Here is a 72,089-nt window from a genome sequence, read left to right as displayed (position 1 = left end):
TGTGGTTCACTCTATCTTCTTTGGAAAGGAGAAAAACTAAAACCAAAATGAGGCAAGGACAACTCTCCCTGAACTGAAATTCTCTTTCAAATGGGGGTCCAATTCCTTCCGCCAGGATGCTTTGTACATCAAAGTCTTTGTTCTATGTGTCAAAGCTATGTCCTTTCAGTTTTTTTCTGGCTCACCGCTCTCCCTTTCTATCTCTTTGGAAGTGGTCTGCTCTAGTGAAAACAATCCATGGTTTGTATAGCATGATTAGTATTATGTGACCTTTCCTGAGGGTCAGCATGAAAGGTTGCTTTTTTCTGATATATTCAGTCCTCCAAAGGAAGAGGAAAGTTGCAACCATAAAACCTGACCTCCATTTCACTTTCTTCTCTTTTTGCCAGGCAGGTAGAAAATGAAACCTCAAGGTATGTAAGTTGGTGGTCAGGAAACTATGACATAATGGATAGTGCACTGGACTTGAAGTCAAGAGGACCTAGGTTTGGATCCTTACTGCAGGGACTTGGGATCATAGGTCTAGAATTGAAGAGGAACTCAGAAGCCACTACCATCTAGTCTAATACCATCATTTTGAAAGAGGAGGAAATTGAGTCTTTGGAAGATTAAGTGACTTGCCCAAGGTCACACCATTAGTGACAGAGCTGGGATTTGAACCTTGATCTAGACTCTAAAACAGCGTTTTCCCTCCACATGCTTTCTCCCTTACTAGCTGTGTAACACTGGGCAAGTCATTTGCCTTGGATAATAATAGTGCCTACCTCATGAGTTGTTATGAGGATCAAGTGGGATAACACAGTCATGCAAAGAATATTAAAGCTTCAAAGTAATAAACATGAGCTTTTATTACATTCATATTTTCATTTGTACAACCTCCCAGAGATTTGGGTATGAAGATGTTCATTCCTGGTGTATGCCTAATTTATGTTGTAGAGTTATTCTGAGCATTTAAAAAATAATATTTTATTTTTTTAATTACATGCAAAAATAATTTTTAACATTCTTTTAATTTTTTTTTTTGATTTTCAAATTCCTTCCCTTCCTCCTCTTCCCCCTCTTAGATGGGAAGCAATTTGATATAGGTTATACATGTGCAATCAGAGCATTTAATTTCTATAAGAGAATATTTCTAAGAGAATGAAAAAAATAGGCTTAAAAGCCTGTAAACTTCCAGGGGAAACTCTATAAAACCATCCAACTCCAGACTTGGCCCACTATTCCTTCTGCATATGAATCCTTGCTAAATGAGGGGCAGGATTTGAAAACGAAAGTCAAGAACAATTGGAGAATCACTTATGGGCATGTTTAGTTGGCATCTCTTCTGGCCTCAGCCAAACTTCACAGAGGCACCACTCCCGTAGGGAAGGAAAACATCTGATCTTTTCTGTTTCCCAGGGACTTGGGGCTGTTGCTGGAACAGGGCCATGTCTGGCTGAAACTAGGAGGAGACAAAATTTTTTCTCACTCTACCTTCATGATAGGCTGTGTGGAACTTTGTGGGTGTGGAAGAGAAATGTTGGCCTTTTTCCCTAGTGTTGGCTGAAATAAGCTGTAAAGCCTCCTATGTCATTGGATACTACAAGTTGAACTTCTTTCTTTATCTGGGCTGATGAGAGAGTGGTGAGGGGGAGGCTGAGGTTACACATACACAATTCACATAAACATATACATGCACATACGTATGCGTACATACACACACATGCAGCACATACATACCTCCACATATGTATCCATACACTTTATTTCATCTCTGTGTGTACTCCAATCAATGGTGATCACAACCCAACAACTGGCTGGGTGAGATGGCCACTGAGGTCTCTTTTGACTCTCGAATTCTGTGATTCTTTAATTCAATATTTATTAAATGCTACTGAGTGACTATGGGCAAGTCCCAATCTCTGAGTGCTCCAGGTTATTCTCGAAGACTATAAATTCCTAAAGAGTTGCCAGGCCCTATGGATGGACAGTATACCACAAGTTTGGACCTCTCCTCTCCTTCACCCTCCCTGTGAATGACTGGGCTTGGGTTACAAAGATAAAAATAATACTGTCCTTGCCCTCAGGGAGAGATACTTTTGACTGAGGGGATATACTTTATACATAGGCGACTAAAGATAAAATATATGTGAAGTAATTTAAAGAGGCCATAACAACTGTTTGTTTTTGCTGTTGTTCGGACATGTCGAACTCTTCCTGGCCCCATTTTTTTTTCCGGCAAAGACACTGCAGTGGTTGGCTATTTCCTTCTCCAGCTCATTTTACAGATGAGGAAACTGAGGCAGACAGGGTTAAGTGACTTGCCCAGGGTCATACAGCTAGTATGTGTCAAGGCAGGATTTGCACTCAGGTCTTCCTGACTCTAGGAATGGGGCTGTATCTGTTGCGCCACCTAACTGCCTGTAACAACTGTGGAGATTAGGAAAGGATTTGGGGAGAGGGATCAGGAATTATCAAATTGCAGAATATCAATGCTGGAAGTGATCTTAGGAGACATTTAGTACAATCCTCTGGGTTTATAGATGATGAAATGGTTTGCTCAAGGTCCCGTAGTTAGTAATGGCAGAGGCTAAACTTGAGAGGAAGCAGCCATGCTATGGCCTTCCACTATAGCACATACATACCATGCACCCTCCAAGCCCTCTCATTCTGGAGAATTTCTTTTTAATGAACAGGAAGCTTTTCTCTGATTCTCTCTCCCATCCCCCAAGGTCTCTGTCCTCCCCCTCACCCCACTCTACCCCACTATCTCTGGCTCTGTATCTCTCTCTCTGTTTCTGTCTTTCCTCTCCCTCTCCCTCTCTGTCTCTCTTTCTCTCTCTCTGTCTCTTTGTCTCTCTGTCTCTTTGTCTCTGTCTCTCTCCCCTCCTCCCTCCCTCTCTCCCTCCCTCCCTCCTTTCTCTCCATCTCTCCTCTCCATATCCATCTGTTTCCTCTCTCTCCTCTCCTCTTCTTTCTCTCGTCTCCTCCCTCTTCCCTCTCTATCTCTATCTCCTCTCCTTTCTTTTCTTCCCTCTCTTCCTTCCCTTCCTTCCTTCCTTCCTTCCCTCCTTCTCCTCTCTTTCCTCCTCTTCTCTTCTCTCTGTCTCTCTCCCTTTCCTCCTTCCTTCTTTCTCCATCTACCTCTGTCTGTCTCTTGAACAATATCTTGGGGGCAATCAGCACTTGGGTTTTCTGTCATCTCTCATTCTTAGTGGTTGTCTCAGTATTCTCAGGTAATATAATATGACTATAAATTACAAAGCACCTCAATCTTAGAAGAATCAAAATTACAAATAACTCAGAAGGGTAACAGAAAGATGCAAGTGGTTGCAAGTTGGTTGCATCATGTTACTAGCAATGGCTTCTAGGACGTTAAGGAGGACATATTTGTAAATATGTTTATATGTGTATATACATTCTATCTATCTATTTATCTGTCTGTCCATGAAGGAAGAGTCCAAAATAAAAATGAATTTAGGAACTTTTTCAAATTACTATGTTTCAGAACACCATCAAAAATGTTACCAACTTTATGTTGCATCAACTGTGAATCCTATCTGAGAGACAGTGTGGTGTAATGAGTAGAGTACTAGACTTGCAGTTAGGGTGACCTGAATTCAGATCCCTCTTCTGATACTTCACTGTTTGCTCTGAGCTTCAGGCCAGTCTCTAAGACTCACCCACTAAGTCATGGGCAGGTTGGAGATTGTACTGACATAACTGTGACTGGGATGATGTAACGTGGGTGTAATTGATACCCAAAGCTTTCAATATCAGGTCTGTTCCTATGTGATAGACCTTATGGGAGGGGGTGGTAAAGGGGAGAGGGGAAAGGCACCCTACATCTTGAGAAGCCTAGATTGAGGAAGTGAGTGTGGGAAGTTGTGTAGTTCAGTGGAAAGAGGGCTAAATTTGGAATCATAGGAACGTGTGTGGCCTTGGGCCAAATATTTAATATCATTTTTCTCATCTGTAAAATGAGGGGGTTGAACCAGATGACTTCTGAGGTTCCTTCCAGCTTAGACCTATAATACCGTTATTCCATATATTTAAAAATAGCAATGAAAGACTGTCATAACATAAATGATAATGTCTATGGGATAATAATTCATCTGACTGGTCCCCGCTTTGTACATACTAGGCTAATGGAATTAGGTGAGCCTAATACTTTTTCTTTCTTTTCAACGAATAATAAAGAAACATTAAAAATCAAATGCCTTTCAAGAGTCTACCAAATGAAGGACAGCATGGAATAATAACCTGCATTTCTATAGCACTTTAATGGTTCAAAAGCACTTTTTATAATGTTCACAATCACCACAGGAGGGAGGTAGGAGTGTTGGAAAACTGAAATAGAGAAACAAACCTTCAGTCTGTGGTAGCACTGAATCTCAAGGTTTCTTTTTGGTTGATCAAGTGAAATACCATATCTAAGGTGTTTTGCCAAGCTTAAATCACTCTGTCAATGTGGGCTATCATCATCATCGTCATCACCATCGCCATCATCACCATCATTAGTGATGTTCAAAAACAACTTGAAACCCAGGATGAAAGAAAATTAGCCGGCTATAATAATAGCAGTAGATAAGAAACTCACTTGAAAAAAGTTAAATTTAAGACTGCAAATAAGAGAGTGTGATCATGTCCAAATGTCCCAAATCTTCCGACTTAAGTTAGAGATACACAGCAACAGGAAGTTTACAAATTGGTCTGAGTCAAGATCCTCTTAAAGTTGACCCTTAAACGCAGGTGTCCCAGCAGCAATTTTTTCTGTAGCCATTTTATGGGATTTCACAAAATATCACGTCCTTAAGCTCCCAAATTGAATATTTACCCAAGTCTTTACTGTCTGGTAAGGAATGAATGTTCATCCCATTTGGCTGAATTCTGTCTCTGGTTGTCATGTCCATTTTATCTTTCCCTTTCACTTTGTTAGCTTCTGCTCAGACTCTAGAGAAATCACATGGTATATAACTAATCTCTGGAAGCCCTAACTCCCTTAAAATACCACCCATTGACTTGGAATTATGGATACTTGTCTATTCTGTTCAATTCAACTCTTACCGTTGCCCTGTTAGTCTTTTTTTTGAAGAGCACCCTTCTCCCTCCTTCTACCAAGGCTGTGACCCTCAATCATGTAGAACTCTGTCCCGCTTTATGCCTGTCAGTCATGCCTAGTCACTCATTGGCTCAGCTACCACCCTCCTTTGGCCATTCCCATTCCTACCAGGTCAGTGTACCTTTTCATTCACCTACCTTAAAGTCATGGTTAAATAAACAGTTTAATTAGATTAGTAGAAGCATGTTAAAATCAATAAAGTATTAGATACTTCCATCTTAAATTGCTACGTTCAAACACTTCCCTGCTTGAGCTTCTAAGGCAAACTACATCTCAGGCTGGAGTCTGTTTCTATTCTCCTCTATCTTCTAACTCATGAGAAAGATAACTGGGATGTTTACTGGTTTAATAAAAACTCCCATGTTCACATAGTGCAGGACCTGGGGATTGCAAAAATCAGTTATGTCAGTTAAATAATGAGCAGATGTGGGGTCCCTTTTTGCTCTCACAGGGCAGAGGAGCATATGTTAGTCACCTGAAGCTTCATGCTTCAAGCTATTATCTTCTCTTCTTGATCACACCTCCAATTCATGGTCTACTTGAGCCACCTGCCTACACTGTCTGTGCCAGGATTTGGTTCATGTCTTTGCACCATTGGAGGATGGTGGAGCAGAGAACTCCCTACCCTGGTGCTACAGGCCCTAGGAATAGGAAGAGTTTGCCAGGTCTCTGTCTTTTACCTTCAAGCTTTGCATGCATAGACTCCTTGGGGAGTCACTTTCAGAACACATGCACTTTCCCTCCCAAAGTCTTACGAGAGATGTAGTTCATAGAGTAAGTAGATACTCAGACAGTCTTCTATAGGACACTGGTCCCTTACTCAGCAAATATTTATTAAAAGCCTATCATATATATTAGGCAGCAAGCTCGGTTCTGGAGATAGAAAGACAAAAACAAAACAGTCCCCACCATCAACATGAAGGGTTTGTATTCTAATGGTGAGTGTGTGTGTGTGTGTGTGTGTGTGTGTGAGATAAAACACTTGGATTTTTAATAATGCAAAGTATAGACAAAATAGCATGAAGTAATTTCAAGAGGAAGAGAACAATATACCTAGGAGTCTCAGGAAAGGCCTCATGTAGCATTTGGCCCCTGGGTAGTATGGAATTCTAAGAGACAACAGTGAGGAAAGAATGCACTCCAAAATGAGGGACCACCTACGTAAAAGAATAGGGACCAGCTAGTTGAATTGAGTCAATTCAGTTCTACTTATCTTACCTTACTCAACAGCTGTCAGTTATCCTGGGTTTAAGGTTTACAAAATGCTTTATGCCTGTTACCCCACAGGATCTTTGAAAGAATCCTGGATGGTAATTAGGACAAGCATGATGACCACACACTGCTGTTTATTAAATTATGTGACTCCTGCATTGGGATGATCTTTGGGATTACAGGATGATAGCTTTAGAGCTGGAAGTAACTTTGGAGCACATTTAGTCCAAAGTTTATGGACAAATGTCATCCAGAATGAGAAGGTGTGGGAGTTACACTCTCTCCCTCTGCCAGTGGAATAAATACCCACATTGATGAGATCACAGATCATTAAAAGTATCAAGTGTCAACAGTTGGGATGTCTGCCTACAGCAGCCGCAGTGTCGGGGTTCATGAATATACTGATGCAGAGGAACAAGGAAGGGACATGGTAATTATCACACAGTGCTAGCAGACGGCTGCTTTGGGAAGGAAGTTGATTCAGGCAAATTGTCATGTCATCATTTGTTGCTCGAGATAGAGTTAACAATTCAACAAGCAGTCAGTAAGCCTTTCCTCTGTGTAAGGCATTATATTTAGGGCTTGAGATACAAAAACAATAACAAAATAGCTCTGGCCCTCAGGAAGCTTACATTCATTCCAATACTCCCTTGTTCTCTTTGACTTCAAGCTAATTTTCTGAGTTCCAATCCCCCACTCTTTCCCTCTTATCTCCTGTCTTGTAGATTGGCTCTAGTCTTCTCAAGGAATTTTGACTTGATTCAGCTTGGCTTAGCCTCTGGTTTATTCTCAGATCACAGTGTGGAGCACACCCCATATCCCCTCAAGATTGGTGATTTAGCTTGTAATCCGTAAGCTCTTGGTTGTGTACCCCAACCCCCACCCCAAGACAGAGATTCAATGATCAGGCCTTTATAATTTGATCTTCCTTCAGGTGGATCAATATTTGAACTTAATATAATAAATCTTAAAACATTTTCACTTCATTGGCTACTTGTTCCTCAAGGTGAGCTGGTGTTAAATCCTTAGCTTTTGTGGATTCTTAGCCTTCTTTGACATGGAATACTGGGTTTGGAGTTAGGAAGACCTGGCTTTAAATTTTTCTTCAAGCACTTAGTAGCTGTGTGACTCTGGGCAAGGCCTTTTAACTCTTTGAGCTTTAATTTTCTCATCTGTAAAATGTAGATAAGGGCACCTGCCTTACAAGGTTTATTGTGAGGGTCCAATGAGATAACATGCAAAGTATAAATTTATAAAGCATTTTACAGACCTATAAATATGAGCCAGCTATTTTTACTCGGTGGCCAGAAACATAATGTTTGGTTGGTTTGGTGCTCATTTAAAATCCCCAGCTCTCAACCATTTCCAGGTCCTTCCTACTATGGTACTCTCATTGTGGTCCTGCTCAAATCACTCTGTCTGCCCTTTGGACTTCATGGTAGAAGAGGGGGTGGTTCAGACAGTGTGTCCCCAGACAGTTCTGACTTAATCTGTGGCCTGTGGATTCCAGTTCGACTTGATTCATCACATCTTCACGCGCCTCCAAACAACCCGGTGGGGTCACCCCAACCACAGGAGGTTATGTCCCACATCCTGTGCTAAGATCCCCTCGCCTCGTCCTGTACTCCAAGCAGATGGTATTAATAAACCAGGTGATTCCCCAACCACTGTCTAATACTTTTGTCCTTTCCAATTGGGCCTCCTACCACTGGTCATGCATGGAGATGCTGCTTATCAAAACAGTGCCCTGTCGTGTGAGCAGTTTGCTGATCAAGGGGGCATGTTCTCCTAGACCATGTTCTCCTTTATTATAAAGATAATAATAGCTCATATTTCTATGGCAAATTATATCTTACCAGTTTCCCTCACAGTAACACCATGAAGTAGGTAATGAAATTATTATTTTATTATGTCCATTTTTAAAAGTATAACCCTTATGTCAGAGACTACCAGGCCACGAAGGTCCAGAGACCCTTTGGGATATTTTCCTACCTTCTTAGTCAGCAGCCCTCTCTGAGTAAACCTAGATTGATACTCTACATTGAGACCAGCAACCCATTTGCAAGTGTGTAGTTCACAATATTATAGAATAAAATTTCTTTAAAAGGAGAAAGACAAAACACAAGTCTTAAAGTAATGTGTTAGTCATAAAGAAATATATAATTCTCTGGAAAGGACAAGCAAGGGCTGTTTTGTTGGAGACCCCCTCCTTGACAAATCCTATGTAAGTCAGCTGCTCCCTCCAACTGGAGGAGGGTTGGGAAGTGGATGACATCAATCATTCAACAAGCGTTTATGATGCATCTGTTGTGTGCCAGGAGCCACAAAGACAAAAACTAAACCAGGAGTGTCCTCAAGGACCTTGTATTCTAATGGAGAAGATGTGTGCCTGTATAGGTATTTTAAAATACCTACAAAGTAGGCATAAAGTAGGAAGGCATGAGGAACTGGGGGAGACAGGGGATGGCCCCAGGAAAGGCCTTCTGAAGAAGGGGGTGCGGGAGCTGCATCTTGAAGGAAACCAGGGAATCCAAGAAGTGGATGTCAGAAAGGAAAGCATTCCAGGAAAAGGGGCTGGCCCATGGGTACTGGAGATGGAGGAACAGTAAGTTACCCTGCAGGGTGGTCCATAGAGTGTAGGGTGTAATGTTCAAGAAGATTAAAAAGCCTGGAAAAGGCCAGGCCATGAAGGACTTTAAATGCAAAATTGAAGAGTTTGTATATGATTCTAGGGGTAATAATATGGCATCCAGGTGGTGCACTGGATAGAGTGCTGGGCCTGGAGTCAGGAAGACCTGCCCTCAGACACTTACTAGCTGTGTGACCCTGGGCATGTCACTTAACCCAGTTTGCCTCAGTTTTCTCATCTGTAAAATGAACTGGAGAAGGAAATGGCAAACCACTACGGTATCTTTGCCAAGCAAACCCCAAGTGGGGTCACAAAGAATCAGACACGACTAAAATGACTGAACAACAAAAAGAGGTAATAATAGGAAACCATTGGAATTTATTGAATAGGCAGGTTACGTGGTCAGACCTGCACTATAGAAAAACCACTTTATTGCTGTGTGGAGGATGGATTAAGGTAGGTAAAGGCTTAAAACCACTTTATTGCTGTGTGGAGGATGGATTAAGGTAGGTAAAGGCTTGAGGAAGGAAGAAGACTTAGGAGGCCCTTGCAATAACCCAGGCTAGAAGTGATGAGGGTTCAAACTAATTTGGTTACTGAGTGGGGAGAAGGGAACTTCAATGGTTGATGTGGTATAGATAGAAATGACAAGATTTGGAAACTGAGGTATTACTGGCTCTAAGGAGATTGGTGACAATACCCTCCGGGTGCCATGTTTCTCCTTCTAAGAAGTTCTAGGCTCAGAGGAGATATGTGAGCATGTGCCCTGGGTGCCATGCATCTCCTCCTAAGAGGTTCTAGGTTCAGAGGAGATACGTGAGCATATCCTCGGGTACCATACATCTCTCTCAAAGTGATGGACTCCCCTCTATTTACCCTGCAAGAGAACCACCATGTATATCTTTCAGCAGGTACATTTTCCATGCTCTGAATATTGTCCTACTTCTTCTTGGATTCATGTGTGTGTTTCTGTAATGTGTCTTATATGTGTGGGGAGGAGATGATTAAAAAGTACTCTTTACTTTTCTAATGAATTAGCTCTCAGTAGCTGGGATGGGTGGAGGAGCGGGAGGGAGAGGGGGAGGGGAAGGAAGGAAATAGGAAACAGGAAATCTTGATCCCTGAAGAGAACCAAGCTTAGTAATAACAAGAGTGACCGAGTACTTCAGTAAGATATTACTAAGTACTGAGCATCTTGCACTTTTGGGTGCCGTGGGGGAAATGGAGGCAGTATAATATGTGGTCCTTGCCCCAGAGGACCTCCAGAGCTATTTATGGAGCCAGTATTAGCATGCGAAAAAATAGAGTGTGATTAAGCATTAAATTGGGTTCTGTAAACAGATTGGGAGGCAGCGTGGGTGAGCGGAAAGAGCTCCAGGGTCTGGAATCACAGGAGCTGTGTTGTAGTCTGACATTCTGATACTGACTACCCATGTGACCTCAGGCAAGGCATTTAACCTTCCTGAGCCTTAGTTTCCCCATCTGTAAAATGGGGGGGGGGATGGTTTGGACTAGACGGCCTTGAAAGTCTCTTCTAGCTCAAGCTGATTCACTGGTCTCAAGCTCAAGTGGTATGTTTGAGTTTATGTCAATAATCTGTTGCACTTCCTTAATATAAATCTCCATTTCTCTTTATAACTACATGACATGACATAGCTAAAACTGGGCCTTTGGGGCTACTTGACATTCTTTCCACTCAACCCTTACTGACTCGTAGCATTGTGGTATAGTCATTAGATTGCTAAACTAAGAGTCAGAAAGACCTCGGTTTGAATCCTACCTCATACTATATTCACAGTGGAACTTAAGGGGAAATCATTTAACCTTTCAGTATCTCAGTTTCCTTATCTGTAAAACAGGGTTGGTAATAGCAGCAGCCTCACAAGACTGTCCTGAGAATTGAATGTGCTCTGTAAACCTTGAAGCGCCATGTCAGCTGTTGTAATTGCCTCGTTCCCCGCAGCAGCTGTCCTCATCCTTTCTTTCTCTCTTCTCATTACCAACACTGCCCTACCCTCCATATTTAGAGCAGATGGCCTGGCCTTCCTTCACTAAGAAGGTTGAGACCATTTGAGAATTCCCTTAACGTTCTTTTTTTTCATTGCTCAAAACTTTTCCACCTCTCTGCCCTTTCTAACAGACAGTGGGGTATTGCCAGGGGTGTGCTGGAGCCAGCTCAAACCCGGCAGATTGTTAAGTTTTTGTTAAATTCTCAGTGTGAGCCACTGTATCATGGAAATCAGCAAAGAACATAGATCAGGGCTTGATTTAAGGCTAAACTTAAGAGAGTGATGGAGAAAATGCCTGTGATGCAGATTAAACTTCAAAGTGAAGCAGTTAGATCGTGTCAGGATGACTCATCTTCTCGAGTTCAAATCTGGCCTCAGATCCTTGGTAGCCCTATGACCCTGGGCAAGTCACTTAACCCTGTTTGCTTCAGTTCCTTATCTGTAAAATGGGCTGGAGAAGGAAGTGGCAGTCACTCTGGTATGTTTCTTAAGAAAACCCCAAATGGGGTCACAAAGAGTCAGACAAAACTGAAACAACTAAACAATGAAAAAAAATTCAAAGCGTGTTGTGTAGATTCCCCACCCCACTCCCAACTCCAGGCTGGTTGTTAAACATTTACTGGAGCAACTCTGGGTATAGTGACACAGTGGATCAGTGGAACTGGAGTCAGAAGACCCGAGTCCCAGTCCTGCTTCTGTTGCTTACAACTGAGTCTTCTTAGGTCATTTAACCCCTCTGGGAGTGTTTGCTTATATGTAAAATGAGCATGTTGGATTCTATCTCTGAGGCCTCTGCCAGCTCTAAATCCTATCCTGTTAAGTAAGTACCGGTTTCTGGTCACAGAAATTATTTTTCAGTTGTTTTAGTCATGTCCGACACTTTGTGACTCCATTTGGATTTTTTTTTGGGGGGGGAAGCTACTGGAGTGGTTGGCCATTTTTTTTCTCCAGCTCATTTTACTGATGAGGAAACTGAGGCAAATAGGGTTAAGTGACTTGCCCAGGGTCACACAGCTAATAAATGTTTGAGGCCAGATTTGAACTTAGGGAGATGAGCCTTCCTGACTCCAGGCCTGGCACTATATGCACTGTACCTCTTAGCTTCTTAATTTTTTTTCCCTAAGGCTCTATCTGTACTTTTGATCCTCTTTCCCTTCTGGTTTCTCACAGGGGTAGGGAACCTGCAGCCTTGTGGCCACATGTGGCCCTCTAAGTCCTCAAGTGTGGCTCTTTCACTGAATCCAAACTTCACAGAACATTCAACCCAAACAACAACGCCCAAAACAACAAAGCCTTGATCCTTCTACGCCATCCAGCTACCATCCCATCTCTTTTCTCCATTTCACTGGTATATTTTTGCAATTTAATTTTAATGTTTTTACATTTAATTTTTACTTTTCTCAATTACATGTAAACAAAAAATTTTAACATTTGTTTTTTCAAAATTTTGAGTTCCATATTCTTTCCCTTCCTTCTTCTCTTCCCCACTCCTTGAGAAGTCAAGAAATTTGCTATAGATTATACATGTGAAGTCACACAAAATATTTCCATGTTAGCCATGTTACAAAAGAAAACACAAACCAAAACCCCCCAGAATAATAAAGCAAAAAAACGATTACTTCAGTCTGCATTCAGACTCTATCAGTTCTTTCTCTGGAAGTAGTTTTTCATCATAAGTCCTTCAGAATTGACTTGGATCATTGTATGCTGAGAATAACTGTCATTCACAATTGATTATGTATAATTGCTGTCACTGTTCTCCTGGTTTTGCTTATTTCACTGTGCACCAGTTCATGTACGTCTATCCAGGTTTTTCTGAAAGCATCCTGTTCATCCTTTCTCAAACTGCTAGACTTCTCGAAAATGTTGTCTAAATCCACTGTCTCATCACTCCCTTTCAATTGAGTTTCCTGCTAAAAGCTCTTTGAGGACAGGAATTGTGTCTTATATAAAATTTGTGTCTCCCCAGATTCTAGCAAAATCCTTTGCACACAGTCTTCTGTCGTTCAGAAAGGCTTGTTTAATTCCAGCGGCATTTGGAATAAAGGGACAAAAGGACATATGATATAATTTGGGATTCTGTGTGTGTGTGTGTATATATATATATATATACACACACACACACGTGTGTGTGTGTGTGTGTGTGTGTAACTAGCAAGTGTCAGATATGGAACTTTAGATATGGAACAGATATGGGTATTTGAGCTGCAGTCTCATGACTTCAGGCCAGCATTCATTTTATTTTACCACACTGATATAATACATATATATATATTATATATATACATATATCTCCAGTAATATATATATATATACACACATATACATATATACAGATATATACACTATATATATGTAAATGAGGTGGGGGCATTGACTATGTGCAGTGTTCACCTGGACAGACATACTCCCTTCCACCTCTAACTACTCTTGGTTCTTTTATAAGTTTCCTTATTAAGATTCTCTTTGGGTTCAAAGCAGTCTAGGAAATGTGTATTTCAGAGATTAATGAACAATGCAGAAATTCTTTCTCTAATCAGCTGGTCTCTCATATCAGTCTGAACTGAGAAAATCTCTCCCTTTTAGATTATCTTTCCTTTCTCTCAGTTTCAAATGAAACCCTTAGACTTGGACACAAATGGCCTTACACTTTAATAATGATTTCAAATAGCATAGGAATGGAAATAGACATTTAAAGGAGCAAGAAGCTTCTGCAGGTACTTGCAGATTCTGATCCATTTAGTGGGGTTCTCTTTACTGCTACGCTTTTCCCTCTAGTCATGGAGGAAGCAGGAAATGAAGTGGTCAGATATGATTAGATAGTTTAAGGGGAGTTGGGTTTTTCCCTCAGCAGACCTCTAGAGAAGCAGAGGGAAGGTAGGTATTGTGATTGGTAGGCCTACCCATTCAGTTGTGTGTCTTTCCTTACCTTTCTACATGCTCCATCACATCTTCAGGTCTCAGCTGTCTGCTTTTCCTACTTTCTGTCCCAGGAGCAATACCCAGTCACCCAGCTCCCTGCCCCTTTATCAGGAGAAGCAGAAGGGAACAGAGTGGCTCACAGTTTTCTCTCTCTATCTTTCTACATGGCTTGCCTGTGTCTCCGCTGAGTCACTTATTGGCATATGTTTTCTCCAAGATCAAAAGCCCTGGAAACTTGGGGAACTGTGAATAATAACTGTGTACTTGAATTCCCCATCCAACAAATCTCCATGTCAGTGTTCCAGGAGTGGTCATGGAGGGTGGGGGGGGGGAGGGATGAAGGGAGGAGTTATAGTCCTCTATTCAACTCAAAATTTTGCCATCCTGGGGGGGGGCAGATACATGGAGAAAAAGGAAAAGAAAATTAAATAAGGGAAGAACCAGAATTTTATAGGGAGAATAAGCAAAGGCAGAGAGCCATGAAAATACTTGGTGTGTGACTCCCTATTGCTGCTAGGATAAAATAGAAACACCTTGGGTTGACTTTTAAGACCCTAACCTATCTTCCCAGCCTTATTCACCTTCCGGGACCCTATGTTCCAGCCAGAGTGGCCTTTATTCTGTTCCTCACAAGAGGGACTCTCTCAGTTCCTTTGTACTGGCTGTCCCTCATGTACCCCTTCTTCACTTCTACTCCACAGAATCCCTTTCCACCTTCAAAGACACTGCTCAGGCACTACATTCTTTTTTTTCCAAAAATACATTTTTATTAATGTCTTTTATCTTTTACATCACCAGAATTCCTCTAAATATCATTCCCCCTCTCCCTCCCAGAGAACCATCCCACATTACAAATAATAGCTGTAAAGAAAAATAAAAGAGAAAAGATGAAAAAGAAAAAAGAATCAGCAAACCCTCTCCTTCCCAGAGAGCCATCTCATATAACAGTATTTTTAAGAAAAAGAGGAAAAAGAGAAAGAGAAAAAAGATCAATGAAATCAATTGATACATTGAAAAAGTTCGAAAATATATGCTATGTCCTAAACCTTTGGACATCCCACCTCCAAAAAGGGAATGGGGTGGGTGTATCTTCTCCTGTCTCTTCTTTGGGATCATGTTTGTCCTTTGAAATTTCACAACATTCATCTTTGATTTTTTTTGTGGTGATTTTTCTTTTTATTTACATCATTGAACTCCTTGTGTATATTGTTTTCTTGGCTCTGCTTACTTCACTCTGCATCAGTTCATGTAACTCTTTTCATACTTCTCTGTAGTCACCATAATCGTAATTTCTTACAGCATAGTAATATTCCATTGCATTTGTGTACCATGACTTCTTTAGATGACTGTGGAACAGAAGAGACAAGTCTAAAGCAGAAAGTTTGTGTTAGAGAGCAATGGGAGGTGCCTTTAGATGGAGAGAGGTGTTTAGGGGAGTTTTAGAGATTTCTGAAGGCTCTGAATGCTGGAAGACAATAAAGAGGCTGCCACCAAGTATTTTCATATACAGGATATCCCCAAAAGTCTTAGTGCAGTTTTAAGTCTTAATAGCTTAAAGCAGGGGTACCTAAATGCAATCATTTGAATGTTTGCATGTTGTCTCCCCATTAGATTGGAAGCCCCTCAAGGGTAGGGTCTGTCTTTTGGCTCTTTTTTGTATTCCCAATACTTAACACAGTGCCTGGCACATAGTAGGCACTTAATAAACGTTTATTGAATTATATTAAATTAACAGGGACCACTGAACTATTCATAAGGATCTCTCCTGGCCTCATATTGACAGTTTTAAAGTGTAACATTATCTATATTTTATTCTATTTTTATTTACTTTGTTAAGTATTTCCCAATGACATTTTAATCTTGTTGGGCTCCACCTGGAGTGTTGTAGGCTGCCTGACAAATTTGACATCTCTAGCTTAAAGGTGTTGCCTCACAATACACCAATGAGGCAGGAAAGGCGAATATTGTTACTTTCTTTTTAGGTCATATCTATATATTCAGTCTAGAGCTGGAAGGCACCTGAGAGATCATCTAATCCAATCCACTTATTTTACAAATTAGGGTAAATCTTTCCTCAGACCCTTAGTAGTTATAACACTTTGGGCAAATTACTCGATTTTTTTGTACTTCAGTTTCCTCATCTGTAAAATGAAGACTTTCTAAAGTCTCTTCTAGCCTGAAATCTATAATCCTGTGAGCAAGTGTCAATTTGATACAATTCAATAAACATTTATTAAGTGCCTATTATGTGCCAGGCACTGTGTTATGTATGGGGAATCCAAAAAGAGGTAAAAGACAGGTCCTGCCCTTGAGGGGCTTCCAATCCAACGGGGAAGACAATATGCAAACAAATATACAGCTATATGCAGGAGAAATGGGAAAGCACTGGAATTAAGAGGTGTCAGAGAAGGTTTCCTATAGAATCTGGAATGCTACTTGGGACTTAAAAAAAGGCAGGGAGTTCAGTAGTTGAGGTGGAGAAAGGAGAACATTCCAGGCATAGGAGACAGCCAGAGAAAATGCCTGAAGCTGAGAGGTGGAGCGTCTTGTTCTGTGGAGCATCCAGGAGGCCAGCTTCACTGGATCAAAGAGTATGTGTAGGGGAATAAGGTACAAGAAGACTGGAAAGGTAAGAGGGGGCTAGGTATGAAGGGCTTTGAATGTCAAACAGAATTTTGTATTTGCTCCTGGAGGCAGTAGGAAGCCACTGGAGTTTATGGAGTGGGGACGATGGTGGTGACTTGCATTTTAGGAAAATCGCTTTAGTGGCCAAATGGAGGGTGGATTGGAGTGGGGAGAGACTTGAGGCAGGGAGATGCACCATTAGGCTCCTGCAGTAATCAAGGCACGAGGTGATGGCGTTCTGTACCACTGGTGGTGTTGGTAGTGGCATGGGTGTTCTTTCATTGAAAAGGACTCCAGAGTTTTTGCCTTTCTTTGTGTATACCTAGTGCTTAGTCTGGCAGATAGTAAATGCTTATTAAATGCTTGTTGATTGCTCCCTCTGAAGGAATTCAACATTGAATGGTTAACAAACATTCACATGTGTCCTCTCCAAGCCAGGCTGGCAATTAAACATCATGTATTCATTCAGAATATCAACCCTTATTTTATATTAAAATATATGTGTGTGTATCCTTGTACTTATATGGACACGTATATGTCCATGGTAAGTTTATGGGGGCAAGAGTAGCTGGAGAGGTAAGAAGTAGCTAATCTTAGTGATTATTAGTCCTTTAATACCAGAAGTGGAAAATTTCAAATAAGATGATGTAGGTAAGGTACTTTGTACACATTAGAGAAGACCATAAATACCAGTGATGATCTGCATCTGCATAAAGAGGGTGAACTCAGAAATTGGTAGCTTTGGGGTCCCCCTTTAGAGGGCAGATTTATAGTTTTGCAGGATTCTACCTGTGAACCACCAAGCAGCTTCTATCCATTATTCAGGGAGTTCCCTTGGGAGGGTCAAAGGGGATTTCTTTGAGAGACAGTTATGTGTCTCTGTTTTCAGCATAGATCTTGTCAAATTCAACATGTCAAGTGCACAAGCTTTGATAGCCTGACAGAGCCCCTGGGAGTGAGAGAGAGACAGATGACCTTGAGGAGACACAGCTTAATGTGGGACTATCAAGATAAGGGACATAAGGCCAGAGAATTTCCTTGATTAGAATACAGTGGCAGCTGCACTGTCTGTCAGCTCATGATCGCTGCCTGGCTGGACAGTTTGGAAGGAGTAGGGATGTTCAATAATACATTTACTGTTTCATTTGGATTTAGTTGCTCATGCCTCTTAACCATTACTTTGCATGCCCTTGGGAGACAATGTGTGTGTAATTCAGCGGCATGAGTTTAACTGGGTCTCAGTTTCTTCACCTGCAAAATGAGGGGGTTGGACTCAAACCGAGGTTCCTAACTTGGGATCCATGAATCCTCAAGGAGGTCTGTTGGCAGGTTTCGTGGGTGTGAACTGGGATGGGAAAGTTTATATCTTTATTTTCATTAACCTTTAATTGAAATCTAACATTTCTTTCAATTATAAATGTAGGTAACAGACATTATTCTGAGAAGGCATCCCTAGGCTTCAACAAACTGCCAAAGGGGCCCATGACTTTAAGTGATGGAAGGGAGATTTTAGTCCAGTTTTAACAACAGTTTACAAACCCCTTACCTAGATAATCTCTAAGGCGCCTTCTGGGTAGAATTTTCTATGAATATGTTTTCCATTCAATTCCTTTCTATTCTAATTCTAATCCTCTGGGGTCATTATACTCCTTGTAAAGACTTCAAAGTACTATGCAAAATCCCAGTGCTGCTGATTCTCCTGGCATCAAACAGGAGAAGACCAGAGGAAAGATGGTCAAAGTAAGACAGATGACCCAAAGATGGGTGGAAAAAGAGCTGGGAGAGTTGAAATATCAGAGCAGGTGGGTTTCTGGCCAAGTCAGGAAGCTTGGGTTGGAGCTTTGGCAGAATATCTAGGTCTTGTGCCCTTTACTGGGTCAGGCTGCTGTGAGGAGTGATATGGTAGGTCTCCACAGGAATCCAAAAATGCAAACTTTTGGCCCTGCCCCTTTATTAATAATGTTCATTAATTGATGTTATTGGTAAGGTATTTGTCAGTTGATCTATTAGGTCCACCCAAGTATTTCTTTTTGGTGGTTGCCTCTGCTATTCAGATCTCTTTGTCCCCTGAGGTTTCAGCCGGTGGCCTTCTTGTGGACCATTCTTCATGATCTTCAGACCCTGCAAGACCTTTGAGATATTGTGAATGAGAAATGCTCTAGAAGCTACCTCTGAAGTTGTTCAGCATAACCCCATAGCATGAGTGCCCACCATAGATGAGAACTTACAGACTGGAAAATGTAGTGCTTGTAATGTTGGATTGGATGACATTCTGACCCTTGTATACAGATAGAGTCTTCTGGTCAGCTGAGGATTACACATCCTATCATACATTCCTTCCCGCTTCTCTGTGAAATCCCCACCACCAATTAATGCCCAATAAAATAGTTGGGTAACCATGGGCGAACTGCTTGACCTTTCTGGGACTTGGTTTCACAGAATCATAGAATTTCAAAGTTTTAAGGGACCTCACAGGTTATCTAGTCCAACTGGTCCTGGAAAAGGAGTCCCCACTACAACTTATTCTGCTTAAAGACCTCCAATGAAGGGGAAACCCCCTATATTCCCATTTATTACATGAGGGGGGTAGGAATAGGTGACTTTTTAAATAAAAAAGTTAATAGCTTTTGTTTTTACATTACCCACCTTTCCCAGCCCCTACTATAGATATGCAATGTATATGATCTATTTCCCTTCTATCTGCTCTGATGCTACGTTCTTTAACTTTCTGGTCATGTATCCATTTTGAATTTACTGTGTTATATGGTATAGGATGTTGCTCTAAACCTAATTTCTGCCACATTGCCTTCGCATTTTCTCAGAAACTCTTTTCAAATAGGGAGTTTGTTCCTACTTTCTGGTTCATTTGAACTCTGGATTATTGAATTAAATAATTTCTGATTATTCCATGCCAATCTGTTACATTGATCTTCTTTTCTATCATTCAACCAGTACCAAAACCTAAAGGGCAGCTAGGGGCTGCAGTGGCCAGTGGTGAGCCCGGAGTCAGAACAAATCATCTTCCTGGGTTCGAATCTGGCCTGAGACACTTACTAGCTGGGCAACTCTGGGCAAGTCACTTAACTCTGTTTGCGTCAGTTCCTCATCTGTAAAATAAGCTGGAGAAGGAAATGGCAAACCACTCCAGTGTCTTTGCCAAGAAAACCCCAAATGGGGTCACAAAGAGTCAGATACGACTGAACAATAACCTGGACCAGTACTTTTGATGATTACTGCTTGATTATATAGTTTAAGGTCCAGAAATAATATTTCTCCTTCATTCTTACCTTTCATCATTATTCCCTTTTGTTGTTGTGTTTGTCCTTTGTTCTTGGAGAGGACCATGACATCAGAGAGATGATGACATGACTTGCTTTGAGGGAGGGCTGTGCAAGGTCACCAGCCTCACTTTCTCCTCCAGAGCCATCTGGGTCCAGTGGCCTGATATTCACCAGGACAACTGGAGATGGCCCAGGATGCAATGCGAAAGCCTGGCCCTTTTAGGCTAAGGTCTTTTCAGGTTCTCACTGTGAGTGAGGTAAAGCCCATTCAGTGAAATTTCCTTTGATAGTCTAGATCTGGAATAGATGATTTCTCACTTTCATCCTAGCTTTAACATTTTAACATTTACGATTCTCATTCTCCTTCTCAACAATTCTTCCATCCATCTATCCACTCACTCTCACTTAGCCAGGATCTGCTTTATGATAGTACACTGGAAAAAGCCCTGGCACTTGAGTCAGAGGACCTTGATTCAAATGCTACTTCTATTGTTTACTACTGATATCACTTTGGGCAATGTAATTACATACATCATCTTCTTCATTTGTGAGATGAGTGGTTTGGCCTCTGAAGACTTTTCTAGTTGTATATTCCTGTGAACAATCTCTCTCTCTCTCTCTCTTTCTCTCTCTCTCTCTCTTTCTCTTTCTCTCTCTCTCTCTCTCTCTTTCTCTGCCCCTCTTTCTCTCTGTCTCTCTCCCCCTTTTCTCCCTCCCTCTTTCCACCCCAACTCACCTCTTCCCAATACGGGGAAGCAAATTTAGGGTACTATCAATATGTGAAACCTACTCTCCAAGGGCAGCATTCCTCGGGCCAGGGTTAGCTCCAAACACTAGGCTATGAAGGGTCCCCCCTTACTCACTGTGTCAAGTGGATCAAACTGGGAGTTTAAACAGGTAAAAATACTTGACTCTTGGCTGACCTTATAGACCATTTACTGTTTACCCAGTGGGTCCTGGTGCCCTTGCAATGCCAGATGCATCTGGCTTCCAGATACTAGCTACTTTGTGACAACTAACACTTTGACTTCTCAGTCTTCCATTTGCTTCTGGTTTGCTCCATCAACACCATTATCGCTGCAGATTTTTCAGACTGCTTGACCCACCAGGCTTGCTCCATTTTAATGCTCTTGGTAGTGGGTTCCTGGGTAAATTCCAGTCAGGAGCTACAAAACAGCACCTACCCGTATGCTGGTCTATTCTCTCCCACACACCAAGCACTTTCTTCTCATTTATCCATTAGCTTTTTTGAGATGGTGACATTAATTATGTTTCCAACCTGCTTCAAGAAATCATGTAGAATATTCCAAAGAGAAATGTGAGTATATATATATATATATGTATATATATGTGTATATATATATATGTATATATATGTGTATATATATATATGTATGTATGCACACACACACAGACACACATATTTAGTATCCTGGATACTTTCTACTCTAACATTTGTGTAACTGAAAATGGCCCATAAAATCTATTACACATAATTTCCTAGAGACTATGTTGAGTGGCAGACTGAGAAAACTTGAGTGTGGCTCAGTGGAATGACCACAGGAACTAGAATCAGAGAACATGGGTTCAAATCTAGTTCTAGGTCTAGTACAGAGAGTCACACTACCTGTATGATCTTGGGAAAGATACTTCATCTTGATGGGCCTCCGTTTCCTCATCTATAAATTGAAGAGGTTGAATGAGGTGACCCCCTCACTTTAACTCTGCGGGTACCTCTGGTCCCAGCTTTATTCTGCCAACTCTATTCTGTATACTGACCCAGGTGATGAAACATCTTTGCTTTCACCTTGACAAACTTACAAACAGTTTTAAAGTTTAAAAGGATGATTTTATCTCCAGTTCCTAAAACTAAGGGGAGTAAAACCCACAATAAAGTTACAGAAAAGGTCACAGGTAAGTGTATGGAATTACAAACCAAGGAAGTGCTTTGCTGAATCTAGGTTTCTGATTTGGCCAAGACTTTACGAAGAGACCCAAACTCCTTGCAAAAGGTGGATTTAATTGGCACCTAATTTGGGCATATCCTGCTCTAGTTCCTGGGATAAGGAAGGTGTTTACTGTCCAGGGAACCTGGGTTCCAGGCTATTCTGTCCTTCATCCTCTTCAACCATCCTGTAGATTTCTATGAGCCCAGAAGCCCTATTGCTCTGATTCTGAACTCTCTCTGTCCTGTTTAGTTTGTTTGAATCAAAGTAATTAGCCAGTTATTACGGCTGATTCTGTACTTAAGGGAAGTTAAATTTCACCTCTTGGTTTATGATAGTCTCTGAGTGGCCAGGTGATTCTGCTGCTAGTGCCTCCTCTTCCTCTCCTATTACTCAAACTTATGTATTTATTTGGTATATATTTTGTGCATGTATATACTTGCACATATAAAACATATGTATACGTGAATGAGGGGAATAGGGCTTCTACATTACTACACTGTATATACATATATACCTTACATGCATATTCATAACCTGGCCTCCTTCTGTGTTTCCAGTCTCCTATATCTAACACCCCAATACATAATCTTTCATCCAGTGACATTGACTTCTTGACTGTTCCACGAACAAGACACTTTATCTTTTGCTCCAGACATTTTCTCAGTCTGTTCCCTATCCCTGGAATGCTCTCTCTCTTCTGCTCTAACTACTGACCTCTCTGGCTTCCTGTAGTTCCAACTAAAATCCTACCTTCGACAGGAATTCTTCCCCAACTGTGCCTTCCTTATGTTAATGATTTCCTATTTACCCTGTATATAGTTTGCTTTGTATGTATGTGTTATGTCATAACTCCCCTATTAGATGGAAAGTTCCTCAAGGGCAGGGTCTGTCTTTTTCCTCTTTGTATCCCCAGGACTTACCATGGTGTCTGGCACATAATAGATGCTTAAAAATATTTATTAATTGATTGATATCCCTTCAAGGACTGTTTGGCATCTGCCTTTATATACTCTGTACCTAGCACGATGCCTGGAATATAGTGGGTGCTTAAGAAATGCTTGCTTGCTGATTGATGACAGACACTGTCTTTACTTGGAGCTTTTCAGCACTTCACCAGGCTCTCTGTCTTTTTTTCCTTCTTGGTCCACATAATGAGTTTCTGCCTCCTCTTAGGGATACTTTTAAGTCTCAGTTCATTTACAGAGCACAGATGACTTACATACCCTGAATCAAATTCATCTGCTGTGCCCACTTACCCAAGTTTTCTTTAATGACTCAGGTGCCCTCAGGGAAGTCTTCCCAATTTTTCTTAATTACACTCTCGTAGCACCTTATATTTTAAACATGCAGTAACACTGCATACACATAATATCCAGCATGTGGGTCGTGTTCTCTCTTACCAACAATATTGGATTAGACGAGCAATGATTTGCATGGAAAAATTCTAAATCTGAATTTTTCAGACCTCGTCCTTCAGCTGCAATGAAATCATTCTACCTCACATTCTTCACCTTCATTGAACAAATTGGAATTGCTGCTGAATATATCACAAAGGACTAAAATTACTTTCTTAGAAACACCTGCTAATTCCCAGCAAAGCCAGCACAATTCCAGTGCCCTCTGAGGGCTCTTATTTATTATAAAGAGGCTTCTCCCCTCCCCACCTTCATTTGTTATCGCTGCCATTTTATCCTTTTAGCGCTCTTCAGGGAGCAATTAATTACACCTGAATAGAAGCATGAGTCATAAGAAGGAACCAGATTGACATGGATCAGGTTTCTCAGTGTGTATGCATGTAGGGATTTGTAGCATGACATCATCAGGGAAGAAAGTATGGCTCCAGAGTGCTAGGATTCCTAATACAATCTGTCTCCATACCAGACATAAGGACTATTGGCTCCTCTAGGTTTCATATGAGAAGATACTAAGAGGAAAGAAAGACATTGGTTTCTGGGGGAGAGAATAACTAAGAGCTGAGGTTTCAGTCTTCCTCCCCTAAAAAGCAGATCTGCATTTAAAGAGACAGACCTGGGACTCAAGAAGGGACAGTCCAATCCTTAAAGCCGTTGTTTTCTGTAGTTCTAGGCTGATGAAGTAACTCTGGACTTGCTCATGCTAGAATGGCAAGGGCCAAGTGGATTTGGAGTCAGAAAGACTCAGGTTCAAAATCCCTCCTCAGACATTTACTATTCGTATGACCCTAGGAACAGTTATTTAACCAATCTGTACCCCAATTTCATTATTTGCAAAATAAGGTGGTGGTGATGGATTTGATGGCCTCCACGGTCTTTCAGCCTTAAATCTCTGGTCCTAAATGTTCAAAGAGTCATATCCAAATTATATCTTCAGATTAAGGCGGTGCTACTGACAGCAACCTCTCTCTTCTAGTTGGGAGAAAAATCTCGGTAAAAAACTAGTTCACTAGTTCACTAGCAATAGGTGAGGTACTTTCCAGATGTTCCTGTTAAAGCCTCCTCAAAGAGATCGTCCTCATAAATGAAATGGAAAGAACCACATGGATGAACAAGGCCTATTGTGTGGACCTGCAGTTGGATGTCTTTTTCATTGCCTTAGATAGGCTGACCTAGATACACCATCACCTGTATCTGGGTTAGGTACTGCAGATAGGCAATGAGTTAGACCAAGTATTGAAGAGGAGAAAGAGAACAGACTGGATTGCATTTGGGAAGTTGTACGGTGCTTTAAGTGATTGAAAACTGCTCCCTCACAGAAGCCATCTTTTTAATAGCCATGTGAGCCTGATGATGCTTAATGATGACAAATCTTGGGATGCCGCATTTTCCAAAGAACCATAGCTGAAGGTTATCCAGAGGACAATGGAGTCAGGCGCATGTTACAACATGTCTCTAACCATGCAAGAGGTGGCTCACATAAGCCTAAACTATATGATCATAAAAGAAGATGAGTTGGTTCTATAAAGAGAGTAAGAGATAATAGACAGCCTGGGGACTTCAGTGGTAGCCATGAAATGTGAAAAAATGACATAAAGTGCTCCAGCTCCTCTTCAAAGATTTGATTGAGAACATGGACAAGAACTGTGCTGGATAAGAAGATAGGGAATGGTTGGGATTTGTACAATGGGAGAGAAAACTTATACCACTGAGATCACAGATCTATCAAGGCAGAAGTATAAGAAGCACAGATAATCATTTCCATAGGGTGCACATGTGTGGGAGGGTGTATGTGTACATGGGCCTCTCTAAATGTGGTTCAATGGGAGGCATGAATATCTGGAATTTAGTCTTAAGGGAGACTTTGATTTCTGCCTGGAGGGGAGCCAGAGTAGGGGGCTTGCAAGCCTGGCTACTCTGCTCTTCTCAGAGAGAAGGGTTGCTGGAATTCTCTTTGTTCTCCTAAAAATTCCTATGTTTTTGTTGTTCAGCCATTTCAGTCTTATCTCACTGTTCATGGCCCATGGTCCATTTAGGGTTTTCTTGGCAAAAGAAAAGTTTGCCATTTCCTTCTCCAGCTCATTTTACAGATGAGAAAACTGAGGTAAACAGGGTTAAGTGACTTGCCCAGAGTCGCACAGCTAGTGTCTGAGCCAGATTGAACTCAGATAGATGAGTCTTCCTGACTTAAGGCCCAGCTCTCTATCCATTGTGTCACCTACCTGCTCTATTACCTTTTGAAGATTATTCCTAAATCAATGTGTATAGCTCCAGTCTATCCCTGAACTGCCATCCTGCATTTCCAGCTGCCCACATGGCATCTTTACATGGATGTTTCAGTTACACCTCAAACTCATCGTGTCTAAAACTGAGCTCATCATCTCCTTCCTCCCCTCCCTCACCACACCTATCCCTCATCTCAGCTTCCCTATTTTTATTGATGGCATCACCGTCTTCCCAGACATGGAGCTTCACAATGATGAATCATCTTGGTCTGTTCCCTCTTCTTCACCCCCTGCCCCCAGGCAGTTGCCAAGTTATGTAAACTCTGCTTCTGGGATATTCCTCATGTGTCTCCTCTTCCCTATTTACACAGTCACCACCTAGTTCAGATTCTTGTTTGATCTCTTGTGAACTCTTAATCGTCTCCTAATCAGTCTCCTTGTCTTTCCTTCCCTCTCAAATCCAACCTCTTCATGGCTTCCAGAATAACCTTCCACGTACACCAGGTCTGATGCAGCACTGCCTTGTTCAAAAATCTCTAGTAACTTCATTATCCAGTTGTAACCTATCTTCCCAGTTGTATTTCACCCCACCTCTCTTCACGAACTCTGTGCTTTGTGATCATTCTTTTCTGGTCTCCTCTCACTACTGTGTATTAATGTGGGCTAACGATCACCCCCTAGAATGTATTCCTTCCTGTTAACAATTCTTTTCTTCTTCCAAGGCCTTGACTATCCTCAATTTTAAAAAATGATCTCTTCCAGTGCATATTTCTTATGGTTTTTTTTTTTTGCCTAGATCTCTCTTCTGCATTCATGTTCTACCTTTTATTAAACTTACTCTACGGGGTGTCCCTAAAGTCTGGACACATAGGCAAAAATGCATATTTTGAAATATTCGGAATATTAACAGACCTTAGTCCCTTTGACTTCTTTTTTCTGGGGCATGCTAAAGGAGAAGGTGTACTCAATGAAAATCACAGATGCAACACTTGATTGAATGCACAAAGAGTGAATGTACTAAAATCGACAGTAATGTGGAGTTATTGCACTGAGTTCACTTGAATCTTGCAAAGTGCCTCAACCTTTGCATCACAAATGATGGAAATCATATTGAAGATGTTATTTGTTAATATTCCAATTAAATAAAATGTTATTGAAAATTTCATTCCTTTCATTTCTTGAAAATATGCATTTTTGCCTAGGTGTCCAGACTTTAGGAATACCCCGTATAATACGTCATTCTCCTTCCCCTAACTGGACTATAAGCAACATGAAGGTAAGAACTATGCTGTTCATATCCTCAGGCTCTAGCATGGAGTCATCACTTAATAAAATATTAATTTAATTTTATTGAAATGAATTCTTTAGCTTGGTCTCCTTTGGGATCAATGGCAAGTGTTTGTGATTTGGTAAGCCAGGGTCAAGGGTACAATCTTTGGCCCCAGAAGAAAGGTTTAATCTGTGTGAAACTAACTGGCCCATTGAATCTCTGACCCTGTCACATTAGGGCTGTTCCAACCAGCTGAGCTCACCAGCCCAGATCTAAGATATCACATCAATGGTAGAGGTGTCTGTGAGGGTTGGCCATAATCCTATTTCCTATGGATTGGCATTGCAAATATTTTTGTTTTTGAACAAACAAAAAATAGTTCCTCTCATTTAAGTCCAGTCCCAAATTTGTGCTAACATCAGCTGAGACAATGAAATGAGGGAACTGATAATGTTTTAAAGGAAGTAGCAGGAAATATTGGCAGCACCCAGGGGTGGATAGAAAAAAAAAAGGTAGATTAAGGATATTGGCAAGTAGCAGAGAGAATTGAAGGAAGGGAGAGCCTGACTTGAAAGACATTTATTTTCTAAAGAGTTATGATATTGACTGTAACTGACTCCCACCCCCTAGCTCCCATATTGAAATGTGCTTTATTGTCAATCACTGCTTTTCTTCTCATTTACATCTGGCTCTAGAGACGATTGTTAAAGGTGTGCTAGAGCTAGCTCTAGAGCAAATTGTTAAATTTTCCATTTACTATTTAAATTTATAGTTTAACATTTAAGCATTTATACTTTGGCAATTAGAAAATGCTTCAAATCAGGACTTGATTTATTGTTTTGTTGATTGCCTAGACTTAAAGAGACGGAGAAAATGCTAATGCATATTAGACTTAAAAGTGCCTTGTTCATACTCTCCCTTACTCCCCAGCCAGTTGTTAAACACAAAGCAGCACATACCTGCCCATAGCACTCACGTTCTATTAGCATTTAATTATATTCTTCCTGGTATCATCCTTTAATTTAATTTCATTATTTATTATTTTTTGTGGCAGAACTTAATCTGACAACTAAACTATAAGTTTTTTGAATGCATGAATTGTGCTTTATATTTCTCTTTTGGCTCCCAATAGTACACCAGGCACAAGAAAACAATTGATTGGTGGATATACGGAAGGATGGATTGATTATGGGAAGTGATGGGAGAGAGAGAAATAGAAATGGGCACTGCTAAGTAGCCCATTGGGGTTCATTCTTTTCACTCATGAATAGCCGCAGTCAACCTACTACGTGCCAGGCACCATGCTAGGCACTGGGGACACAAATACAAAAGTGACACTAGTCCCTGCCCTCAAGGAGCTCACAGTCTCTGAGGTGGTTACAATATATGTAGAACAGCGGTGACTAGAAAAGGTGGACCTTTTAGTCTAGGCAGTCACCCGGACTACGTGTGGAGGAGTCATAAGGTCTGTCATTCCCTTTCCAGTGGCAATGGTAGTATTGGTTTGACAACTATTTTCAGAACAAGAGCGTGTCGTGGAGGTAGAGGATGGGGTATGTACCTGGTGGCAGATGATAATGGCGAGATTCCTGAGCTGGGTTGACCCTGTGATGTTATGTTCTCTAACTCCTTAGATAAAAGGGGTCGAGATGAGTTTTCCTTTGCTCAGCCACCAGTCAGCACAGGAGAGAGGGCCAAAGTTGAATGGGTTATTTCATTTTCTCCCCCCTTCCCCTGAAGGCTGGCATCTGAGAGCCACGGAAGGGCAGAGAAGATGTGAACATGGCTCTGCTGGATAGGCCTTGGTGTCCTGACAGGTGCCTGGGTGGCCGGGAGGCATCATCATTATTAAATAGCAGCCCATGCTCAACTAAGAACTTTGTGTGAGTTGATTGCATGGTCCTTGGATCTCCCACTGGTCAAGGCCTGTTCACTGTTCTGTTGGTTAGTGTACTGAATGGACTGAGTGCTGGATTTGGAGTCAGGATGGTGGAGGAGTTCAAATCCCACCTCGGACACTTACTAGCTGTGTAACCCTGAGCAAGTCATTTCATCTTTGTCGCAATTTCCTCATCTGTAAAAGGGGGATACTACTAACACCTGCCTCCTAGGATTGATGTGAAAATTAAAGGAAACAATAATTGTGAAGCACTTAGCACGGTGCCTGGCACGCAGTGAGTGCCACGTAAACGTTCGCTATCGTTTTTGTTATCATTCTGACGTGGACCTTGATGCTTTGGTCTCTGTATGCCTTGCACAAAGTGCCTGAATGAATTCTTTCTCATAGTCTTCCTCCATCAGAACTTAACTTACTTTGGAGTAGGTATTACTTACTACATGCTTTGTATTTATATCCCTAGTGCCTAGCACAGTGCTTGGCAGAAAGTCCTTAGTAGATAGTTGTAGATTGATTCATCGATAGCTTGGTCCCCAACTCCCTGAGGGAGTCCCTGGGGGAGCAGCTGGAGGATTTCATCTAGCTCATGCCTACGACTGGCAAAGATTGATTGTTTCCTTTTGATTTATTTTTATGCTAATTTAGATGAAGTTTGGTCAAGGGAGATTTATGATTATTGTTATTATACGAATGACTATGTTAATAATAACCACATTAAGAACAACTCAGATTTCCATAACACTTTAAGGCTTCAAGAGAACTTTCCTCATAGTAACCTGGGGAAGTACACAGTGTGTATAAGATTTTCCCCATTTTACAGATTAGGACACTGAGACTGATTTGACTGGTTCAAGTTCACACAGTGAGTAAGTGATGGATTCAGGGCTATCATGGTTGAATCGTATTGTCTTTTAGGACTGTCTTCTGACTTCATGTTTTCTTTTTTTTCCTACTGTATAGGGCTACCTCTTACTAAATACCTTAAACAGACCCTGGGAAAATTAAAGTTGATGGCTCCTGATTTATAAGACCAATGTTCTAATTCTGGAATGGTAGAGCCCATTACTTTCCAAGTGCAATGCAGAAGAAAAGTCAAAATGATCACCGGGGCTGCCCCCTGGCACTGGTGATAACTTCACTGAAATCCGTTAGAAAGGCCATGTTTTCTTTTCCTTTTTTTCCTTTCATTTTCATTTCTGATAGGGAATGAGGCCTGAAACTTGAAATCATAGCTTGATTTTGGAGAATGTTCCTGAAATATTTTTCCTTTTGAGGTTTTGATAAACCCATACTCATTATAGTAATAGCTGACAATGTCTGCAAAGTGGTTTACAGATATATTTCATTTGAGCCCCTTGATAACCCCATAGGGTAGATCCTTTGGGGGAGGGAAGTGATTCAGACTTGTCATTTCTTTGGTATAGGGAGTTCCTGGAAAAGGGATTCCCTCTACCAATTCAGATCTCCAACTTGTAGGTGCAGAGAGATGCCTGGGGACTCTAGAAAGTTCTGGGCCTTGTCTAGAGTCACAAAGGCAAACCAGTGTATGTCAGAGACAAGACTCAAATCTTCCTTGCTAGGGGACTGGCTCCCTGCTGTTCCAGAGGTGTCAAACTTGGCCTGCTGGCAGCTTGAGCTGGCAAAACTTCCAAGTGCAACCAGATTAAAACATCATTGCAAAATGTTTAAGAAAATAACCAAAAATATAATATAACATAGATAATGTTAATTTGTAGTTTTCTATGTCATTATGTGGACCAGAGAGATTTGTTCCTATTTGAGTTTGACACTGCTGCCCTACACCATGCTTATTCTCCTGTGGCCAGCTGTCTATCTAATGTTGCCCACATTTTACAGATAAGGAAACTGAGGATCAGGGAGGCTTAACAATTTGTTCATGGCCACTCAACTCATAAGTGACAGATGTAGTATTTGAGATCAGGTCTTCCTGGTGCCAAGTCTTATACATAGCTATTATGCCACCTCACTTCTAACAGTGAACTACATTCTTCATGTTGTATCACACTTCTATGAGGGAAATGAACTCTTAAAATTCTGGTTTCTTGGCTTCCTAGGAGGATGCTCTTGGATTGCCAGAAATGGCTATATCCCTGGGGTATCCCTTGGGAGGCTTTGACTTATTCTGAGGATCTAACCATAAGTGAAGCAAAGAGAGAGAAAGGGGGGGAAAGTTGACTTTGAAACTGTGGACCCATTGAGGTTAGAGTGGTTTCCTGTCCCCATTACCATGCACTGTATCTGTCACACATAGTGATAGATACTCTTTTTTTCTGAGAGTTAAACACAGTAAAAGGGCATGGAAATGCAAGGGATTCACATGACCCCCCTTCCCCTGACCCACTCCCCTTTCCTCTCTTCTCCTAACAACAAATACAAGAACAGGAAAAGAGTTAATGCCTCAAAACCTCCAGAGTCTTTGACATGAGAGAAACATTAGCATGCTTGTCTCATGGAAGCTAGTTCTGTATGGTTCTAACTGCCTAGAAATATATTATACAGTGGAACATTAAGTGTTTCCAAAACATGTTTTGATTAGAAGCTACTGCAAAAAAAGGAACTATTCTCAAGTGAGTCATCCTATGAGATGTTATTGTTGTGTTTTCTCTAAAAACAAAAACAAAAATTCAGACACAAGTGGCCAACATTTTGTGAACTGCTGACATGTAAGGTTTCCTTCCTTTGGAAGTGAATATTTAACGAGGAATATCAAGGACTCAATATGGGGTGGGATGATCTCTATAATGATCACTGACATGGGGTCATTAGGCAGAGATTTTCCAATGGTTAAGCCATTGCTGCTCTTCCTACCCTGGAAAAATTCAGATTATCCCTTAGGACTTTGGGCACAGTTGTCTTCTTGGATAGTTTAACCCTGACTTAAGATTCCCACAACTAAGAGATTCTACCCACTGTGGATGTTGGGAATTTGGGAAGAGAACCCTGGGAAGATAACCGTACCACTGGCCATGTGGAAGGTACCTACCAAGGAAGCTGGGGGCGGCGGGTGAGAAAGAGGAAGATGCCACGCACAATCAATTAGATGTTCCTTTTTTTCTTTGTAAAGGGACTTGCCAGGATTGTTTCTCAGAGAGGCAGAAAGCCAACTGGAGGGCAGAAATTCATGGAACATACTAAAATGCTTGTTGCTTTCCCAGCCTCTGACTTCCTTAAACTTGAGCACGTGAACAGCAGAAGCTGTGCCTAGGAGATGTGGGTGGAGGGAGTAAAGAGGAATCTGAAAAACTGCGGAGATCACTTGACCCACTCCTTGTGCTTCAGTGAAGTCAGCTGGAAAAGAAAGTCATGGGCTTGACTCATCATTGCCTCGAGCCAGCTGGGAAAAATAAGTCTGGCAGTAAGAAAGTTTCTTAATAAAGTTAAAGGTAAATTTCAAGAATTAACTGGATATTTTCCCAACTTTTTGAAGTCTAGACCTGTGATCTCATCTGTATAGGGAACTCTCTGTATGGAAACTTCCTCCACTGATGCTGATTAACAACTCATCTGTAGCTTACCTTCTTAAAGTGTTGTCTGGGACCACTGATAAGTTAAGTGACTTGCCCAGGACCAATCAATGAGTCAATGAATAGGCATTTATTAAGCACCTCTTATGTGATTCCTCTTATATAGGAAGGGCAAGCAGTATATGTCAGAGATAGGATTTGAACCTAGGTCTTCTTGACTACAAAGCAGGCCTTTTCCAAACTTCTTTTCCAATATAGGTTAAAATATGTTTCTAATATAGGTTACAAAAATGTGTGCAAAGAAGCTAAACAGCCCAGTTCATAAATGGATAAATGAGTGAATAGCAAATGCCATTCAATAAACATCTGTTAAGTACTTACTCTATTCAAGGTACAATGCTGAACTTTGGGGTTACAGGGACAAAATGAGAAACAGTCCTTTCCCTCAAGGTGTTTATAATTGACTGAGGATACAGCATGGAGAATGTCTGGTATAGTAGAAGAAGCCCTAGGTTTGAAGTCAAGGGACCTGTATTAGAACCCTAATTCAGTCACTTAATACCTGTGTGACCTTGGGCAAATAATTTCTTGGGGCCTCAGTTTCTTCATCTGTAAAATGGACCTGGACCAGATGACCTCCGAGAGCCCTCCTAGTTCTAAGCCTATGATCCTATGGAGTGGAAACAGATAAGTAAAAACAGATAACATGAGAGAGCACAAAAATTGGAAGAATAGGCAGAAATCTTTTAAAAAAACACATAATAATATTAGCTAGAACTTACATGGCACTCTAAGGTTTGCGAAGCCCTTTATGTACATTTTTTCACTTGATCCTTACGACAACCCATTTTGTACATGAGGGGACTGAGGGTTAGAAGGTGACAACCCAGGGCACGTAGCAGAGTCAGTGTCTGACTATAAATCCATCACTCTATTGACTGTGCCATTCAGCTGCCTCCTCATAATTCAATGTAGTAAAACCTCAAGTTAAGAACTCTCAATTATCTGGAATCTTTTTTTTAAGTGAACAATACAACAACTTGTGATTTCACTAATAACCAATCAGATAAGAACAGAATGGCTTCGAGGGTATATTCTGGGGTCAGTTCATATTCATTCTCAACCTTTATACGAGGGTTTCCAACCTTTTTGTAAGAAGGACCTATTTTCAGTTGTTTGAAACTTTGAGGGGCTGGAAAGGTGGGGGGATATTGATAGTACAAGACCCAGGAAGAGATGAGGAGAGAATTACTATCACCTCCTTCCCCTTGGTGATAGTGTTCCTGACAAAAACATGATAGTCAGTGGCTTGGAGCAATATAAATCTTCTAAAACATGTTGGTAAAGCTCAGTTTTAGGTAGGCACAGTGGTTAGACCGCTGGGCCTGGAGTCAGGATGACTCATCTTCATGAATTAAAATCTGGCCTCAGACACTTGCTAGCTGTGATGCTGGGCAAGTCACTTCACCCTGTTTGCCTCAGTTTCCTCATCTGTAAAAGAAGTTGGAGAAGGAAATGGAAAACCACTCCAATATCTTTGCCAGGAAAACCCCAAATGGCATCACAAAGACTTGGGCATGACTGAAAAAGACTGAACAACAATAGAGCTCAATCTATAGGTTAGGGTTCTAGTTTTAGCAAAAGGCTTATGACACACTCTATTTATATTAACTCATTTGATTCTTGCAACAAACTGTCTATATGTAGTCATGAGTCTGTATAGTTATTGTTGGTATTCAAAATGAGGGCCCCTGAGGAGCCCCAAAAGATTATAAGGATCATAAATTTAGTGTTGGAAGAGACCATAGAGATCATCGAGTCCAAAAACCTCATCTTACAGATGAGGAAACTGAGGCACAGAGAGGTTAAGTGACTTGCCCAGGGTTACATACATAAATGTTTAGTTCCCTGGTTTTAGGGCTTCACTGCTGCCCTATTACCAATATGGCCTGGATTTTTAGCCTATTTTTTTCAGCCATTTGAAAGAGATTTAGTAATGTTTTCTAGGCTATGCTTTCTTAAGCAATGTCACTTAGTGGGAAAAACACTGAATCTGGGGTCAGAGAAACTGGGTTTGAATCCCAGCTTTATCTAGGGTAAGTTTCTTTATCTCTCTGGGCTTTAGTCTCCTGTTCTGTGTAATGAGGAGGTTGGACTAGATCTCTGGGGTCATTTCCAGCCCTAAATTTGTAATCTGAACAAAAGAGGGAGTATTTTCTGATGGACTCTAGATTACAAAAAGAAAGAAAGAAAGAAAGAAAGAAAAGAAATTATCCAGAATATTCTCTTCCCCGAACATTCTGGTCAATCTAAATTTTACTGAGCATGTCTCTGAATCTAGATAGGAGTCATAGTGAGTGATACAAAGTTTCAGAAAGTCCTTCTACCACTGTTCCCCCTTTGCGAAGTGTTGATGGCCAAAGGCAAAGAATGATGGCAATCAGGATACATTCCTCAGTTCTCACTGGCCAATAAAGTTGTTGGGGCATTATGAAGAAAGAGGTTTCTCAGCATTCTTGTCAGTGTTACAAACGGGAAAACGGTCAGAGTTTGAGTCTTGGACCTGCCACTTTTAGAGCAAACCATGCTTCTCTCTTTGTTTTGATTTTGTCTTTGATTTCCCCATTTGTAAACTAAAGTGGTTGGACCAGGTCATCTTTAAGGTCCTTTCTAATGTATTATGATTTGATGATGGTTATTGCTGTAGCAGCTTTAACAGCTACCACTGGTGCCTTCCTATGTGGCTGAAGATCTTAGTTCCTAAGCTAATTTCTATGTACTTATTATATTTACCTATGAAGCAGTGGTTGAATCTTCACTATCAGGCCAAATCTTTTAAGCATGTTTGTAAAATGCATGACTTTAACCACCAAGTGAAAGATTCCATACTGACTTTTACCATGTTATAGCAGGAGTATACTTGCAAGTAAAGTCCATTTGGTTTCTATGTCAATACTATTCAGAATTTCTAGACTCACACTGGATTTCTGGGATTGGTTAAAATATATAGTTTTCCATAGACTGTCTATAAAATAATTTTGTTCAAAAGAATTTTAAATAAAAAAGCATGGGGAGGGAGAAAGTTGTTTATGCATGTCCAGCAATGTAGAAACCATAGATAGGTGGGAGGGTGGGTGAGAGATGACAATGGAAAGTTTAGCATAACACCTAAGTTTTGAGCCTGAGGGACTTGCAGGATGGGTTGCCCTCTAAAGTAATAGGAAAGGGAAGAGGGGGAGGGAGTTAAGGGGAAAGATGAGTTCTGTTTTGGACATGTTGAATTTAAGATGTGTACTGGACATCCAGTTTGAGATATCTGTAAGGCAGTTGAAGATGTGAGATTGGAGGTTAGCAGAGAGGTTGGGAAAGGATAGGTAGATTTGAGACTCATCAATATAGACATGGTAATTAAATCCATGATAGTTAATTAGATCACCAAATGAAGTAGTATAGAGGGAGAAGAGGGCCCAGATCGAGCCCCATAGGATTCTTACGGTTAGGGGGCAGAACATGAATGAAGATTGAGCAAAAAAGACTGAAAAGTTGCAGTCCAATAGATAGGAGGAGAACCAGGGGAGAGTAGTGTCCCAAAAACCTAGAGAGAGGAGTACCAAGGAGGAGAAGGTGATCAACAGTGTCAAAGACTGAAGAGGGCTTGAGGAGAATGAATGAGAAAAGGCAACAAAGAATATTGGCAACTTTGAAGAGAGCAGTTTTGGTGAAATGATAAGGTTGGAAGCCAGACTGTAAGGAGTTAAGAAGAGAGTGAGAGGAGCAAAAATGGAGGCACCTATTTTAGATGTCATTTTCAAGGAGTTTAGCTCCAAAGGGAAGAAGAGATAAAGGATGATAGCAGGGATGGAAGGATCAAGTGGGAGTTTTTTCAGGATGGGGGAGACATGGGAATGTTTGTAGGCAGTCAGGAAGGAGCCAGTAGACAGAGAGAGATTGAAAATAAGTGGTAGAGTGGGGATGCCAGAGGGGGCAATCTGTTGGAGGACATGGGAAAGGAATAGGATTGTTTGAACAAGTAAGGAGAGAAGGAACTCACTGCAAATGGTCTTGATTTTTTTTTCTGTAAAATATGAAACATGGCTCTCAGCTGAGATGGTGGGGGAGGGTGAGCCATGAGAGGTTTGAGGAAGGATCAAAAGGTTTAGAAGATCCACTGGGGAGAGTGAGATAGTGAGTTGATATGAGAGGATAGTAGGATTGCCTAGCAGGAGGGAGGGCCCGACAATTTGTAGTGGCCATAGTAAGAATGAATGATCCTGTGCTTTTCTCCACCTTCATTTAGCAGCATATGTGTAGGGGCAAAGGGGATGAATGATCCAGTGCTGAGGCTGGGCAGGGTGCAATTGCTGAAATGATAAGGGGGTTAGGGATTCAAGGGAAGAAGTTAGTGTAGAGTTCAATTGGTTCATCAAAGGATCAAGATGGAGAAAAGAGAAGATAGTGCAGGAGAGATGACTTGGGAGAGAATTGAGAGATCAAGAAATTGGAGGTCATGGTATGGGTGGAGAGTAGGGTTTGGTAAAGGAAGGCAGAGGGAGAGGTGAAAAGCAAAAAGACTATGGTGAGATGATGAGATTTTGGAATTCTTGAATGTGCAGGTGGTGGATCTGTGGGTGATGACGAGATCAAGGGTGTGATCATCTTTGTGGATTAGGTGGGTTGGTGGAGTAGGTCATGGTGGAGTAGGTTGAGGTACCAAGGGTTTAGGGTGTTTAGGGGACATTCAGTATGTATGTCGAAGTCCCCTAGTATGAGAGTGGGAATTGGAGAAAAGAGAAAAATTGTGAGCCATGTGCCAAACTCATTGAGGAAGAAAGGAAGGAAGGAAGGAAAGAAGGAAGGAAGGAAGAAAGAAAGGAAGGAAGGAAGGGAAGGAGGAAGGAAGGAAGGAAGGAAGGAAGGAAGGAAGGAAGGAAGGAAGGAAGGAAGGAAGGAAGCAGGGAAGGAGGGAAGGAGAGTGACTTGGGGTGGGGGTAAGAGTCTATAGGGAATAGTTACTAGGCCCCTTAAAAGTGAATGCATTCTTTTGTCTTATTGACAAGAAAAGCTTCCAGGAATTTGGAAATGGTTGTCCTGACATTCTCCCCTTTGATCAGACTGCATCAGGAATGTTGTGTTCAGTCTTGGGGCCACGTTTTTGGTTGGACATTGATAAGCTGGAGAATGGCCCAAAGAGGGCAACTAAGATGGCAAAGGTCTTTGTATTCATGTCAAATGGGGATGGACTGAAGGAACTTGAGATGGTGAGACTGGGGAAGAGAAGACTCAAAGGGGATCTGAGAGCTTTTAAGTATTTGAAGGACTGTCATGTGGGAGAGGGTTTGGAGTTTTTTCTTCTTGACCCCAAAGGAAAGAAGTAGGAGCAATAGATGGAAGTTTTGAAAGGTGAAAGTTTAGTTGTGAGGTAAAGATATTTTTTTTCTAACAATTAGAGCTTGTCTCAGCTGCTTCAGGAACTTATGGGTTCCTCCTTGCTGAGGCAAGCTGTTGCCTCTCACCAGGGCAAAGGATGGCTGCTATGGTATGTTGGATGGATTTCAGGTATGTTGTATCAGACTACCTTTTTCAGGTACTCTTTTTCATGTAAAGTTTGTATTAGATAATTGGTGAGGTCCCTTCCAACTGTGAAATTCTGTGATTCTGTGAATTAAAATGCCAAGCCCAAGAAATTTACAATCTTGTTGAGAAACGTTTCCCTACACATAAGACTACTTAAGAATAACTCAGGAATATGTAAATGTAAGTGTCAGATCACATGGTAGTCCAGTCTATGTCCTATTGGAATGTAAAAGTCAAAGGTCATTGCAGGTTGGCATACTTTGGTGAGGTTTCCTGGAGAAAGAAAACTTTAATTGAACCTTGAAGGATGTGTGGGATGTGGATTGGCAGGCAGAAAAAGGGCAGAAGTTCCAGGGTAGAGATAAACAGGCATAGTGTATATGGGGAGAATAGAGAACAGAGATCAAACCCTAAAATAGAGAAGAGGGGCTGTGTTAGGGAGTAATGTGAAATAGGTTTAATCAGACTCAGAATAATAGTTTACTGTGGCTCTGAGTTTTACAGATGAAGAAACCAGAGCTCAGTGAGGTTAGTGACTCATCCAGGTAAGGGGTGAGGTGTAATCAGTTGATGGAGGTTATTGAATGATAGTTGAGGGTCTTGGATCACAGCTATGGAAGTGGGAAGGGCCTTAGAAGTCATATAGTACAACTTCCTTGTTTTAATAATGGGATAACTGAGGCCTGGGCAGGTAGGTGGTATAGCAGATATAATGCCCAGCCCGGAGTCAGAAAGACTCATTTTCCTGAGTTCAAATCTGGCCTCAGACACTACCTGTGTGACCCTGGGCAAGTCACTTAACGCTGTTGGCCTCAGTTTGCTCATCTGTAAAATGAGTTGGAGAAGGAAATGTCAGACCACTCCAGTATCTTTGCCAAGAAATCCTCAAATAGGGTCATGAAGAGTCAGACATGACTGAAAGCGACTTAACATCATCAACGGAGGCCTAGAGAAATTAAGTGACTTGATCAAAGTCACACAGAAGGGAAGCGAAGGTCTAGGGGCCAGGTCCGATGATTCCAAATCCACCTCTTTTCTCCTGTACCACATACTACAGGGCTCAAGTTCAAAGACTTGTATTCCCAAACAATAGCAAATCTTTGTAAGTTCTTAAGTGAGGTTTAGGGTAGATCATTTATAGAATTGAGTGAAAAGGACAAGGATTAGATGCAGGGACACCAATCAGAAGCATTAAAATAATGTAGGTATGAGGTGACAATGGCCTTGAATTAAGGCTGTATTGAAGTAGCAGGGAATAGAAAGGAGAGGAAAGGATATGAAACATTGAGAAAGAGGAATCAAGGAGATTTGATGACTTAATGGGAAATGAAGAAGGGATGGAAGGGAATTTTTTGAACTGAGAGTAATCACGGTAATATTTTCTGTTCGTTCCTATGTCTGGGTAGATCTAGGGGAAGCTGAGATTGATAATCAATTTCTACGTTACTATCCCCTCGCCTTCCACTCCTATCATTTACACGATTCCTGGACTTTTGGAGAAAATACCCACTGAGAAAATACTTTACTTTCTAGGCAGTTTCAATCCATACTGAGAAAACAGATACTTTAACAAGATTAGGTTTGAGAGTTTTTTCTACCCTCTTCTAGGTTCCTTCTCAAGAGACTTAGGAAGACACATGTGTTCTTTACTACATGTCCCATGAAGGATTGATTATTCAGCTTGATTTTGGTAATACCAGCCTAGCAAGACTTACAGAAATGCTTGTATTGGTGCTGCTAGAATCTGTACCTTTACTATTCCAGCCTTTGCACGTTAATGACTTTAACTTGTCAAGGGTAATCAAATATCTCTCAGCCTCTGAGTCTGGTGGTGTGATTTCACTATAAAGGCTAGTCGGCTAACTTCTTGTCAATTTTGATTTATGCGCAGTTTCAGATCTAGGAACTATTGTGTAACTTAACCCGTGATTTTACTATTCTGAGTAGTGGCTACAAGTGTTTTGGGGGTTTGTAAAGTGATACGATTCTGAGTTCTAAGGTGTCTGGTCTATAGTCAGACATCTCTAAGACATGATTTCAGGCAAGGAACTTTTTAAAGTTTTAGCATTAACCCTGATAAATCCCTTTCCTTTGAGATTCTCTCATCTTCCCTTCCCCTCCCTCCCCCTCCCCCCCCACATAAATACCCACTGGCCATTATTTAAATTCATCAATCTTAGTTTCTCTTTTCCAACTGTTGTCACTGATTTGGAATATTATAGTCAAAGGTTTTAGTGTTTTGGCTGCAGAGTCACAAAGAAACAACCTGATTCCTTTGTTTGAAATAGTTTGTTGGATTCAAATAAAGTATTGTTTTAGCTCAGGAACCATGGGCCGAAGCAGACAACCTTTTAATTTCATTGATCTTGCTCCATGTGTTGCAAAACCAGAGACAAATTTCCAAAATCCCCTCCAAGATGCTTAGTCACATACATAATGTGACTCCAGTTACCCCTGAGCATGCTCATGGCCCAGTTTATTCATTTGCATGATACATGTGGCTTTTTGATGCAACAAATGCCTAAGTCACTTCCAGATGGGTGACCCACCAGCTACTTAGGTGAGTGGGTGGGTGATGCAAGGTAAATTTAAAAAAAATAATGTAGGCCCAAGGTCTCCTGGAAACAATGCTGTGATCTTGGAAAGGCAAAGACTTGAAAGAAAGCCTTACATTGGAATATCGTCATAGGGTCCAACCATGTTTGGGTAACTGCTAAAGTTTCTTTTGGCTCTAAGCCCTTTGATCTTGTGATCTCACATGGAAGACTCTTAATAGTTATTTCTTGCTTCCAGAATTGGATTTGATGATGAAGTAGTGTGAGTGAACTTTTCCCACAGTATCAGTTTGGATGCTCATCTTGTTATCTGAATATCAGTTTGTGGTTTCAGATGAATCATGATTTTAAAGCCTTGAATTCATAATCAGTGGGGAAGGTACTGGATTTGAAGACAGGAGACTTGAGTTCAAATCCTGGCTTTTCTACTTACCCCCTATGTGACCCTGGTCACGTGAGAAGGTTGGATTAGATACCTCTTAAGGTCCCTTTCAGATTTGAATTTCAAACTTTGGGCTAAAAATAGAATTGGATTAGTCAATAATATTAGATTGAGCTGTTACTTGTTTCTTTTTTCCTGCATAACTTGTCTCCGTCTCTCTCTGTCTCTCTTTCTCTCATACCAAGATTATAAGGTTTCTTGAGGATTGGGACTGTTTCTCATACAGAAAGGTCCAGGTTTACAATGGATTGTATTCTAAGAGGCTGTGTATAAGTCAAAGTTGTTTGGAGCTCAGAATGCATTTGTAACCCACTAGTCGAAGTCCATCTGCATGGAACTCTCCTTATTGGTGGAGACTGATTTTACTCAATGGTCCTCACCTGCATGAGGGGAAGAGTTGGTGAGAACTTGGGAGAAGAGAGATTCTTGTCCCACATGTAGGGGGTAGGTGTATACTTTGTTTTTCACATGTAGGTTATGTGTGTTCACATGGTTCTGTCTAAACCTGGTTCCCAGGGAGGCATGAATAAATATCTCTAGAGTCTCTTCCACCCACCCTTCTCCAAATGATATTTTAATTCCTGCCAGGAAGGCTAGCAGGAGTTTGATGCCAGAGTTTAACTACTCTGCTCTCCTCAGAGAAAGAGAGTACTGGGCTAGAATTATATCTGCCCTCCCTCCAATACTCTTAGTATAGTGAGATAATTTTTAGGTTCAAGCTAAGCTCCTGATTGCTATTCATTAATGGGGAAGTTGTATTTCAAGTTATATATTTAAGGCTTAAATGCCAGTTACATAAAGACTATCACATATATGGAATAGCAAATAAGCTCACTTATCTAAGTCAGTAGCAAATAGAAATCAGAGAAAGCATACAGAAGAGAATATACCAGACAATATACAAAGTGAATGAGCTCTTCCATTGGAAGCAAAATATCTCAACTCAGCCAAGAGAGTAAGAGTCCCAGATTTCACTTAATGGGAAATTCTCTGAATCTCTTGTGTAGTAAGCTGGGGATAGGACATGATCAAGGTACTGTATCTTCTACTTGTCAGCTTATTCTCAGAGCTTTTCTATCCCTTCAGGGACCTGATGAAAGTCTAAAACAGCATTTCTTCTCTCTTGGTGTCTTAACCCTCCCAGGAAGGAGCCAGAAAACCAGGGTACCTCCTCTTTCTCAAATCCTTGCCAACTTCATTCTCATGAAGACATGGAATATTGAGTAATCAGTCTTTACCACTAAAGTCAGTCCCATGCAAATGGGCTTTAAACCCACATTTTCTTACAGGAATACTGTTGTACATAGTGCTTAGGTTACCATATAAAGTACCTGGAATCACTTTTTAATTGAAAGGGATTGTAGAGGTTGTGCAGGCCAAGCTTCAAATGTTTTTGTTGGAGTTTTTTACCCAGCTAGGTTCAAACTGAACTTTGGTAGTTTTATTTGACTCTTTGGCTTTTAGAGAGGCAGTTCTAAACATCTGCACCCTCTCCAATCTCCCATTCTTCCCCATATTCTCTCATTCTTAGAAGAAGACCTTACTTTTCATTACTGAAAATATCAAGGCCATCCCAACATGATCATTTTCAACTCATTCTCATTTTTAACTTCTCTACCTTAAAATTTAACTCTGCATACCCATTCCAACTCTTTTATCCTTTCTATTTTGGAGGAGGGAAGACCTGGGAAGGGTAACTCCTCCAATTACACTGTTGTCCTCATTTCATCATATTTCCTGCTGGTTCTTGTTCAATGGGTCAATTATCTTGCTATCTTTCTTGTCTTCCATCCCTCTCCCTTTACTGATTACTTTCTTGTCCACAGATATACTTTGAGCTCTTCATTCTAAAAAAAGCCAAGCAAACAGACCCCCCCCGCCCAAAACGTCCCAAAACCAAAATCAAAAACCTCTCCAGATATTATTCTATGTCTATTCTCTCTTTCACTGTTAAACTTCCAAAAAGAGCACTCTTTACTCAATGGTTCTTCTTCAGTGCCTTCTCTCTCTTTGACCTCCTAAAATCTAGTTTCTGATGTAATACTTCATTGAAATTGATCTTTCTGAGTTGCCAGTGACCTCTCATTTGTCTTTTCTCAGTTCTCATCTTCTTTGATCTTTCTGCAGAATTTGATGCTGTTGAGCTTTTGATTCTCTTTTGCCTACTTTCCTTGGCTTCAGTAATAGTATTTTCTCTGGCTGCTTTTCTTTCTTGTCTGACTACTTTTCTGATAGTTTATCTTCTTCTTCTTGTTCCCTGAATGTAGACATTCCTCATGTGTCCCCTTGACCTTTTCATCTATCCCTTCATTATTTCTCTTGGAATGTCACTCACTGACATGGCTTCAATTTTTACTTCCATGTAGGGGATTCCCGAGTCAATAAGTCTAACCTTCATCTCCATCCTCAACTCTAGTCCTACATTCCCAGCTGTCTCTCAGATATCCTACTGACCCTGAACTTGTTTCGCTCCCCACAAATACTTCCTTCAGGTCCTTTCACTGTTAATACCACTAGTCTCTCGATTATTTCATCTTAAAATCTCAGGATTATGTTCAGTTTTCCCCTTTTGCTTGTCCTCTACAACTGGGCCATGAGGACTAATTGGATGTTACGCTTAGGGTCTTGTGAATAGATGGAAATGTCATTCAAGTAGATTGTCTTTAGGCAATCCTGTCTTGAAAGACAAAATGCAGAGGACTCTGGACCATGAGGAAAGAAACAGAGTCTAAAGGGCAAGACCACAGATACATACTGGCTGAATTGGGCCTAGAAAGCCACCTTCCATTTTTATTTTTGGGGGAAGCTGAATTAGATTGCATGCTCCATAGAAGTTCAGTTTGGTGAACATGTTGATCCACTCCAATTTGTTCAGATGTCTGGCAACAAGGGAAAGTGATGGTGTTGACATTGAAGGCAACGAAAGGAAATTATGTGGTGGTTCATGCATGTAATCCCTTCTGCTGGGGAAGGTTGAGCTGGTGGTTTGCTTGAGTTTAGGGTTTCTGAGCCGCAATAGGGCTAAAGCAGTCTAGGTGTCCAAACTAAGTTCAGAACTATTATGGCAAGCCCCAGGAGTAGAAGGCCAGCTGGCTGCCTAAGGAGGAACTAATACCCAGGTTGGAAAAACAGAGTACATCAAACTTTCAGGGTTAATCAGCAAAGGACATCAGCTCATGATTGGCCATTGTATTTCCAGCTCAGTAAAGAATGGGAGCCCCAGTTTTGAGAGAGAGAGAGGGGGGGAGGGAAGCAGGGAGGGAGAGAGAGAGGGAGAGAGAGAGAAAGAACAAATACAATATGTAGGGTAGGTTGAGATTTGAAAGGGCTTTATGTGCCAAATTAGAGGGTTTATATTTGATATTAAAGGTAATGGAGAAGAGCTTGAAGACCTCCATTGATTTGAAATTAGAATAACTATGCCTGGAGTGCCTTTTTCATAAGATTGTGGTGAGAAGATCAAATGAAATAATATACGCAAAATGGTTTATAAACCTTAAAGCAAATGTCAGCTATAATTATTATTAACTCCAAATAAGGAAATTTCCTCTAGCAACTAGGCCAGCAAAAGCTCTGCAACTGAGTCTTAGAGGATTGCCAGAAGGGTGGAATAATTTGTCCAGGGTCATATACCTTGTATGCATCAGAAGGAGGACTTGAACCCAGGTCTTTCTAATTCTGAGGATCAAGAAAAGCCTCATATTGGAGGTATGCTACCTTAAATATACTTTGAAGAAAGAAACATGGAATATTCTGATGTTGAATAGATGTGCCTACAGGGACAGGGACCGTTGTGAGTAGATAAATCACAATCATGGATACCTTAGGGATGCAGGATTTCTACTTGGGTGGCTCTAAAGACTTCTTGGCGCTCATGGTGGCTGTTAGGGCTTTGTGTCTGGTTAGCTTCATGGAGTGGTCTGATGCAGTGTTGGGATGGTGAGATGACTAGGATGTAAGCTTCTTGAAGTCAGGGATATTAGTTACTCAACTAGCATTTATTCAGCCCTTATTATGTGTTAGGCATTATGCTAAAAGCTTATATCTCTGGGTGTTTGTATCCCCAGTGTCTGGCATATAGCTGGCATTTATTAAATGCTTAACATCACAGATTTAGAGTTGAAAGGAAGGTTAAAAGTCCTTTAATACAACTCCCTTATTTTACAGATCAGGGACAGGAAGGTTAATGATTTATCCAAAGTCACACAGGTAGGAAGTGGGAGCAGGATTTGAACCCAGGTTGTTTGATTGTAAATCTAGGACTCTCTCCACTACACCATGATATCTTTCTGCTAGAGGTATTGATTGACTTGTCTTTGGGCTGTTTTTTTTTCTTTTTTCAAAATAAATTTTTATTTATATATTTCATTTTTACATTGCCTGATTTTCCCCTCCTAGAGAGTCATTCCTATCGCAAAGAATAGATGAGAGAAAGACAGACAGACACATACACACAGGAAACAATCAGTAAACCTGATCAATACATAGAAAAATCATAGGCTGTTTAAATTGCCAATAGATGTAGGGATCATAGAAGCTCAACCACAAGATTCTGAAAGCTATAATGATGAATTGGTGACACCAAAAGTAAGGGCGTCATTGCAATTTTCCAAAAGGATCTTCAGAGTACTAAATTTATGAATGATAGGAACCATTTGGAAAGGCCTTTCATTGATCATTTCTGTTGTCGTTTGTACTTCCTTCTTGAAGAAGACCATGACATTAGGGAGGTGATGCTGTGACTTGCAAGTGAATTGGATTTAAGTGAGGTAGGGCTGTGCAAAGTCAGCAGCCTCACTTCTTCTTGGGAGCCATCTGGGTCCAGTGGCAAGGTACAGATCAGGACAACTGGACATGGTCCAGGATGTGGTGGGAGACCTTGGCCTTTTTTTTTCCACCATTACTGTGTTGGCTTGAGGCTGTACAGAGACATTTTCCCACTGAACTGGGCTATAGCTTATAAAGTTGATATTAGAGAGTGCTAGGACCAGAAGCAAATATATCTGGCTGGGTGGCCCAGAGGGTGTTGGAAAAGGAACTCTGAACTTCCTAGACAAAAGCTTTGTTGTCTTCTGAGGGAAATGATTATTAATAACCAAAGGTTTGGGGAGATCCAGAGTTCTCCCTTTCCCTATAGTCCTTTCAAAGTTCAGTTTCCTGAAGGATGTTACTGATAATGAGATTGAATTAACTCTGCTCAGTCTTGGTTAGATCTCACCCAGCCTTACAAGGAATTTAATCTAAGATGGGGAAGCCCATTTTGTTGTACTCTGGTTTAGGTGAGAATAAATTCTTTGATTAGATTGCCCAAGGCTGCTCTTGGGGCGGGGGCGTGTGTGGTCTAGATGTAGAGATGGTCGCTTTGTCCAAGAGCGACATGATGTCACTCTCAGCCCCCCATTGGAGTGAACCCAGTTCTCATTGTAATACTCAGTCTCTCATTAGTTGTTAACCAATCAGAGTGGATTGCCACCCTCTGGAACACCCATGTTTCCAAGGGCATATAAGTTGTAAGCCCGCCAGCATGATAGTCTTTGGCATTTGAGAGTGCCACTGACCTCTTTTACTAAAATGCTAGCATTATTAATAAAATGACTTATTACCCAGAAAGTATGTCTCTCAAAACTTTTAAACATCGTAGTTCCACTGAAGGGTTGTTTTTGGTCATGTAGAAATGGAATAGTTTCCCATTTGACTTATGAACTATGATAGTACAAACCGAACTTTAGCTTTTTTGGTAGGGAAATCCTAGGTCCAGAATTCTAAAAATGACCAGGCCCAGGCCCAGAGAACAGAAAACTCCCCCTTGGGTGCTAATACATTGGGGGGTAGTTCCTTGGGAATGCTGTTGAAGAGTCAAGTTGTAAACCTGGATGCTCGCTGTAAAGACAAAGATTTTCTTCTCTGAGAGTTCTTACCTGACCCTACAAAATTGTATGCTCAAGTGAACGCTGTCTCATTCGAACCCCTCATAACAGAGACTAAGAGCTGCCTTCAGTTAAGTTTTCAACCTCCCACTCTAGCTGCAGAGAGATTTTGCCCAAACCCATTGGAGTCGTGGATCTTTAGAATGCTTTGAGAACCAAATGACAGGGATGGGGGGAGGAGGGAATAAGCTTGTACTTTGATTGTTGTTGCGTTACTGAATTTCTGAATAAATTGAGTAAATTTTTTATTGTTTCAATGCTATTCCTAGCCCAGTTTTGCTGGGTTGCTTGGAAACAGAATAATCTTGACCTGAGTTAATTCTAGAAGTTCCCAGAGTTATTTTGATGGGGGCAAAAATGAATCATAAAGGTGATTTATTGATGAGAAGCCCCTACAAAGAAATCTGTTTGGAAGATGTATTATATTTTCATGACTTCAGCTGTTACTTCTATACCTATGACTCCCAAATCTTCTCCTCTGACTTCCCTTCCAAGCTCCCGACCTACATTTCCAACTCCTTTTTGGATACCTGCAGCTGAATACACCATCAACAAAAGGGTTCTTAACCTGAGATCCAAAGGGTTGGTGTGTAGCTTTCAGGGAATCCATGGACTTAGATGGGAAAAATTATGTCTTTATTTTTGCTAACCTATAACTGAAATTTAGCATTTCCTACAATGCTGAAAATAAGCAACAAACCACAGTAAGCTTTGCCAGACTGCCAAAGGGTTCTATGACACAAAAATAGATTAAAGACCCTGCTTTAGATGCTTTTAGAGGAGAGATGGGATGATACAGAGGGAAAAAAGACCAATTCTAGAATCAAAGGACTTGATTCAAACCTTGTTTCTGTCATAGATGTCTTGTATGATCTTGGGCAATTCACTTAACCTCCCTGGGCCTCAGTTACTTCAGCTATAAAATGGGGCAGTTGGACTGGATTGTCTCTCAGTTTTCTTCCAGGAGTGTGTACCTTTGAAATCCACAAAGCTACAAAGTAGGGCTTGATTTATTATTTTGCTGATTGTCTGGACATAAAAAAGTGATGGAGAAAAGGTAAATAATGCAGATTAAACTTAAAAGTGCATTCTACGTTTTCAGAGAGCCTGTTAAATATTTAGCAGCACACCACTGTTTCTGGCTTATATCTGTGATCCTATGTCCAAGATACACCCAATTATTGTTCCATAAGGCAGCTAGGTGGCACGCGATGGTGCCAGGCCTGAAATCAGGAAGACTCCTCTTCCTGACTTCCAATCCTGCCTCAGACATTTACTAGCTGTGTGACCCTGGGCATCACTTAGCCCTGTTTGCCTCAGTTTCCTCATCTGTAAAATAAGCTGGAGAAGGAAAAAGCAAATCACTCCAGTATCTTTGCCAAGAAAACCCCAAATGTGGTCAGGAAGAGTCAGATATGACTGAAATGACTGAACAAGAACAAAAATAAACCATAGATAATGTTAATATGTAGTTTTCTAAATCAATATATACCTGCAGGGATCCTGATGTATGGTTTAGTGACCCTCATTTCTATTAGAGTTTGACACTGATGCGGACCACTCAAAATACCCCAAAGTGGCTCTATGTGGGCTCTGGGAAAGCTGGGTCTGCCTAACTGGGGCACCCGCCTCCAAGGCTCCAAGGGCCTTTTGTACCTCGTATCCTGGATCTGTGCAGGACTTTGGAGGTCCCTCTGTGGATCCTTGGGCTGTGTGTAGGAATCTAGAAGTGATTTTGTATCTTAGTAGAATAGTGCATCTCTAAGAGTGTTGGGGGAGGGCAGGGGAGGGATCTGGGGTCCTCTGTGTCCCAGCACACCACCTTCTCCACCAGATGTGACTTCATTGCATTCTCTCTGGGTAGCTTCACCAGGGTCCAGCACAGTGCTTTACATACAGTGGCTGTGCAGCCTTCTCTGGGGCAGTATATTGATCTTTGATTTGATCAGGATCACAGTTCTATGGCTGGGAGGTACCTCGGAGGTCATCTAGTCCAACATCTGAGAGGCCTAAGGGAGATTAAGTGACTTGACCAAGGGAGTAAACTCAGGAATGGAATTTGAACCTGAGTCTTCTGACTCTAATGCTGTGTTCACTGGACGATGCTGTCTCCCTTTATCTAGACTGCCCCAAAAGGTGCCACATACTTTTTGTTGAGGATGGTGAGTTCATCATCTTCAACTCTCTCTAAAGGGACTCTTTTAACTTAGACTTCCTCCTAACCTCTAGCTACAAAGAAAGAGAGAAACCTAGGAAGCCATTATCATCTCTACCTCCTGTGGGAAATGAAGCCAGGTTCCAACTTTTCAGGTTATTGACAAATGAAAGTTGGTACCCTGATCCTTCAGGGAAATATTGTTGCTCCTTAAAGGGGAGAAAGGAAACAGCAGGTTAACAAATAAGCTGGCAGGGGGAATCTTTGCTGCTGAGGTTTATTATGTTTGCTCTGTGGCATTGGGCAAGCCCCTCAGCCTTGGTTTCCTCTCCTGTGAAATGGGTATATCTCATCTCGTAGCCTCATTGAAAAATTCCCCAGCAGGCGGAAATGGAAATAGGTGTGCCAGAAATAGGGCAACTACGTTGCTGTAAAACAAGAGAACACAGCGGACTATGGGGGCATGCAAGGCTTTAGATCTTTGGTACCCCGGACTGCTTGATTTCTTTAGCCTATCTTCTTCTGTTTAGACGGGAGTATCAATAATAACTGTCCTTCCTAACATTGCTTCTCCCTTCAACAAGAAGATTGGAACACAAAATCGATAATGTTTTTGGGAAACCATTAATGCCTGGGGAGCTCTGCCTATCCGTAGAGGTACAGGGTTCCATTAAGGACAAGATAAAGATACTTGATTGAATCTTGCAAACGAGGCCTGCTTGGGCATCCTTCTTTGTCATGGTGTCATTAGTGAAAGCACAACTTTAGAAAAAAAAATGAGAAGATGAAGGAGCTAAATGCAAAGCCAAAAAAAAAAAAGAAGAAAAAAACTAACTTGTAGCCAAACAGTATGCACCTACAGGCAAAAGTAAGGAATTTAGTATTTCTTTTCTTTGCATTTAATAAAATATAAGGACACCAAGAAATATTGCTAATGTCTTATAGGGTAATTGATATGATAGGCTCTTCCATATTTTCCTTGGGGCCTGGAGCGAAATTATAATCATATATAATTACTGTTACACAGCAGAGTGATCCTTTAGGTAGGACACCCCCCCCTTCCAAAAAAATCTCTTGGTCAATAAAACCTCTTGGGATCGTGCTTTATTTATCAAAGTGATTTCCCTTTTTGGTCTGGGGTACTTTCTCTCCTTAAGGGAATGTCAAGAGAGTGAGTGGCTCAACCAGTTGCCTTACTTCCCTCCTATGAACTTTATTGCCCTCTATTTTCTTTTTACTACCTGATTCATGAGAAGCCAGCTCTCTCTGTCCAAATCCATCGAAAGGAGATCTGATTTCCTAAAAGCCATTTTGATCTTTTCACTTCAAAGGTAATACTTCTCTCTATAGCCCCTGTTTGGCTTGTATGAGGCTGTAGTTCCAAGGAGGGGCTAATTTCAAGTCGCCGGATTCCTTTCCCCCTCTCCCTCTTCCCTCCTCCTCCCCTCCCCTCTCCTCTCCTCCCCCTCCTTTTCCCTTCCCTTCCCGTCCCTCTCTCCTTCTCTCTCCCCCTCCCTCTCCTCCCTTGGCACCCCCACCTCTCTCTCAGTGTTCTCAGTCTTGCTCCAAAAACTCCAATGACGGGGAATCTGCTACTTTCCAAGGGAGCCCATCTCACTTTTCGGTACCTTCAAATTGTTAGCAAGTTTTTCTTCATATCAAGACTAAATTTGCCTATTTACAAATTCCATTCCTTGCTGCCAGTTATATTCTTTGGAACTAATTGGGAAAAAAGAATCAATTTTTCTTACCCAAGAAGGTGCTTAAAATACTTGAAGGCAACTATTGTGTCCCCTGTAAGTCTTCTGTTTTACTGGTTAAATGCCCCAAGTTCATAGGAACATAGATTTAGAACTGGAAAAGGTCTTCTAGTCTAATGCCGGTATTTTACAAATAGAGGAATTGAGGCTGCAGGAGGCTAAATGACCAGCTCGGGGTCAGACAGATAATAATAAGCGCAGTCAAGATTCGAACTGAGGTCTTCTGACTCCAAATCCGGTAACTTCCCCCACTATATGTCTCTCTTTTAAGTTTTTCCCACATGGTATGAACTTGAGGTCTTCCACCATGCTGGCTGCTTTCTTGGGGACATTCACCAGCTTAGCATGTCCCTCCCAAATGTGGTACCCAGAAGTGAACACAATATTCCAGATGGAGTTTCACCAGGGCAGAGTACAACAGAGCCATCACCTCCTTATTCCCGGAAGCCATGCCACTCAGGGGCAGACAAAGGTAGCATTAGCTTGATTGGCTCCTCCACCATACTGTTGACATATTGAATTTGCAGCTCGCTAAAAAACCCCAGATCTTTCCCAGATAAAGTACTGCCTAGACATACCTCCACTATCCTAAACGTGTAATTTTTTGGAGCCAGGCATAAAATTTTCCATTTATCTCTACTGAATTTCTTTTGTTTCTGATTGGTGTTCAGTGTAGTGACCTGATGAGAAATTTTAGAATCTTGAGTCTGTCATTTGGTATGTAAGTCATCCCTTCCAACTTTGAGTCATCTGCAAATTAGGTGAGGATGCCATTCATGCTTTTATTGTAGTTATTCCACCAAATCTGAACCTACCTAATTGTACTGTGTTCCAACCTACATCTCTCTCTTTTTCATAGTAGCAACATGAGGAACTTTCACAAATGGTTTGTTTACCAAGATCTGTGTAAATTATATTCCCCTGTTGCAGCACCTGCAGGCACATAATAGGTGCTTAATAAATGGTTGTTGATTGATTGATACATTAGTTTGGCAACCCTGTCAAAACAAAGCAATAAGATTAGGCTTGTATATCCTATTTATGATGAAAACATAGTGAGACTCTTCCTGATATCTGCTTCCTTTTCTGGGCTTCCTTTAAAACCATCCCATTAATAACATACCTTAGGGTTGTTGTTTTTGGGTTTTTTTTTGCCTTGCAATCAAAGTAAAAATCAGTGGTTCATACTTTGCAGACTTTAGCCTCTTCCCCTTTTCAAAATTTAGGCATTTGCTCCTCTCCACCTACATACACAGTAGCTTTTCTATTCTCTGTGATCTCTCCATTTTCACTGATTAAGCAATCATAGCAATCACCTTTTCAGGAAAGGGATAATCTAGTCTCTTATAGGTAAGAGAAAGAAGAAACAAGTATGAGTGTGTCAAGCAAGAACATTATGCTGGTTCAGGTAAAAAGAAATTTGATAGGAATAAATGTGAAAATGTATGTTGCGGTTCAAAATAACACTGAAGGAAAAGATAAGGGTGATGTTGCAGGTCATCTGAAAAACATATAGTGTTCTTAGTGAACTGCAATCTCAACTTGGGTCAAAAGGTAATGGAATTGCGAGCTACACTGAGTTTCGTGGTTGCAAGGGATGAGAGAGTGGTAGTCCTGCTGTTTTTGTCCCGGTCAGGTCACATCTGGAGAACTGGGCTCAGTGTAAGGCACTATATTTTAGGGTGGATTGTTGTTGTTTGTCCTTCCTTCTCAAAGAGGGCCATTACATCAGGGAAGCAATGCCATGACATGTAAGTGAATTGGATTTAAGTGAAGGAGGGCTGTGCAAAAAGTCACCAGCCTCATTTTTCCCTCCGGAGCTGTCTGGGTCCAGTGGTGGGATATAGATCAGGATGACTAGAGATGGCCCTGCTTTAGGGAGGATATTGATAAGCTGGAGAATACCAAGGGAGTGGCAACCAGGATGGTGAAGGGCTTCAAGTATATGCCCTGTGAGTGCTGGTTAAAGGAACTACAACTATTTGGCTTGAAGAAGAGAAGACGTAGGGAAGCATATGGTACCTGTCAATAAGTAATTTTAAAAGATGTTGTGTGGAAGAGGAATTAGACCTCACAGGGCACAAGTAGGAGCAATGGGCAGGAACTGCTGAGAGAAACTTAGGTTCTATATAAGGAAAAAAACTCCCTAAAAACTTGAATCCCTTAGGAATACATCAGACTGCGTTGGTAGTATAGCACATGCCAGTCTCTAATCATACTCAGACTGGCTGACTGCATTCCTGGAGGATAGTTACTACATTTTTCTCAAGAGCTCCAGGGATATCCCTGAGAGGTTGGGGTTGTTTTCTAATGTTGTAGCTCATAAGCCCCAACCAGTGTGCTTCCTCCCAAGATTGTCACTTAATATCAGACAGATTTAATTAGTTTTTAGAAAGGGTCATTTACTAAGATAGTATGGTAAAAATGGTTGACACAAAACATTCTTCTCCCTCCTCCCCAAAGGCACATACTCACAGGAGTAAGCACAAAGTCCAGGGAAGAGTGCACTTAGGCTTAGAGAGCACATGTGGCAAAGGAATAACATATCTCTTGGAAGTCCTTCTGTTGGAGCGAGTCCTCAAGATGTTCACCTTAGGTATGGTTTGTGGCATTTTTGTACCAAGTGGAAGGAGGGCTAACAGCTTCTTGTTGGAGAAGACAATAAAAGTGTCAGATGAATTGGTTTTGTTGTGTGTCCGAAAGCAACCAGAAACTATTTTATAGAACATATTGTATTGTAGTTCATGGGGAACAAAAAGAATTCCATTAGGATAATTTCAGATTTTGTGCCAATGTATCTGTTGCCGAGCTCGAGGAGATAGAAATTTTTTGAAGAATTTGATAAGGTCCTTTGAATGAAATCAACCTTTCTGCATGGATTTTTTGAAGTTTCATTATGGCTTTTTGTTTTTATACCACTCTCATTTCCTGTTAGCCTTCACATTGAACCCATGCTTGAAACATAGAAAAAAAAATTTAAGCAAAGCCAACCAGCACAGTCATGACCTCACTGTCATGACACTGAAATTCTACCATTAGATGTAGAACTGAATTAGAGACTGGTCTTTAGAGACTATCTAGTCTAACCTCCCCTCCCCCCCACTTTACAGATGAAGGAACTGAGACTCAGGGAGATGAAGTGATTTGCTCGACTTCCTCTTCTTCCACTATATTTTCTTGGACTACTCTAGCTCACACCGTTTGCAGAATTTGTCTGGCACTTATGGTTTATACCACAAGGTACTTCATGGTTCTCTAACTAATAAAATAGTAGCAATAATTATTATCGTACACATACATAACACATTATTGTTGTTAGATACCTGCGTGACAATCAGCGTTTATTGTTATTAGATAGTAATATACTTATTTGTCACTTTATATTTAGAGCTATATTATAAAATTACTAATGTGGTTATTGCTCTCAAAGAGCATTTGCATATATTGGGAAGGGAATAAGCATTTATATAGTGCCTAGTATGAGCCAGGTACTGTACCCTTTGACCCAGTAATATCACTACCAAGTCTATTTCCAGAGATGATTAGAGAAAAAGGAAAAGAACCTATTTGTTCTAAAATGTTTATAGCAGCTCTCTTTGTGGTAGCAAATGGCAGAGGTGGAAATTGCACACATGCCTGTCGATTGGGGAATGGCTGAACAAGTTGTGGTATATGATTGTGATGGAATACTATTGTGCTGTAAGAAACGATGATCTTAGAAAAACATGGAAAAACTTGTGCAAAATAACGAAGAGCAAAATGAGAAGAACCAAGAGAACACTATATACAGTAACAACAGTATTGTTTTGAGGACTTTGAGCAAATAAGTTTTTTGACTATTATAAATACTCAACTATAAAGGACATATGAAGAAAGATGCTATCTATCTGCATCCAGAGAAAGACAGATAAAAAGAAGTATGCATAGAATAATTTTACGCATATATACCTATTTGTGTCTAATGGTAACCATCTGTAGGGTGGGTGGAGGAGGGTGTGATAGGGAAGAAAAATAGGGAAAAAGAATATTTACATGATAATTTTGTTGTTTATTTGAAAAGAATAGCAAGTTGTGCATAATAGATTTGCAGTTTCATGTACAATCATCATTTTTTATTGTACTGTTAGGGAAATGTTTGTTTTATTACACAAATTAAAAATAAAATAAATTTTTTTAAAAAGCAGATATTATCTCATTTGGTCCTCAGAACAACCCTGTGAAGTAGGTGCCGTTATTATTATACCCTATTTTACACTTGAGGAAACTAAGGCAAACAGTGGTTAAGTGACTTGACCAGGGTTGTACAACTAGTAAATATCTGAGGTTGGATTTGAACTCGGTTTCCTGATTTCAGGCCCAATGTTCTATCTACTGCATCATCAGCTGGCTCTGAAATAGAGGCAATTAAATGTTGCTTCATTTAATACTCAGCAGAGTATTATAAGATAGGGAATATCTTATTCTCATTTTATATTTGAGGAAATTAGAACTCAGAAAAGTTATGTAGAGATTTGCCCAGATCGCAAGAGTAGTAAGTGACAGTACCAAGATTAGAGCCTAAGTCTTCTGAGTCCTAGTTTGTACTTGTTTCACGATATTCTGCATTTTCCCCAGGGGTTCAGAATCTCCCCAGCTAGATCCCTAGTTCTTTAAGGGCAGGAAACATGCTGTAACTTTCTCTGTTTCTCCACAGTGCCTAGCAAAATGCTAATCACATAGTATGAATTCAATAAATTCTACTCTATATTTGTTAAATGCTTAAAAATCTACAATGTACAGAGATGAAATGGGAAGAGAAACTGTCATAGATAACTGTAATATATAATATTTCATCACAGGTGGGTTAGACAGTTACAAAACAACCGTTTGTGAGACTCAGGGGAGAGGGTTATTACTGACTGGGTGGACCAGAGAAGGTTGAGGGAATAGAGGAACACAGATGTCAAGCAAGGGGTTATATGATGTGTAACACATGTACAAAATCCTTCTTGACTATACATGAAGTGAGAGGAGGATTTGGTAGTAAGGTAGATGGGGAAATATGCCCCTTCTGTCCCACACTCCTTTGATGGACATGTCAAGTGAATTATATTTTACAACTCCCTTATGCTTGGGTTTAAAATATCATCCAATTCCAAGATGGGGGAGGTGTGGCTAGATGGCCATCCAAGGAAGAGTTTATCCTGCACTCTTTAACTCATTGACCAGCCTGAGTTGCTCTTGCCTAAAATTTATAATGTGACCAAAGAGAGATTTCTGCAAGTTGTAACTTTCTGCAGGCTAAAGAATTATCCTTCTTGGAAAACAAATACTTAAAAAAAATCCATGGGATGCTGTACTACAGAGGAACAGACTGTTCAGTCAAATGATACTTTTTAGGTGTGGTATACAGCATAGTGATCTCTCAAGCTGCTGACTCTGGGCTTTTGTTGTCTCCATCTGAGAATTTGGGGGAGTCTCTCTCTCTCCCCCGCCCCCCGCCACCAAGTCTCCAGAATGTAGCTTTGCTTGTATCTCATGGATGGTGATGATAATAATTAATGATGGGGTTAGAGGTTAACTACACATTTTTAAAATTTCATTTCTATTTTCATTTCCAAGTTCTTTCTCTTCCATGCATCAAGAAGGCAAGAAATAGGATAACCATTATATATATGAGGTTATTCAAGACATTTTTCCACATTAGCCATGTTTTGAAATAAAGAAAGGAAAACCATGCTTCAATATGCACTATGAGTCTGTCAATTTTCTATCTGGAATTAGACAGCATTTTACATCCTGAGCCCTTTGGAGTTGTGGTGGATCATTGTATTGATCTTAGTTGATTATCTTTGCAATATTATTGTTACTTTCCTTTACCCCACCAATTTACAAGTATTTATATTCTCTTCCTCCTACCGCCCCTCTCCTCCTAAAGAAAAAAGAAAAAGCCTTTTAACAAATCTTCAGAGTCAAACAAAACAAATTCCCATTTTGGCTAAGTCTGAAAATAAGTGTCTTATTCTCTGCCTACCTGGATCACAGATCAATTTGAAGGTATCTCACAGAAGGGAAGATTCCAAAAGAATGATAAAGATAATTAATGGTGTTATTAGCCAGGAAAGATTATGGAAAATGCATCAATAGCTACCAACCTACATTTCTCTTTCTTTTTGATTTCTATAAAATCTTTATGAGAATGGTTTATTCACAGAAATAGAATATTTATGATAAAAATATGAGAAAGGAACAGACAGACTTTTGCAAATGATTTCCTAGAGGAGACACACGATTGATCGAAGGGTATAGAGTATGTAAAATCCTGTTGTGTTTATTACTTTGTTGGTTGCAAAAACAATCACTAAACATTTGACTGGGTAACACAAAATTCAGCCTTAAAAGCTCTCCTCTAATATGGTGTTTCTCAGGCATTCCTTAATAGAGGTAACCAAAGAGATAATTATATTTAATGATTTTCTCATTAATATCAAAAGGGGCATGAAACTCAGAGACATATGCTCAATGAAGCTATTTTCATGGAGGACATAATGCAGAAAGTCCAAGCAGAAGAGATAATTTCTTTAGATGGGGAAGTTCTTCGGATTCTCCTGTTTGCAGAGGACATTGTACTGACTCCACAAACCTGGACATATTACTGGGCTTCCTCAATAAGATCCTCAGTTACTCAAACGGATCATTTTAGGAATCTAGACAGGGAAAACCAAGGATTCATTTCATACCCCACTGAAAAACTCAAGGGTCAAGTTAGTTGGCTGGGAATATGGCCAGGCAGCGAAAACACACCCAGATTCAGTCTCAGATTCTGGAATCTTTCTTTGGTGACAAAGAAGACCAAAACATACAGCCAGAAGAAGTCAACAAAGTCAAAGAGCCTACAACAAAAGCCTCCAAGAAAAACAGGAACTGGTCTCAGGCCATGGAAGAGCTCAAAAAGGATTTGGAAAAGCAAGTTAGAGAGGTAGAGGAAAAATTGGGAAGAGAAATGAGAAGGATGCGAGAAAACCATGAAAAACAAGTCAATAACTTGCTAAAGGAGACCCAAAAAAATACTGAAAAATATACTGAAGAAATCAACACCTTAAAAAATAGACTAACTCAAATGGCAAAAGAGCTCCAAAAAGCCAATGAGGAGAAGAATGCCTTGAAAGGCAGAATTAGCCAAATGGAAAAGGAGGTCCAAAAGACCACTGAAGAAAATACTACCTTAAAAATGAGATTGGAGCAAGTGGAAGCTAGTGACTTGATGAGAAATCAAGATATTATAAAACAGAACCAAAGGAATGAACAAATGGAAGACAATGTGAACTATCTCATTGGAAAAACCACTGACCTGGAAAATAGATCCAGGAGAGATAATTTAAAAATTATTGGACTACCTGAAAGCCATGGTCAAAAAAAGAGCCTAGATATCATCTTTCAAGAAATTATCAAGGAGAACTGCCCTGATATTCTAGAGCCACAGGGCAAAATAGAAATTGAAAGAATCCACCAATTGCTTCCTCAAATAGATCCCAAAAAGAAATCTCCTAGGATGTCGCCAAATTCCAGAGCTCCCACATCAAGGAGAAAATACTGTAAGCAGCCAGAAAGAAACAATCTGAGTATTGTGGAAACATAATCAGAATAATCCAAGATCTAGCAGCTTCTACATTAAGAGATCGAAGGACTTGGAATGCGATATTCCAGAGGTCAGTGGAGCTAGGATTAAAACCAAGAATCACCTACCCAGCAAAACTGAGTATCATTCTCCAAGGCAAAATATGGATTTTTAATAAAATAGAAGATTTTCAAGCTTTCTCAGTGAAAAGACCAGAGCTGAATAGAAAATTTGACTTTCAAACACAAGAATCAAGAGAAGCATGAAAAGGTAATCAAGAAAAAGAACAAGAAAAAGAAATCACAAGGGACTTACTGAAGTTGAACTGTGTTGTTTACATTGCTACATGGAAAGATGATGTGTATGATTCATGAGATCTCAGTATTAGGGTAGCTGAAGGGAATATGCATATATATATATATATATATATATATGTCTTTATGTATATATATATATGTATATGTGAGTGTGTATGTATGTGTATATATATATGTATATATATACACATATGTGTGTGTGTGTGTGTGTATATATATATATATATATATATATATATATATATAGAGAGAGAGAGAGAGAGAGAGAGAGAGAGAGAGAGAGAGAGAGAGAGAGGGCACAGGGTGAGTTGAAGATGAAGGGAAGATATCTAAAAGAAATAAAATCAAATTAAGGGATGAGAGAGGAATATATTGAGAGAGGGAGATAGGGAGAGATAGAATGGGGTAAATTATCTCACATAAAAGTGGCAAGAAAAAGCAGTTCTGTAGGAAGAGAAGAGAAGGCAGGTGAGGGGGAAGGAGTGAATCTTGCTCTCATCAAATTTGACCTGAGGAGGGAATACCATACATACTCATTTGGGTATCTTACCCCACAGGAAAAAGGAGGGAGAAGATAAAAAAGGGGGGATGATAGAAGGGAGGGCAGATGGGGGTGGAGGTAATCAAAAACAAACACTTTCGAAAGGGGACAGGGCCAAGGGAGAAAATTCAATAAAGGGGGATAGGTTAGGAAGGAGCAAAATATAGTTAGTCTTTCACAACATGAGTATTGTAGAAGGGTTATACATAATGATACACATGTGGCCTATGTTGAATTGCTTGACTTCTTGGGGGGTTGGGTGGGAAGGGAAGAGAGGAGAGAATTTGGAACTCAAAGTTTTAAAAACAGATGTTCAAAAACAAAAAAAAAGTTTTTACATGCAACTAAAAAATAAGATACACAGGCAATGGGGTGAAGAAATTTATCTTGCCCTACAAGAAAGGAAGGGAAAAGGGGATGGGAGGGGAGTGGGGTGACAGGAGGGAGGGCTGACTGGGGAACAGGGCAACCAGAATATATGCCATCTTGGAGTGGGGGGGAGGGTAGAAATGGGGAGAAAATTTGTAATTCAAATTCTTGTGAAAATCAATGCTGAAAACTAAATTAAAAAAAAGAGTGTTAAATGCCAAACAAACAAAAAAAAAAGAAAGTAGAATGAGGAGAAAGTCTCCAAGAGGAGAAGGTGGTTGAAAGTGTGAAATGTTGCAAAGAGGACAAGAAAAATGAGGCTCGACAGGAAGTCATTAGATCTGGCAATAGAGAAATTATTGGTACTTTTGGAGAGAGAAATTTCAGTTCAGGTAGGAAGTCATATTATAGGTGGTTTAGTAGAGAGATAAGCTGTGGAAGGCACCAATTGTAGCTGTTTTTTCAGAGTTTGGCTGTGGAAAGGGAGGAGAGGTATTGGACAATAGCTAGCAAAGATGGTAACATCTAGTGAGGGTTTTTTTTAAATAATAGGATTTTTTTCTAACAATGGGAAGACTTGGGAATATTTGTAGGCAGTAAGGAAGGAGCTGATAGATATGGAGAGGCTGAAAAGTAGAGATAGAGAGGTTGATAGTGGTGGCAATCTGTCGGAGAAAGTGAAGAGGATGGGATTAAGGGTACAGGTAGAGGGGTTGGTCTTGGCATGGGCTTGTGAGTTAAGAAAAGAAGAAGGAGTTCATAGTGTCTGAGGCAAGGATTTCAGCTGAGAGGTGGAGGAGGGGTGCTGTGGGAGGCTTGAGGAGAATAGAGGTTGTATGGAATAGCAGTTGTGGAGCATCAATTAGAAAATAATTTAGGGAGAAGTAAAATGGTTGCCTTGCCTTAGTGAGGTCCCAGCTGACATGAAGTAACAGAAATATGTAGTGGACCCAGTTAGCATCTTTGCGTGTGATTCCAGTGACTCTCTGTTACCTCTAGGATCAAATATACAGGGTGTTCCTAAAGTCTGGACACATAGGCAAAAATGCATATTTTCAAGAAATGAAATTAGTAAAATTTCCAATCACATTTTATTTAATTGGAATGTTAACAAATAACATCTTCAATGTGGTTTCCATCATTTGTGATGCAAAGGTTGGTATGCTTTGCAAGATTCATGTGAACTCGATGCAATAACTCCACATTGCTGTCAATTTTCCTATGCGTCCAGACTTTAGAGACAACCCTGTAAACGCCTCTGTTTGACTTTGAAAGTTCCTCACTACCTGGTTTTAATCCCCTTCACATACTCAACAGTATAGCCATTCTAGCCTACTTGTTTTCTAACATGATGCTTCCTCTGCCTTATCTAAGCCTTTTCACTGGCTATATTCCGTGCCTGGAAAGGTCTCCCTCCTTCATTCCCTGTCTTAGAATTCCTGGCTTCCTAAGACTCAGCTCAAGCTTTCTATGTTAAGGAAGCCTTTCCTGGTTCCCCCAGCTATTACTTTCTCTTCTGTCCTGTATTTATCATATACTATTTATGTGAATATTGTTTTCTCCATTAGAACGTAAGCTCTTTGAGGGAAGTGTTTTTTTTTCTTTTTCTTTTTATCTCTGATGCTTAGCACAGTGCTTGGCACATAGTCAATGCTCAATAAATGCTTGTTGATTGATTGGCTATGAATACGTACAAGGCATAGGAAGAGACGGAACAGTAGGACATTATGATAGGATAAAAGAATTTTAGTTCTTGATTGTGGCAGTGAAATACTCGTCAGGGACAACAGGTCAACGTGTGTGACCATGGCTGTGTATAGCCTAGGTCATGTGTAGGAGTATTTCAAGGAGTTGAGTAGATTGAAGAACTGAGAGTTAGGGTATTTGAGGGGACTTCATGAAGTCCTACAGAATGAGGACGGGAGTTGCGATGGAGAGGGAGATAGTATTGAGAAAGGAGGGACGATGTCCTGGGATTTGGGAGGTTTGAATAGGGTTGGGCACAGATCTTGTGATATCATTGGTATGGGGAACTCCCTCTGTCAGTGCAAATCACCCCCTTCTGCCTCTTAAATAGTCTTGGAGAGTTGCTTTAGAGCATTGAACCTGCCCAGGGTGACAAACTCCTAAAAACAAGCTTCTTTTCTAAGCCCTATTGAATCCTTCCCTAGAAAAAAGACATTTTTAATCCCAAATTTAAAAAAATACCCTAAACCTTTCCACAGAGGGGAGGGACTAATCAGAACCTCCCCTACCTGCTCAGTCGAGGCTTTCAGGGTCTCTTTTAGCTCTTTTCACACCCAGGTCTAAGAACGAACATTAAATCCATAGGCAACATGACAATTGGTTTTTTCAAATACTTCCTTTTGCAGAAAATACTTCTGTCTGTCCATGCTGAGCCTAAAATGAGACTTGGCCTTTTAATCATGAGAAATAGACTGTGTGTGTGTGTGTGTGTGTGTGTGTGTGTGTGTGTGTGTGTGTGTGTTGTTCAGGAGTATAAAGGATGATTTTTTTTTTCTGTTGCAGAAGGGTTTGTCCCAAGGCTCCTGACACACCCTGCTGCCAATTGAAGCTTAATGGACCAGCATTTGTGCGCTCAGCAGTCAGTTCTCTGAAAAGAAGCTGGTGCACAGAAAAACAAGTGAAGCCTGCCAACAGTGGAAGCTAAATTCCCTTTGTATGATATTCAATGACATGGAGAACCCCTGCAGAATTAGCTCTCACACTATACTTTTGCAATCCCTTACTGGATCCACAGTAATCTCAAACTCTCTGCTCCAAGTCTAGATAAAATCTAAGTAGATGAGTTTGCTCCTGAAGAATAATTCTGAATTTTGAATTCTAGATGTTTGGAACTAGGGATGAACGAGAAGGATGAAGTTTTGGAAAGACTGAAGAATATTGTTCTACCTGTAATCACACAGTCAAGAAACTCCAGGGAGTCAGGCACTAATCAGACCTCTGGGGGGGCTCAACTCACCCTCACACCAGATTCAGGGGGAAAGACTTAATAGTGGGTGGTAAATATCAATTTTAAAGCAATCAATTTGCTATCTAGGTATGCCATGTACATTTATATCATATCACATGATATATCAATATAATATCATATACACATATAATCTATAATTCTTTAAAAATAGATTTGAGTATTTTCACTTAAAAATAAAAATGCAAACAGAAACAGAAATAGCTTCCTTTCTTAGTAATAACTCATATATTTTATCATTTAATGAAAATTTAAAATTTTTAATGCCCATCATTTTTACTATCGTCAGAGGATGGATAAACCTAAGCATCTCCCTGAAGCAAAGGTCCCTCTTTTTAATACCTCTATTCTCCAGGTGATGTCAGTGATGTCATAAGGCTGTAAGTCATGGAACACCACAGTCCCTGAAGAATTGAGATGGAGGATCACATAAAGGACAGCGGAGAGTAACTGAGCATTGTAGAATTGAACAGGCTACAGTGTATTACAAACAAGGAATTACACAAGAGAAGTAGGATCTGGAAAAAAAAAAGATAAGCTGCTCCTATAATGAGAATAAGGAATAATGACTGGACTCCCACAGTTTCTTTTGTTTTGAAAAAAAAATTAATTTTCAAATAATGAGCATTTATTTTCTTTTTTCCCATCTCCCCTTATTGGAAAAAGAAAAAAAAAGAAAAAGAAAACACAACTATTGAAACAAATATACACGGTCAAAACAAATTCCTACCATTGGCCACGTCCAAAAATGTGTGGCTGATTCTGCGTGCTTCATCATCTGTTATCGAAAACTGTGGTTGGCCACTTCATTGCTCAGAGTTCTTAAGTCTTTAATTTTTTTCTTTATGGTTTTGTTGTTGTTGTACAAGCTGTACTGCTAGTTTTACTTTTTTCACTTTGCATAAATTCATAACAGTCTTCCCAGATTTCTAAGGATTAGAGTTGTTGCTTTCACCATTATTTATGACACAATACTGCATTGGTTTTCATGCAATATAAGAAGAAGGTGATATATGCTTACTGCCCCGGGGTGGGGTGGCAGGGAGAGGGAGGTAGGGATAAAATTTGGAACTCAAAACTTTTTAAAAAAATATTAAAAAAAAGAAAAATCTGATAAAGGGAACCTTTATCACACCTGAGTGGACCCCCAGGTGGTGAACTAATGGTAGAATATAGACAAAAGTTATACCAGAATGGTGAGGTATGAGCGGTCATCTGCATCATTGGAGTCATCAAAGGATCGTAGAAGGCACCTTAGAGGTCATTCATTCCACTTTCCACATTTCTACAGATGGAGGAAACTGAGGCTGAGAGGTGTCAAATGATTTGTTCAAGGTTATTTAATAAGTAGTAGAGATGGGATTTGAACTTGATTCCTGTGACATGTTCAACCCTCCACTGCACATCAGTCTTACCACTTAGCCAAGTACCTCCCTTGGAATACCTACATTGATAAAAGCAGAGATCTGTTGGACAATTGGGGCAGTTAGGTGGCACAGTGGATAGAGTGCCAGGTATGTAGTCAGGAAGACCTGACTTCAAATCTTGCCCTATTCACTAGCAATACGATCCTGCGCAAGTCACTTAACCCTTTTTGCCTCAGTTTCCTCATCTGTAAAATGAGCTAGAGAAGGAAATGGCAAACTACTCAGTATCTTTACTAAGAAAACTCCAAATGGGGTCACAAAAAGGCAGACATGACTGAAAACGACTGAACAATTAAAGTCCTGGAATATAGAATATGAATAGTATGATCTAAGGTAAAAGTTATCTCATCATTAGGTAATTTTTTGCTGATGTTCCATAAAACTGTCTTATTTTTTAACTTTATTTGTTCCATAATCCTGAAGTACTTGTTTGATTACAACATCGTTGGCTACATTTAAGTAAAATTTTGGCCTTTTTTCATTTCGTCCAAGTTACTGGACTAGTTTGCTCTCCTAGACTGTTAAATCCATTCATTACATTCATTGGCCATTTCATAATCAGGATTCCTGCCCACATTGCCTACTGTAACCGTTCTGGATAGGATTATGTCATAGTTTCCATTGTTAGCCAAAATGCCCTATTGCAGGTGAACTAAGAAATGCTAGCTCGAATAGCTGGCAGTTTGACAACAACTACCTAGAATGAGTGTTGGAGATAGCACTGTTTCAGTTATGAATTATGTATCAGTAATTCAGTTATGAATTATGTCTTGTATAGCTTCCTTTTGGAAAATTACCATTTGAATTATGGCTTAGCATATGACACCTTCTTTCTCCTCCTTTCTATTTCCAGGGTCATCACCTTAGTTGTGGTGGCCTGATTACTTCTCTCCCCTAATCAGACCCCATTCTTTTTCAAGGGGTTTTCCTCACATCATTCCATATGCCTAGAATGCCCTTCCTCCTCTTTGCCTGATCAATTCAATTCAAAGAAGTATTTATTAACAGTCCACTACATGCCAGGCACTATGTTAGGTGCTGGGGATATGAAGACAAAAATAAAATAGTCCCTGCCCTCATGGAGCTTATATTCTGACTTGATACAACATGTAGACAGATCAATAAATACAAAACATATCTAAAGTAATTTTGGGGGTGGTGAGAGCACTAACAGCTGGGGGAGAGGGAAGAATAACAAAGGTCTTGCGTAGGAGGTGGCATCTGACCTGAGTCTTAAAGGGAAACTCCATTTAATGAGAGCATCTAGTCCAGCCGTCTCTTCATTTCCTTTCCAGCTGTACTCCTCTGGACTTGACCAGAATGTCATGCTCCTATGCCAGGTACCTTTCTCCTACCTTTTCAGCTTCCTTTTGTGTCATCTTCCCCCATTAAATTGTAAGTTCCTTGAGGGAAGGGCTTTCCCTTCCTTTCTTCCTTCCTTCCTTCCTTCCTTCCTTCCTTCCTTCCTTCCTTCCTTCCTTCCTTCCTTCCTTCCTTCCTTCCTTCCACTACTATGGAAGGCCAGAGGATTTAACCATCATAACCTGAATGTGCCTGGCACAGAGTAGGTGCTTACTAAATGCTTATTGACTGACTGAAGTAGGGATTCCAAGGGAGGAACAAGTACTTACTAAGTGCCTATTATGCCTAGGCATTGAGTTACATGCTTTACAAATGTGATCTCATTTGAGCCTCACAAAAACTTTAGGAAGTAGGTGCTATTATCATCCCCATTTTACAATTGAGGAAACTGAGTCAGGCAGAGGTTAAGTGACTTGCCCAGGGTCACACAGCTAGTATGTGTCTGAGGAAGAATTTTAACTCAGGCCTTCCTGATCCTAGACATAGCACTCTGCCTACTTCACCATCTAACTGCTTCAGTTTTCTAAGAGGCCGTGTGCTCTTTGAAAGGATACTGGCAAGCCGGAACACTTTCAGAATGGGGAGACCTGGAAGGCAAGGGCCTCAGTGTAATTTTGAAGGTCATACCACCTAGGAGTGTGTGACCAGCAGAGGAGAAGAAACAGCAGGGTCAAAGACAATTGTATTCAAGTATTTGAAGGGTCATTATATGGAGGAGAAATTAAGCTTGCTTGGCTATAACAGGCAGAACTAGCAGCAGCAGCAGGTGGAAGTCACCAGATTTAGAATTGGGGTAAGGAAGAATTTTCTGACAATTAAAGTTATCCCACAAAGGACTGCATTATATTAGGAGTTAGCAGGTTTCGCCCTTCACCGGAGGTCTTCAAGCAGAGGCTGGCTGACCAATTGTCAGGTAAGTTTTAGGGGATTTATTATTGAGGGTATTTGTTGAATTATGGCCCCTTCCAACTCTTAAGAGTCTGTGAACCCCCAGATCTTTGATGATACCTCTCATTTTTCACTTTTGAAGGTAAGGTTTTTAAACCTAAGATTAGATTTTACAATTATATTAAACTTCATCTTATTCCCCACTCACGTTATGATGGTTAAGTCCTATGGCCTTTCTTAGGTTGTATGGAAGGCCTTCCTTCTAGGTTGTACATAAATGAAAACCTGCAGTGTTTACCAGGTCACTTCTCAGACATCCTGTACCTCCCACGTGATGCTGGGAGGAAGGAGCAAAGAATGTTTTTCTGGTTTTGGCTGGCTGCTCTGTTCTCCAGCATCCCCAGAAATAAGCACTCAGCAGTACCGAATTTCTTCCAGTTCCTCAAGGAGCAGAATTTGTCTAGGCCATGGAAAGGTCAGTGTTAGGGCATATCACATAGGATTAGAGTCACAGATTAAGCTTGTGATTTATTTTTAGCTTGAAAAGAATATCATTTTGCCATTCTGGTGCTCTGGTTGCAGATTTTGACAGATGTTAAGAATCCATTGCCATGTGGGCTTGCTTATAACATTTTAGCATTTTCTGTTGAAATGGATCTAACTCCCTAGGTGCAGACTGAATAAGACCCCGAAGAAAGATGTGTAACTAAAACCCAGACATTTTTCTCTGCCTGGAGAGAGTCCAACTGATAGATTAGTGAGCTGATTGGAAATTGCTTGCTACTACCAACTCTGAGCTGGGGAAGATGTTGATTTATTTTCATCCTAGGATTGTAGGATTATATATTTACAGTGGGAAGGGGCCTTAGAAGCCATCAAGCTTAATTCATAGTTACATATAAGGCAATTTAGGAAGAGAAGTTCAGTGACTTTTCTAGGACTATGTTGTCAGTAAGTGTTTGAATTGGGATTTGAACCCAGGTCTTCTAGATTCCAAGACCAGTGCTCTATCCCCTGCCTTTTTATGGGAAAAAAACAACCAGCAACCCCAAACTAACGAAATCCACCTAGATTTGGCATTTTTCTTGGTCAGTTTGGCGTTTTCTGTGACTTTAAGAGACTCTCTGCCATCCTTAAAGACTGTGATTTTCAGAATTGGGTTGGTCAGTTGCTCAGTGTCAGTTGCTAGATGTTTCAGGGAGTAAATCTCTCTTGTGAGTGTGAGACTACTGAGAGGAAACCATGTGTTGACTGGATGAGTGTTTTGGAGACAAAAAATGCCTATATGCATCAGGGTTAGGGTCAGGGCCATCAGTTGTAAGTAGGAGAGAGGAAAAAGTGATGAAGTTGATTATTTAGGTACAATAGTCAAGATATAGAATGTGGCAGGAACAAGTGGAATTGTGGCTGTTGTTACTCAAAATTTATTGAAGAAGTTTTTGAACCCAGAATTTCATTTTGAACCTACATAATGCTCATAGAGCTTGGAATTGGTCTAGATGACCTCTGAAATCTCTCACCTCCAGATCCATGACCTATGATAAGAAAATATAGTATTCAACATATAATCACATTTTGCCTTTCTTTTTAGTTATTCGAAAGACTGGGATGTGATTTTTTTCCCCTCTAAGCATTCCTGGCCTGTGGTATTTCTCTCTGTCTCTGTGTGTCTCTCTCTCTCAATTCAAAAGGACAAAAGTCTAGATTATGAATAGACTTTCATGACTCTTCCATATTTTGCAAAGTGCTTCATAGCCCTATGCCACTTCCCTGTTTTCCACTAGCTATACTGCTTTTGGATTTCTTCAGAATTCGCCATCACATCCCACCCTGGGTACCTCCCCTTTCCACCCTTTTCAGCTTACTTTTGTATACTGTCTTCTCTTGTTAGATTGTTAGCTTCCTGAGGGCAGAGACTATCTTGGTTTTTATTTGTATTTTTATCCCCATTGCTTAGCCCAGCACCTGGCATACTGTAGAACTTTGACCTTCTTCCTATACCTTGTACACTGTGCCTTTTCATTGGCTGTCCCCCATGCCTGGAGTTCTTTCCCCCCTAGTCACTGCCTTCTGACTTCTCTAGCTTTCTTTAAGTCTCAGCTAAAATTATCTTTTTCAAGAAGCCATTCCTCATTCCTCTTGATAATAGTGCCTTCCTTCTGAGGTTATCTTCATATTGTCCTTTATGTGAATGTATATGTTTATGTGTGTGTTTGTGTGTAACAACAATGCTGCTTGCAGCTACTGTGGAGGTGTAAGACCAATAACACCAGCACACAAGAAGGCTGCTAGCACAGGTACTTTGATCTGCTTTTCTAAGGAAAGCAACTTTAAGAGGTTAACAATCTCACTTTAATTAAACATACATATATCATTCACTTAGTTCAGGGGAAAAAGTCAGCACCCTTAACTTCAGAGAAAACACAAACAGAAATTACAAGCAGAAATTATATAAACAGAGCAAAAAACACAAATCAGCAGACAGGGCTTCTAACCGTCTGTCCACAGCAATACATACGTAGTTACCAGAGAGAGAAGCACCAACATCTTGGTTTTCAAAGCCAGGGTTGGAGGTTCCTTAATGGCTTACCCAGAGTCTCATCTGGCCAAGTCACAGGAACACTCTTCCAGTGAGTGAGCCCCCGAAGCAAAATGCTAAGCTCAGAGCATATATACACTTCTTTACGGTCAGAGGGCATCAGAACCATGTGACTCAAACTCATGTGACTTATGCTTTCTTGTGACTTAAGCAGGACATCAAAGACTCTTGATTCAATCAAAGAGTCTTGATTGAAACAAAGTCAAGACTCAATCAAAGGCACTTAATTGCCTTAGTTCTGAGAAGCATTCCAAAAGAGAAGTTCCACTTTGCTTGCCATTACATACACACATATAATACCTATATTACATATATCACATACACATACACACATATATGGTGTGTTATCTATCTATCTATTTGTCTGTCATCTATCCATCTCTCCATCTATCTGCATATCTGTCGACCATCTTGTTTGTACGTAGTTCCTTGCATGCTGTCTTCCTCATTAGATTGTAAAGCTTCTTAAAGGCAGGGACTGTTTTTGTCTTTCTTTGTATTTCCAGACTTTAGTCTAGTGCCTGACACATAGCAGGGGCTTAATAAATGCTTGTTGACTTGTTATTATTGTTTCAGACATTGGCTAAATCCCACCTTCCATAGGAGACATTTCCTAGTCCCCACAGGACTGAAAGGGGAATGCCTTTTTCTTTCATACTATCTTCCATCTACTATGTCTATTGTATGCACTGAATTATTTACATGTGATCTCTCCCCCACCCCCCTTAGAATGGGAGCTCCTTGAAGGCAAGGGACTATTTCTGCCTTTCCTTGTATCCTGAGTGTTTAGCATAGTGTCTGTCTGGCAAATAGTAAGCACTTTAATAAATGCTTGTTGAATTACTATTTATACTCCTTTAGGGCCTTTGCTCTTCAGCTGGATCTGAGTAGACTGGACTGTCCTGAGAAGTCCTTAGATTTGACATTATCCAGTGCTAATGGCTTCCAGTAACCATTTTTCCAGGGTGGAACCAAAGCATTCAAATGGACCCAAACACTTCGAATTCCAGCCAATATCTAAGAGACACTAAAATCTTGGCAGATGCTAGGATTGCTTTTCATTTTCCTGTGTATTCCCAGAAATTACATTTAAAAAAATTTTATTCTCCAGCTTCTATAACTCCTAGCATTTTATTTATCCTTTTGCGTCTCCATCTTCTGTACCAACCAAATCTAACCTGAAATACTACTTCAGGTGAGAAGAGAAGGCAAAGTTTCATAACCCCCAGAGTTCCCAATTACCCGTCCTCTTAACGCTTGGTGGTTGCATTATATCCATCACTCTGAGGATATTAATTGGCTCCCTCCCTTTCCCCCACTCCTAGAATGCTACAGGGCTCTGTTTTGTCTCCCTGTATACAGAGAAGATTTTTTAATAAGCCAAGGTCCGAAAAGTAAATTGACTTTTTACAGGAAAACAGGCCATTCCTCAAAAACTATTAAAGATTCTGTCATCCTGAATATCCCTATCCTGTTGACCTTATTTGCAGATTTCATGAAAAATACATCATCATAACATTGATGTATGGACCCTGTAGCATCCCATCTCTTGAAGGCATCTGTACCCAATAAGGATGCTAGTCATGGACACATAAACACTAGCACAGTACAGATGTGCCTGGGTACCAGGGAATATAATGCACACAAATGCTTTTCTAAAATGCACTCATATCCTTTGGAAATAAAACAATTTGGCTCCCTCATCTTGGTTCAGAGTGAAATAATGTTCTGAGAGGGAGAGGCGGGTCATAAATGCGACAGTTGTGAAGTGTTGCTGGCACTTTTTTTCATTTTTATTGCCAAATGGGCCAACATTTGTCTTCATTGTCAAGGTGCTGGGCTTGTTTACAAGGGAAGGACAAGGAAGCAGGAGGGCTTATTCAGTTTGCTCAGCTGGAGTAACATCGTTTAATCAGGGATAATCCAAAACCACCCCTCAGATCAGGCTGGCCAGAGACCTCCATTCCTTTAGATTTGGGTGGAGTTAGGGGGGTTACTTTGGTATTCCACCCCCCCATCTAATAAACTATTAAAGATCCTAATGGAGATACTTGCTAATATAGTGGATAGAGTCCTGGCCTGGACACAGGTTCAAGAAGACCTGGGTTTGAATCCTTCTTTGGGATTCCAGCTGTGATACTGCATGAGTTAACTACTGTGCCTCAGTTTCTTCATCTCTAAAAACAAGATGGTAGGAGCCTATGGTTTCTAAGATCCCTTCCAGCTTTATATTTATGAGCAGGTTACTGGAGAAGACCTGGTATCCAATCCAATCTCTATGACCCTGAGCTTGACCTCCTTAAGCCCCAGTTGTAAAAATAGACATAATAATATCATCTGCCCTCCAAGGTCATTATGAGGATGAAATGAGAGAATGTATTTAAAGCACTTTGCAAAACTTTAAAACACTATATAATTACTAGCTATTATTGCCAGGCTCATTTCTTAACATATTCTTTGCTCTGGAGCAATACAGTAACCTTTGACAGGCTTCTTTCCAACAGAAAAGAATTGGGAGGGGTTTTTTGGGGTAGTGGGGTGAGGTGGGAGGGAATAGGAGCTGCGTAACTATTGTTTAGATCTTCCAGGCAAACAGAACAGCTGAAGGGTGAAGGGAAGCTTTCTTCTGAAATGAGGTATCTATTGGTCCATCGGTCTATCATTCAACCAATCTTATCTGGCAGGGCACAACTCAGCTGTTCGTTGGGTCTTCAGGACCCCTCTTATATATTATGCTTATACATGTGCTCAACAAAGCCAATCCAGCTGCAACAGCTGGAAGCCTATTTGGGGAGGGAGTCCATGAGAAAAAAAAAAAAGTGAAAAAATCGAACCGGAAATACAATAGAACTGGCTCCATATTGGAAATGCTAGCTGAGCACATAGCTTGAGAGCAAGCAAACCTTCCATGGCAGAACAGCTCTCCTTGGTACAGCTCATCTTTATTTGGGAAAAAGGTCAACCATGCAACTGCAGGTGATCCGGGCTAATCTGACTTATGGAGGCCTCTCAGATGGCTGGGCCCCAGCAAACTTATTCACTGCCTCATTAAAGCAATTTCAAAATCAATTCTGGATTTGACAAGCAGTCATTGCATTGTTGCCACCCCTTGATCGGAGTGACATGTTAACGGCAATTAGTCCCTTGCACCCGTCGGAAACCATTCAGCATATTCTTATGGGAAGGGCCTAAAAAGCTTTATTATAATCATCTAACCTAGGGGTCAGAGACACGTGCACCATGGTCCCGGCATCAGTCAGCAGTCCCATCGGTGAAATTTTGTCTATTGTCTGCAGAGATTAAAAGGAAGTGCTTACCCCAGATGCGATATGGAAAAAATCAAAGGTCAGCACGAAGCTTGGGGGATCTTCCGTGTTTTTAATATAAGTGGAAGGGGCAATCAGATTAGCATGAACAGATACTGCTGCTTCTAACAGATGGAGCAAGACTTATGTAAACGAGGTCGGACAACCTAGGATCATTTGGCAGCAGCCAGCCTGCTCCTGAGGTTATTACTCCCTGCTGGGGTCCGACAGCACCCAGGCAGGGTGGCAGTTGAAAGATTAT

The sequence above is a fragment of the Trichosurus vulpecula genome, chromosome 2 (genome assembly GCF_011100635.1).
Source record: "Trichosurus vulpecula isolate mTriVul1 chromosome 2, mTriVul1.pri, whole genome shotgun sequence".
Lineage (NCBI taxonomy): Eukaryota > Metazoa > Chordata > Mammalia > Diprotodontia > Phalangeridae > Trichosurus > Trichosurus vulpecula.
Note: the sequence above shows the minus strand (reverse complement) of the source record.